The sequence below is a fragment of the Salmo salar genome, chromosome ssa19 (genome assembly GCF_905237065.1).
Source record: "Salmo salar chromosome ssa19, Ssal_v3.1, whole genome shotgun sequence".
Taxonomy (NCBI): Eukaryota; Metazoa; Chordata; class Actinopteri; order Salmoniformes; family Salmonidae; genus Salmo; species Salmo salar.
The window spans coordinates 25404005-25474386 of record NC_059460.1 but is presented as its reverse complement, the minus strand read 5'-3'; the positions used below and the strand labels follow the sequence as shown (position 1 = coordinate 25474386).

The following is a 70382-nucleotide window of genomic DNA, read 5'->3' as shown; positions in this document are numbered from 1 at the left end:
TGTACATGAATTTGAGGAAGAACAAAAAATGTAACTATTCATTCAAATAAGTGCAATAATAACTGACTTTTACTTCGGTCTTAAATCAGTAACATTATAGCAGGCTGGGATGAGATCCTATTAGACAGTGTTCATCAGTCTCTGATGTTCCAGGAACAGGTTTTATATCGATGGTTCCAGGTGATACCTTTATTTTACCAGGGAAGACATATTGAGACCTAGATCTCTGTTTCAAATGTGCTCTGCAAACCACAACACAAATTGACACATTATACACAAAATATAAATACAGTGCATTCTGAAAGTATTCAGACCCCTTCACTTTTTAGACATTTTGTTATTCTAAAAAGGATTAAAGACATTTTCTCCTCATCAATCTACACAAAATACCCCATAACGACAAAGTGAAAACAGGTTTATATACATTTTGGGAAATGTATAAAAATAAATTAACAGAAATACTTTATATACATGCAGTTGAAGTCGGAAGTTTACATACACTTACGTTGGAGTCATTAAAACTTGTTTTTCAACCACTCCACAAATTTCTTGTTAACAATCTATAGTTTTGGCAAATCGGTTAGGACATGTACTTTGTGCATGACACAAGTCATTTTTCCAACAATTGTTTACAGACAGATTATTTCACTTATAATTCACTGTATCACAATTCCAGTGGTTCAGAAGTTTACATGCACTAAATTGACTGTGCCTTTAAACAGCTTGAAAAATTGCTGAAAAAGATGTCATGGATTTAGAAGCTTCTGATAGGCTAATTGACATCATTTGAATCAATTGGAGGTGTACCTGTGGATGTATTTCAAGGCCTACCTTAAAACTCAGTCCCTCCTTGCTTGACATCATGGAAAAATCTAAAGAAATCAGCCAAGACCTCAGAAAAACAATTGTAGACCCCCACAAGTCTGGTTCATCCCTGGGAGCAATTTCCAAATGCCTAAAGGTACCACGTTCATCTGTCAAAACAATAGTACGCAAGTATAAACACCATGGGACCACGCAGCCGTCATACCGCTCAGGAAGGAAACACGTTCTGTCTCCTAGAGATGAATGTAATTTGGTGCGAAAAGTGCAAATCAATCCCAGAACAACAACAAAGGACCTTGTGAAGATGTTGGAGAAAACAGGTACAAAAGTATCTATACCCACAGTAAAACGAGTCCTGTATCGACAAAACCTGAAAGGCCGCTCAGCAAGGAAGAAGCGACTGCTCCAAAACCGCCATAAAAAGCCAGATTACGGTTTGCAACTGCACATGGGAACAAAGATCATACTTTTTGGATAAATGTCCTCTGGTCTGATGAAACAAAAAATATAACTGTTTGTCCATAATGACCATTGTTACGTTTGGAGGAAAAAAGGGGAGGCTTGCAAGCCGAAGAACACCATCCCAGCCGTGAAGCACGGGGGTGGCAGCATCATGTTGTAGGGATGCTTTGCTGTAGGAGGGACAGGTGCACTTCACAAAATAGATGGCATCATGAGGGGGGGAAATTATGTGGAGATATTGAAGGAATATCTCAAGACATCAGTCAGGAAGTTAAAGCTTGGATGCAAATGGGTCTTCCAAATGGACAATGACCCCAAGCATACTTCCAAAGTTGTGGCAAAATTATTTTACCTCACTAGGGTAGGGGGCACTATTTTCACCTCCGGATGAAAAGCGTGCCCAAAGTAAACTGCCTGCTACTCAGGCCCAGAAGCTAGGATATGTATGTAATTGGTAGATCTGGATAGAAAACACTCTAAAGTGTCCAGAGCTGTTAAAATAATGTCTGTGAGTATAACAAAACTGATATGGAAGGCAAAAACCTGAGGAAAATCCATCCAGGAAGTGGGATCTTTTATGTTTGTAGTTTTCCATTGACTGCCTATACAGATTACATTGATTTAGGACTCAAATTGCACTTCCTATGGCTTCCACTAGATGTCAACAGTCTTTAGAAATTGTTTCAGGCTTGTATTCTGACGAATGAGGGAGTAAGACCACTCTGAATGAGTGGACACTGCAGTATCCCAGAGGTTTTTCATGAGCACGACCGAAAGCGCGCCTTTCTTGATTTCCTTTTATATTGACCAAGCTTTTGTCCGGTTAAAATATTATTGATTATTATGACTAAAAACAACCTGAGGATTGATTATAAACATCGTTTAACATGTTTCTACGAACTTTACTGATACTTTACGGATTTGTCGTCTGCCTGTTGTGACTGCCTTTGAGCCTGTGGATTACTGAACAAAACGCTCGAACAAAACGGTTTTTGGATATAAAGAGGGACTTTATTGAACAAAACAAATCTTTATTGAGTAAATGGGAGTCTTGTGAGTGCAACCATATGAAGATCATCAAAGGTAAGTGATTAATTTTATCGCTATTTCTGACTTGTGTAACTCCTCTACTTGGCTGGTAACTGTTTGTAATGATTTGTCTGCTGGGCGCTGTTCTCAGATAATCGCATGGTATGCTTTCGCCGTAAAGCCTTTTTGAGCTCAGGTGCATTGAGCTCAGGTGCATCCTGTTTCCATTGATCATCCTTGAGATTCTTCCACAACTTGATTGGAGAACACCTGAATTAAATCATATTTATTGGACATGACTTGAAAAGGCACACACCTGTCTATAGTGGATGTCAGAGCAAAAACCAAGCCATGAGGTTGAATAGATTGTCCATAGAGCTCCAAGACAGGATTGTGTGGAAGCACAGATCTGGGGAAGGGTACCAAAACATTTCTGGAGCATTGAAGGTCCCCAAGAACACAGTGGCCTCCATCATTCTTAACCTCTCTGGGCTAGGCGGGACGAATTCGTCCCACCTACGTAACAGCCACTGGCAGCCTGTGGCGCGATTTTCAAAACGTTAAAAATCCTATTACTTCAATTTCTCAAACATATGACTATTTTACAGCTATTTAAAGACAAGACTCTCGTTAATCTAACCACACTGTCCGATTTCAAAAAGGCTTTACAACGAAAGCAAAACATTAGATTATGTCAGCAGAGTACCAAGCCAGAAATAATCAGACACCCATTTTTCAAGCCAGCATATAATGTCACCAAAACCCAGAAGACAGCTAAATGCAGCACTCACCTTTGATGATCTTCAACGTTCACAAAAAGCATAACAATTATTTTTATAATTATAGATACAGAACTCCTCTATGCACTCGATATGTCCGATTTTAAAATAGCTTTTTGGTGAAAGCACATTTTGCAATATTCTAAGTACATAGCCCAGGCATCACGGGCTCGCTATTTAGACACCCGGCAAGTTTAGCACTCACCATAATCATATTTACTATTATAAAAGTTTGATTACCTTTTGTTGTCTTCGTCAGAATGCACACCCAGGACTGCTACTTCAATAACAAATGTTGGTTTGGTCCAAAATAATCCATCGTTATATCCGAATAGCGGCGTTTTGTTCGATGCGTTCCAGACACTATCCGAAATAGTAAAGAAGTGTCGCGCGCATGGCGCAATTCGTGACAATAAAATTCTAAATATTCCATTACCGTACTTCGAAGCATGTCAACCGCTGTTTAAAATCAATTTTTACGACATTTTTCTCGTGAAAAAGCGATAATATTCCGACAGGGAATCTCCTTTTCGGCAAACAGAGGAAAAAATCCCAAAGGCGGGGGCGGTCGGGGTCACGCGCCTAAGCCCAGTGTCCCTTGATCGGCCACTTGAGAAAGGCGATAATGTGTTTCAGCCTGGGGCTGGAATGACGACATTCTGTTTTTTCCCGGGCTCTGAGCGCCTATGGACGACGTGGGAAGTGTCACGTTAGAGCAGAGATCCTTAGTAAATGATAGAGATGGAAAAGAAGTTCAAGAAATGGTCAGACAGGCCACTTCCTGTAAAGTAATCTCTCAGGTTTTGACCTGCCATTTGAGTTCTGTTATACTCACAGACACCATTCAAACAGTTTTAGAAAAGGTAGGGTGTTTTCTATCCATATGTAATAAGTATATGCATATTCTAGTTACTGGGTAGGAGTGGTAACCAGATTAAATCGGGTATGTTTTTTATCCAGCCGTGTCAATACTGCCCCCTAGCCCTAACAGGTTAAATTGAAGAAGATTGGACCCACCAAGACTCTTCCTAGAGCTGGCTGCCCGGCCAAACTACAAGCTTGGTACACCTGAGCAATCGGAGGAGAAAGGCCATGGACAGGGAGGTGACCTAGAACCTAATGGTCACTCTGACAGAGCTCCAGAGTTCATCTGTGGAGATGGGAGATCCCTCCAGAAGGACAACCATCTCAGCACCACCACCAATCAGGCCTTTATGGTAGAGTGGCCAGACGGAAGCCGATCCTCAGTAAAAGGCACATGACAGCCCTACTTGAGGTTTGCTAAAAGGCGCCTAAAGTCTCTCAGACCATGGAAACAAGATTCTCTGGTCTGATGAAATCAAGATTGAACTCTTTGGCCTGAATGCAAAGCGTCACATCTGGAGGAAACATGGCACCATCCCTACGGGGAAGCATGCTGGTGGCAGCATCATGCTGTGAAGATGTTTTTCAGTTGCAGGGACTGGGAGACTAGTCAGGATCAAGGCTAAGACGAAGGGAGCAAATTGCAGAGTGATCCTTGGTGAAATCCATTTCTAGAGCCCCGCGACCTTAGACTGGGGCGAAGGTTCACCTTCTAACAGGATAATGACCCTAAACACACAGCCAAGACAACACAGGAGTCTCTGAATGTCCTTGAGTGGCTCAGTCAGAGCCTGGACTTGAACCCAATCAAACATCTCTGGAGAGACCTGAAAATAGCTGTGCAGCAACGTTCCCCATCCAACCTGACAGAGCTTGAGAAGATTTGCAGAGAAGAATGGGAGAAACTCTCCAAATACAGGTGTGCCAAGCTTCTAGGGTCATACCCAAGAAGACTCAAGGCTGTAATCATTGCCAAAGGTTCTTCAGCAAAGAGGGGGTGGCAGGTAGCCTAGTGGTTAGAGCGTTGGGCCAGTAATCGAAAGGTTGCTCGATCGAATCCCCGAGCTGACAAGGTAAAAATCTATCGTTCTACCCCTGAACAAGGCCCTCATTGTAAATAAGATTTTGTTCTTAATTAACTTACTTGCCTAGATAAATAAAGGTTAAAAAAATAAAAACAAAGTACTGAGTAAATGGTCTGAATACTTATGCAAAATGTGATATTACAGTTTTATTTTTAAATATAAATTAGCAACATTAATTAGCAACATCTAAAAACCTGTTTTTGCTTTGTCATTATGGGCTATTGTGTGTAGATTGTTGAGAAAAAAAATACAATTTAATAATGTTTCGAATAAGGCTGGAACGTAACAAAATGTGGATAAAGTTAAGTAGTGAAGAGAAGGGAAAGGGGGATACCTAGCCAGTTGTACAACTGAATGCCTTCAACTGAAATGTGTCTTCCGCATTTAACCCAACCCCTCTGATTAATCGACCTCCATGTCTTAGGCGCCCGGGAATAGTGGGTTAACTAACTGCCTTGCTCAGGGGCAGAACGACAGATTTTTACCTTGTCAGCTTGGGGATTCGATCCAGCATCCTTGAATTTTAGGACCGCTTTAAGTATCCGCTTTAAGTATTTGATAAAATATTGAATTTGGACTTTTACTTCTACAGCCCATAAAACACACTGAATAACATATTCATAAATGGCAAAAAAAGACAGTCCCAAAATAAATCATAAGGAATAAGGTTTTGAAGTGTCTCTCCGATATCTAGGAGATATAAGAAAGCCCAGTATTTTTTTGAAAATGTTTTACACATATTGAACCACTGTTTTTGGGTACAGTAGGCACAAAATTACCTCGATGCTTCCATTCATTTTTTAACCTCTCTTGGGGAGGTGGGACGCTAGCCTCCCATCCACGGGACACACTTTTCAACAGCCAGTGAAAAATCAGAGCGCCAAATTCAAAACAACAAAATGTCATAATTCAAAGTTCTCAAACATACGACTATTTTACACCATTTTAAAGGTACACTTCTCCTTAATGTAACCACATTGTCCGATTTCAAAAAGGCTTTACGGTGAAAGCATAAAGTTAGATTATGTTAGGACAGGTACAACACAAAAAAAAACACACAGCCATTTTCCAAGCAGGAGAGGGGTCACAAATAAAAGAAGTTCAGCTAGAATGAAGCACTAACCTTTGACGATCTTCATCAGATGACACTCCTAGGACTCAATATTAGACAATACATGTATGTTTTGTTCGATAAAGTTCATATTTATATCCAAAAACAGCATTTTACATTGGCGCGTGATGTTCAGAAAATGTTTTGCCTCCAATACTGCCGGTGAATCAGCACAACAATTTACAAAAATACTCATCATAAACGTTGATAAAATATTAAACTGTTATTCAAAGAATTTTAGATAACCATCTCCTTTATGCAACCACTGTGACAGATTTCAAAAAAGCTTCACAGGGAAAGCACACTTTGCAATAATCTGAGTACGGCGCTCAGAAACATACACTATGCAATACAGATACCCGCCATTTTGGAGTCATCTAAAATCATAAATAGCATTATAAATATTCACTTACCTTTGATGATCTTCATCAGAAGGCACTTCCAGGAATCCCAGGTCCACAATATATGTTGTTTTGTTCGATAAAGTCCATAATTTATGTCCAAATACCTCCTTGTTGTTAGTGCGTTCAGTAAGCGTAGGAAGCGCGCCCAAAAGTTCACAAAGAAAATGATTTTTTTTTAAATATTTAACATCCAGCGAAAAATCATATCGCCATTAGCACAACAAAATGTAATAATTTTTTTTTTTCACATTTTTTTTCAAATTATATCGTTTTATAGATACACCTCTCCTGAATCGAACCACGTTGTCCGATTTCAAAAAGGCTTTACAGCAAAAGCAAAACATTAGATTATGTTAGAAGAGTATATCGTAAAAGTAGCCACATAGCCATTTTCCGACCAACCACATGCATCACAAATAACCAAAAAACAGCTAAATGCAGCACTAACCTTTGACAATCTTCATCAGATGATACACCTAGGACATCATGTTACACAATACATGCATTCTTTTGTTCGATAAAGTTCATATTTATATATAAAAACAGCATTTTACATCGGTGCGTAACGTTGACTAACTATTTTCCCTCAAATGCATCCGATGAAACAGAGCTACAATTTACTAAATTACTATTCGAAAACATTTTTAAAATGTAATATTGTCATTCTAAGATTTATAGATGAATATCTCTTGAAAGCACCTGTAATGCCAGATTTAAAATTAACTTTACTGGGTAATCATACTTTGCGATGAAAGGGGATGCGATACTCTGAAAAATAGGCTAACGTTACAGGTCAGCGCCATCTTGGAACAATCGCATATCACATCTAGTCTTGTATACTATTGTCAATAATCCCTTACCTTTGATTATCTTCATCCTTAGGCACTTCCAGGAATCCCAGGTCCACAAAAAAATGTATTTTCGTTCGAAAAAGTTAATCCTTTACGTCCCAATAGCTTGTTCTTGTTAGCGCGTTCTGAAGGCTTCACCAAAAGTTCCGACGTGCCCGGGGCTACTCTTTCAACAAAATGCTTTTTTTTCTTATTTAGGTTCATTCAAACATGTCAAACGTTGTATAACATAAATCTGTAGGGCCTTTTTCAACAAGAGCTCCAATAAGATTCGAGGGGGACGATTGCATTGTGTTTCAAAATGTTTCGAAAGGGGAGGGTAGCTAGGGGCGCCGGCGTCATAATGGTGATGGACTACAAGCACCAGATTTCCCACTTCCTGGTTAGATTTTTCTCAGATTCTTACCTGCCATATGAGTTCTGTTATACTCACAGACATCATTCAAACAGTTTTAGAAACTTCAGAGTTTTTTCTATCCAAATCTACTAATAATATGCATATTCTAGTTCCTGGGCCCGAGTAGTAGGCCATTTAATTTGCGTACGTTTTTCATCCGGCCGTGAAAATACTGCCCCCTACCCTAGAGAAGTTTTAATCCGGTACCGGTTACCTTCAGACAAGTCCCATGACACTTGTGGGGGTCATAGAGCAAAACAGAGACCACCATCGTGTTTGTAAGAGTCTCAAACGGTTCGGACGCTACAGACCTTTTTGTTAGAAGACCGCCTTTCGGTATGTTTCATGGTCTGACAAACACTGCTCTAGCTCTGCCACCTTTCACCGCAGATGCGGAAGTGAGACATCGACAAATGCGATGGATTGAGACGCATCCAATGCTTCCCTAGGTTAAACTGACCGATTTTGATGGGGGGTCAATCGACTCTAGGGGGTTAATAACCAAAGTTGAACCAAAACCACCACATATTTACAAGCATGCTCTACTGCAGGTGGATTTTTTAAATTGTTTGTTTCAATATCTGTGTTTTCTATCATTGTACATTGATTGATTAATTAATCTTTTGCTACTAAAATATGAGCTAAATACCTTTTACTAAACTATCCCAAACCATGATTTTGACTTATTTCACCCGTAACTGATGTAGTTGTTTCAGTTTAGATGTTTAAGGTAGTCTCATATCCTAGTCTTCCCAACCCTGGCAGTCATTCTGAATGCAGGTTGCAGTTGAATAAAAATTCCAAATGTTGAATATCGCCACTCTGGCTGGATTCTAGTAGAAATTACACATCACTTTGCAAACCAGCATAATGTGACTTGCAGGCCTGATGTGGACTGTAAAGTATGAATTTCAGGCCACTGTATTAGGGTAAAACTAGACCTTAAAAAGGTGTTATAAAATATTTATTGTCTTAATTGGGGAGGACGGACTCGTAACGGCTAGAGCGAAATGAGTGGAATGGTATCAAATACATCAAACACAAGGTTTTCATATGATTGAAGCCGTTCCATTTACTCCATTCCAGACATATGAGCCGTCCTCCCTCAGCAACCTCCACTAGGACCAATGCTTGTATTGTTTTTTTATATTTTTTCTTCACCTTTGTCTCCCCTTGTTTTATCTTCACCTTTGTCTCCCCAATTTTGTGATATCCAATTCGTAATTAGTCTTTTCCAATCGCTGCAACTCCTGTACAGACTCGGGAGAGGCGAAGGTCAAGAGCCATGCGTCCTCCGAAACACGACCCCGTCAAGCCGCACTGCTTCTTGACACACTGCTCACTTAACCTGGAGGCCAGTCGCACCAATGTGTCGGAGGAAACACAGTACAGCTGGCAACCGAAGTCAGCATGTGTGCGCCCGGCTGCCACAAGGAGTCGCTAGAGCGAGATGGGACAAGGTCATCCCCCTTGGCCAAACCCTCCCAGCGGACAACGCTGGGCCAACTTCACATGAGATCACACACGATCACATGTTCGCACATGAAATTCATGTGTTTTTTTTCGTAAGGGTACACTAGTCATTGGACAAAGGTGTCTTCTGTATGCAGAAGTTTTATTAAGAGCCCCGATGCTCAATCTGAACATTAACACATGTCACTTGCGGTATGGAAGCATAAGGACCTTGTCTTTCATATCAGTGAGAAATAATTTTCAAAAACAAAAGGTTCATTTGATACACACCTTGATAGGGTAGGTGTTCCCACACGGCCATATCTCCATGTAACAGCACTTCTTTACGGAAGACAGAGGTGACCACCTGTGCTAATTGGCTATTTAGCATGTTCCGAACACCTGTGTGTAAGCGTAACCCGGGAAATGTAGCGGAAGTGTAGTTTCTTCGGAAGGAAGTGCTACACTGTGTCATGACGTTGGCCTGTGGGTAAGGTTTATGACCCCCCCCCATAAATACCTTTCTCTCTTCCCCTCTCTGAATCTACTGAAGGACCTGAATAGCCTGTGTTAAATATAGAGAGTCTGGGAACATCAAACAAATGGGGAAAGGTACCACATATTTTGTTAATAAAACCAGTTGGATATATGCTTGGGAACGTAATGAGTATGTATGTCAGTTCGGTTGTCATCTGAGACATTATGACTGATGACAGGATGACATAAACTGTATCTGAGAAAGTATACACCCTCTAGTTATCAGAGTCACATGGAATTGTTATGCAATTTAAATGTTTGATATTGAAAATGTTTGTTAGGAGATGAAATGTAATTTTAGCTTCCGAATGAGAGATTTGGGTTTTCATAAGGAAAGTGCCCTGCTCGATCAGTAACCCAACCCTGTGAAGAGACAGGGGTTATAAACGATGAAACACCTCCCTCCCCCTCTCCACTATATAATCCTTTGACGAAAAGATAACCAGTTGGTTCCAGTACGGGAGGTCTGCAGCCTCTACGTTAGAAGGACACACATGTCAAGTACAGAACTAAGCCAACCTCGGCGTGAGCTTTGGTGGCGAATGGTATGAACTTTGAGCTTATTCACTACAGAAGTGCTACTTCCTAGCCGTTGAGTTAGCAGCGGCCGCTGCTTAAGTGGGCTAGGAAAGGACGGACGATGGATCCAGTCTAACAGACGGACGAAGATACCACCACTTATCCAATTTACCACCAGAGACATTCTTAAGAGTTTACAGGAAGATCTGTTGGCCAACCCGGCCAGCATCTACGACCAATCTACCGAAGCGCAGCTCAGAGTAAATATTTATTGCATTTTCCTTTTCCAAATGGGCGGTAATTTAGAATGCATAAGATAATGTATTTACGATAGCATAGCTGCTGTTTCTCTGTTCCTAAATCTTCCCGCTCTTTCATTCAAGCCCAACCCCCTTTCCTTTGTGTAACCAGCTTTCATACAGGTTCCGTTCACCAGGGACGTTTTCTGTATGACATCATTGTATTCTGTGTATTTGTAATTCTGTGTGATTAGTTAGGTATTTAGTAAATAAATAATTAAACCCAATTTGGTATTGCTGATTCAACTTGTTAGCCAGGGTTCGTGAAGATAACCAAGAATTTACAACTTTCATTATGAGACTGAAAATAAGACAAGGGTTAACATTGACTGCTATCGATGTAAAATATTACAAAGTATTTTAAGAGTTTATTCGGAAGATAACGGCTCTATAAACGTTCTTCCGTGGTGCCCCGACTTTCTAGTTAATTACATTTACATGATTAGCTTAATCAGGTAATATTAATTACAGAGAAATCATTTTATAAGTTAGCATGTCATATCACTTAATCCGGCATAGCCAAAGACACGACAACTGCTACAGTAAGTGTACTTTTTTATTGGAAGGATTCTTTCTCGGTGATAAGAGCCATTTGTTTTGAAAGCTGTATCACAAGTGAAAATTTGACATTTTGAAAGTTAAAATACAGCATTGGGATTGGAGTTCACTTGAGGTAGTCGTGGGCAAAGCTAATGGCAGAAAACTGTAGGGAGAAGGCCGGATGCCGCCTAGGGCATTTTGAGAGCTTGGATAGGGACGTCCCAAGGATCCCAGATAGCGCTGACCGTAGTTGGAAGCACGGGCATGTTTGCTATACGTTGTGTTCTTGCCTGTTTTATCTTTTAATCCTTGTTTTATCCTTTTAGCTCTGTACCTGATTTTAACCTGTCATTGTATTTATCTATTTATTGACAAATTCTCAATTTTCGGTGTATTTTTTTAAAAAACGTGTTCAAAGTAGAAAAAGAATAAATGGTCATAAAACCTATTATTTGTTCATTTGATTAGTGCTCTTCTGCAATCATTTATTCTGTAATCTTTATGTAAGGCAAGGTTACATTTAACACTTTACACAGTAAACTTGGAAAAACTTTTCAGACCCTAAATAATCCAAGTATTTTTTTAATCTACGAAACGGACATGAATATGCATAGTTAGATCGCTTTCTTCACTAATCCCTACTCAGAAACCATTCTCTCTATGTATTCTAGTGAGTCTGAGAAAATATACATTAAAAGTGCACCATATTTAAAGGGATTGCTTTAGATAAATGTACTAAAATGTACTGAAACCCTTATCGAATGAAAACTCCATGAGAAAATCTGTTGGCCAACAAGTAGGAGGGTTCGGTGGATGAATAAAATGTATTCAGTGCACACAAGGGAGCTACACCCAAAGAGTACAATGTGTGCCTACATACGGTAATTCTGAACACCAAATACTGGTAAGTGCTTAAATCAAAATGTGTATAAAAGGCATAGATTTCCGAAGTCTGAATTGGCCCCCATTTGAACATTCTCTCTGCGTGGTGTTTTGGTAAATTCATGTTACGTATTCGGCCGTTGTATGAACGATGCATCTTTAAAACACTTGTAATGTATTGCTATCAGGAAACCGGGCCCTGGGTGGGAAAGGTACAGAAGCAGAACTAAGGGCAGGGGTCAGGGGTCAGGGGACACCAAACCGAGCAGGTAGGGGTTGACTTCAGACAGCCTGATGCTAGATAGAGGGGATCAAGACTCCTCATGCAGTGGGGATGAAGCAGAAAAAAAGAAAGATGGAGTTATTAATGGCAGCAGGGCTAAAAATCAAGTACATATTACACATCATACCTAGCACATACGCTATGACAGCACAGCTCACAGGAACAAAGGCAGAACAGTAACTCAACTAAAATGACAATGTAGTAGAGTAAATGCTGTTGAGGGAGCCAATGGTTCTTCCTAGAACCCTCTATGAATGGTTCCACCAGCCTTATTAGCCTTTAAAATGTTATTATTTATGACAATATATTACATATATCATAAGGCCTTTCTTGGAAGGCATAGTTATACCCTAACACAGTGGTGTTGGGAATCTCCTGGTTTACAGGGCTTGTAAATTACATTATGCTGGCTTGCAAAGTTAGGATATCCAAAAAGTGGAATTGTTAATCACCCGCAACCTGCATTCAGAATGACTGTCAGGGTAGGGAAGATTGAATACTGAGACTACCTGAATCTAAACTGGAACAACCATCTCAGCAACAGGTGCAATAAATCCAACAGATTGGATTAGTTTAGAAAACGGTATGTTATTTATCTTTGTGTAGCTTAAAATGTATTAATCAATCAATGTACATACAAAAACACAAATATTACAAAATAACCCTTTCTTCCAAAAACAGTTCTTACGATGTTAAAGATTTTAAGTAGAACCATTAGCCCTTGAAAGAACCCACCTTCCAAAAAGGGTTCTTATGATCAAAATGGTTCTTGGTAGAACCCTACCCCTCTGCAAAGAACCCTTTTGGTGTGTGTCCTTCTTCCTACCTTCGCAAGCCTTCTCCTTCTTACCTGTGTGAAGCCAACGCAGCCTCTAAAGGCACAAGTAGCTCACTACAGTACATATCAACACAGGAAAATAAGTCTTCAAGATGCTCTTCCTTCCTCCCTGGCTTCTTTCTTCCTCTTCGTGTGCCTTTCGTCTTTCCTACCTGCATGTCCTTAGTGAAGCCGATGCAGGGAACAAGTAGCTCACTACACAGGGAAGAAAGGTTTGAAGATGCTCTAGATGGCCCCGAGGCCATCTCAGCTGTTACTTTAATTAACGTGTTATCCCCTGAGTTTTACCCAGTGCATCTTTTCCTCTATTAATGAATTAAATCACTCCTCCTTTCTCCCTGCGCGGCCGTCCTCCTGCCTAACCTGAGAGACACCAATGCAGTTGCTAAGGCTGCAATTAGCTTATTATACATCAACACAGGGAGGGAGGTCTCCAATATATGCTTCCTTCCTCCCTGCGCATGCGTCCTTCTTCTTACATGCGTGTGCTTCTTCTTTCCTAACTGTGTGACCTGAGTGAAGCCAATGTATTTGCTAAAGCCGCAATTAGCTCACTACGCATCAACAAATATGCTCCCTGCGTGTGTCCTCCTTCCTCTCAGAGGATTCCTCATGAAACAAGTACCAGGACATTTTAGCCAAAAACCTGGTTGCCTCTGGCAGGAGGCTGACACTTGGCTGCAAGTGGATCTTCCAGCAAGACAATAACCCCAAGTACTAGTCAAATGGTTAATTGACCACAGACTTGAACCCCAAACCTGTGGTTTGAATTGAAGAGAGCAGTCCATAAGCGCAAATGAAGGATATCACAGATCTGGAAAGATTCTGTATGGAAGAATGGTCATTTTTATAATTTTTTACCTTTACCTTTTTAGAGATATTTTAAATGACTTGTTAAACAAAATATCTGTCTCTGAGCAATTGCATTAGTATAAAATAATTTCCCAATTTTGGGGAGCACACAATATAGCTCAATATTTGTATTATATATTTTATACTGTATTTTTTTATCATCTTTATCAAGGTAACAAATAATTATGGACCTGACTGTATTTGACTGTAGGTAGTAAGGAATCAAGTTATTATTGAGATTACATTTCCACTGCAACATTTTGTTCTAAAATGCACACAATGCGACCTGTAATGGATATGGAGAGTGTGTGATTTTTCTTTTGGACATGACACACACATTCTCAAACAACAAAGCAGATATGTCACATACAATAGGCCTACAATACATTACATTACTACAGCATAAGAGGAAAGATATTAAACCATACAATGTTAAAAGGGCTGAGTCACACATTTTCTAGATATTGCACAGAAGGCCTATGCCTACGCAATAGATCGAGGCACAAATAATAGTCTCAGCAGACATTCCTGTCTGGGGCCGAGGTTACATAAATAACAAACAGAGTCGAATTGCTGCAAAGAAACCACTACTAAAGGACACCAATAATAAGAAGAGACTTGCTTGGGCCAAGAAACACGAGCAATGGACATTAGACCGGTGGAAATCTGTCATTTGCTCCGATGAGTCTAAATATAAGATTTTTGGTTCTAACCGCCGGGCCTTTGTGAGACGGATGATCACCACCTGTGTGGTTCACACCGTGAAGCATGGAGGAGGTGTGATGGTGGTTTGCTGGTGACACTTAACCAGCATGGCTACCACAGCATTCTGCAGCGATACGCCATCCCATCTGGTTTGCTCTTAGTGGGACTATCATTTATTTTTCAACAGGACAATGACCCAAAACACACCTCCAGGCTGTATAAGGCTATTTGACCAGAAGTATTCCATACGTGTTATTTCATAGTTTTGATGTCTTCACTATTATTCTACCATGTAGAAATTGTACAAATAAAAGTAAACCCTTGAATGAGTAGGTGTGTCCAAACTTTTGACTAGTACTGTGTGTGTGTGTGTGTGTGTGTGTGTGTGTGTGTGTGTGTGTGTGTGTGTGTGTGTGTGTGTGTGTGTGTGTGTGTGTGTGTGTGTGTGTGTGTGTGTGTGTGTGTGTGTGTGTGTGTGTTATATGTATATATAACATTGGTTGGAAGATTTTTGTATAATAGTTTAAAGTGGAACATTCTAAGTTCTGAATCAGCTCATAAACCATGTTCCATGGAATCGGGAAAATCAAAAATCTAATCTAACTATTTTGCAATCTTTATGGCACAGCTGTCAATGTTTTGGTCCTGAAATGAAACTGGTACACATTTTTATTTATCACAAATATTTTCTTTAACCAATTTTGGTGTCACAACTTCCGCCGAAGTCGGCTCCTCTCCTTGTTCGGGCAGCGTTCGGCGGTCGACGTCACCGGCTTTCTAGCCATCGCCACTGTTCCTCTGTTCCCCCCCCCCCCATGTCTTTGTGTGAAATTGTTTTTGTTACATGTTCCTGTGTACGTGCCAGGCTGGGTTTTTCCCGTTATTTCGTGGCTTTTCACGAGGGATGTTTATTGTACAACATTTGCTAATTTTTTTGTGACTGTTTCGCACTTTTACCTTTGGCTGGAGGTTTTGACGCAGTGGCGTCTGTCTATTTTATTGCCTCTGCCTTAATAAAGTGTGCGCCTGTTCACAACTCTCTGCTCTCCTGCACCTGACTTCTCCACCAGTAGCGCACACCTTGACATTTGGTCTTTAATGCAGAACGAACAGACAAGTTCTTACTTTTCCCCCTTCCACTTGCCTCTTCCATTTTTTGCAGTATTGCTGCAATTAGATGGTTGTAATTTTGGGTAGAGCAGACATTTCCATATATTTTTGTTAGCTGCATGTGTGACATAGTGTAACTTCACCAGTCCTATTTATGTTATAATTTACAAAGATTATGCCGTTTTTTTTTATATATCCTAAATGAATGTGTTTTTTTTTATCAATTAGTATAGTTGAGCTTAACCATGTTATTTGTTTTGTCTTTTCTGGTGGATTAAACTAAAATTGCAACCAACCTTCTATGGCTTGTTTTAAAAATAGCGATATTTGGGAAATTATTTCATTTTCAAATAACCAAAAGTGAGAGGTTGTAATATGAATAAAGGAAAAAGGCCAGTATTGAACAAGGGGTCAGACATTCTTACTAACCTGCTGGAGAACCAGTTAACATTTAAGTATAACTTTTGTATGACTTTAGTGAGAGATCTAATGCTTTAATATTTAATTTCTGCCCTCCGAATTCATATTCATTATAGAAGCTGGCCCGTTTAATTTTGTCTGTCTTACCATTCCAAATAAAATTGAATATTTTTGGCTCATTTAATTTAAAAAACAAGTCACTAGGTGTAGGCAAGGCCATAAGAAAATAGGTCAACTGGGATATGACTAAAGAGTTAATAAGGGTGATTTTACCACAAATACACAGGTAATTCGCTTTCTATGGTAGCAAGATCTTATCTATTTTTGTTAACTTTCTATTAAAATGTATTGTAGTGAGATAATTTCTTTATTTTGATACATGAATACCGAGTATGTCCACTTCACCGTCGGACCACTTTATTGGTAAACTAGACGGTAATGTAAAAGTTGTATTCTTTTGTGATCCAGTCTGAGGTCCTGAGCTCTCTGTAGCAGGTTTTCATCAAGGATTTCTAAAAACCTGTTTTCACTTTGTCATTATGGGGTATTGTGTGTAGATTGCTGAGGATACAGTTTTTCATCCATTTTAGAATAAGGCTGTAACGTGACAAAAAGTGGAAAAAGTCAAGGGCTCGGAAGACTTTCCGAAGGCACTGTACATATAAATTCCAATTGTACTTTATCAAAAGCCGTTGACATGCCTACTCATGCTTTCCCACTCCAGCGCTTGACTTTGCCGGTTTACTAACCACTAGTTACTACTCCAGTGCACCCTGTATTTCACCCATCAGATGGGATTCCCCACCACCAAGAGGACCAAGGTTGCAAAGGTTATTTCCCTGCTGACCGGCTGGGCATTGGAGTGGGCTACGGCTGTCTGGGAGAGAGGATAGGAGGAGCTGGGTTCCTATGAGAGGCTCATGGCTCTGTTCAGGGTGGTCTTCGATCATCCAACGGAAAGCAGAGAGGGGGGTGAACGCCTACTCCAACTACGTCAGGAAGGCCAGACCGCTGCGGAGTATGCCCTCACTTTTCAGACAGTGGCAGCATCCAGCTGATGGAATGAGCCGGCACTCCGCACCCTATTCAGAAGAGGACTGCGCAAAGAGATCCAGATGGAGTTGGCACGCAGAGACGACACCCTCTCCTCGCGATAACCTTATTCGGGAGTGTTGGCACTCCAATTGCCTCTCTCCCTCCTCCTTTGACTGTTCTGAGACAGAGCCTGAACCCATGGAATTAGTTAACACATGCCTCTGTGGCTCTGTCCCTAATGCGGTCAGGAGGGGCACCAGCTTCAACGGTGTTCGGTACATTCCAACCCGGGGTCCACGAGAGCAGGGGGACGGCCACTTTATCATCCTGAGGGGTAGAGGCACGGTCGCTCCTTCTTCACGACTGTGCGTTTGTGTTTGGACCATTTTAAGTCATTAATGATTTGGACACCGAGGAACTTGAAGCTGTCTACCTGGTCCACTGCTGCCCCGTCGATGTGGATGGGCACGTACTCGCCCCCCATTTCCTGTAGTCCACGATCAGCTTCTCGGTCTTGCTGACGCTGAGGGAGAGGTTGTTGCTTCGGCACCACACTGTCAGGTCACAGACCTCCTCCCTGTAGGCTGTCTCATCATTGCCGGTGATCAGGCCTACCACCGCCCTGTTGTCAGCGACCTTGATAATGGATTCTTGCGTGGTTACACAGTCATGGGTGAACAGGGAGTCCAGGAGGGGACTAAGCACACACCCCTGTGGGGCCCCTGTGTTAAGGGTAAGCGTGGTGGAGGGGATGTTGCTTACCCTCACCACCTGGGGTTGGCCCGTCAGAAAGTCCGAGATCCAGTTGGAGAGGGAGGTGTTCAGACCCAGAGTCCTAAACTTGGCGATGAGCTTGGAGGGGATAATGGTGTTGAACGCTGAGTTCTAGTCAATGAACAGCATTCTCAAATAGGTATTCCTCTTATCTAGGTGGTTAAGGGCAGTGTGGAGAGCAATTGAGATTGCGTCATCTATGGATCTGTTGGAGCGGTATGCAAACTGGAGTGTGTCTAGGGTGGCTGGGATGGTGGAGTTAATGTGTGCCATAACCAGCCTCTCAAATCACTTCATGATTACAGAAGTGAGTGCTACAGGGCGGTAATCATAGTGGCCTGAAGCCTTAGAGTTCTTAGGAAAAGGGATGATTGTGATCATCTTAAAACATGTGGGGATTACAGACTGGGGCAAGGAGACGTTGAAAATTACCGTGCATATGCCTGCCAGCTGTTCTGCGCATGCTCTGAGAATGCGTCCATGAATACCGTCGGGCCTGCGGCCTTGCGGGTGTTGACTTCATTAAAGACCCTTCTCACGTTGGCCTCAGTGTGTGAGATCACCCAGTCCTCTGGGTCAGTGACGGCCCTCACACTTGGCTCGCTGTTCTTGTTGTCAAAGCGTGCATAAAATGCATTGCAACCAAGTTCTATTTTAGCGCCTGGCAACTCAGATGCTCATTGACGCGCATGAGCAGATTGGATGAAATAATTGAATAACATGTATGTGTACAGTTATTTTGCAAAGCTTGCGTAAATAACGTGGACGGAGTGGTCAGCATGTGAGAGTGTAGTGGGGAGGGGATGCGCCTTATTATCACTATCCACTTCCATATGGTGCTGAATGTTGGAACTACGAAATTCCGCTCTCGTAGGTGTCCATGGTTGTGAAATCTCCACTATTAGCTTAATTTGTGTGTGTGTGCGTGTGTGTGTGTGTGTGTGTGTGTGTGTGTGTGTGTGTGTGTGTGTGTGTGTGTGTGTGTGTGTGTGTGTGTGTGTGTGTGTGTGTGTGTGTGTGTGTGTGTGTGTGAGATTATGACCATTCTAACTGTAGAAACAAGCATCCACCACCAGAGGGCGACTAAATATCAGTTTATCAATGGAAAAAAGGAATACACCCGATGATGACGTCTACTAGGCTACCACTGTAGTTGATGATCTTAAGATGATCATACTAGAACAAGGATTGCAACAAAAGACACTGAAGACCCTTATAGCTCATCAGACTACACTGATATTCCTATGCATCCATTTGCTTATGATATTTTGCATAATGAAGGATCCATTGGAAGTTAGGCTAGTGATTGCCTGGTGAGTGCCCCCGGGTCTGGCACGAAAAAAGTTAAACTCATTGGCTCTCTAAAAATTCTGCTGACGTCAGCAAGGGAGAGAGAATTATTTTATTCTCCCTACTTTTTTCATTATGCAAACAATTTGTATGACTTCCTCACACACATGCATACATACACACGCAAACACACACACAGAGCTTTCCATGACACCTTCAAGTGAATCTGAAATGACTAGCTACCTACCTACACACACGTACACACCTACAAACAGTGTGCCCACGCATACACACACTACAGCTTATTGTGTGATACTCTACCTCAAGCGAGCAAAACCTCGAGACTTCCTTAGATATCGTGCACCAGCTGTTGTTTACATAAATGCATAGGCCCCCGCCCCATTTCTTACCAGTCTGCTGTTCTGTCCTGCCCATAGAGTGTATAACCCGCCAGCCGTATGTTCTTAATGTCGTCGTTCCGCCACGACTCTGTGAAACATAAGATATTACAGTTTTTAACCTGTTATGGCTAAGGGGCAGTATTTTCACGGCTTGTTAAAAAACGTACCCGATTTAATCTGGTTACTACTCCTGCCCAGTAACTAGAATATGCATATAATTATTGTCTTTGGATAGAAAACACTCCAAAGTTTCTAAAACTGTTTGAATGGTGTCTGTGAGTATAACAGAACTCAAATGGCAGGTCAAAACCTGAGAGATTCCTTTACAGGAAGTGGCCTGTCTGACCATTTCTTGAACTTCTTTGCCATCTCTATCTTTTACAAAGGATCTCTGCTCTAACGTGACACTTCCTACGTCTTCCATGGGCGCTCAGAGCCCGGGAAAAACCTGAATGTCATCATCCCAGCCCCAGGCTGAAACACATTATCGCCTTTCTCAAGTGGCCGATCAAGGGACTGTGGGCTTAGGCGCGTGCCCTGGCCGCCCCCGTCTTTGTGATTTTTCCTCTGTTTGCCGAAAAGGAGATTCCCGGTCAGAATATTATCGCTTTTTTACGAGATAAATTGCATAAAAATTTATTTTAAACAGCGGTTGACATGCTTCGAAGTACGGTAATGGAATATTTAGACATTTTTTGTCACGAATTGCGCCATGCGCACGACCCTGATTTACCATTTCGGATAGTTTCTGGAACGCACGAACAAAACGCCGCTATTCGGATATAACGATGGATTATTTGGGACCAAACCAACATTTGTTATTGAAGTAGCAGTCCTGGGAGTGCATTCTGACGAAGACAACAAAGGTAATAACATTTTTGTTATAGTAAATCTGATTTTGGTGAAGGCTAAACTTGCCGGGTGTCTAAATAGCTAGCCCGTGATGGCTGGGCTATGTACTTAGAATATTGCAAAATGTGCTTTCACCAAAAAGCTATTTTAAAATCGGACATATCGAGTGCATAGAGGAGATCTGTATCTATAATTCTTAAAATAATTGTTATGCTTTTTGTGAACGTTTATCGTGAGTAATTTAGTAAATTGTTAGTAAATTCCCCGGAAGTTTGCGGGGGGGTATGCTAGTTCTGAACGTCACATGCTAATGTAAAAAGCAGTTTTTTGATATAAATATGAACTTGATTGAACAAAACATGCATGTATTGTATAACATAATGTCCTAGGTGTGTCATCTGATGAAGATCATCAAAGGTTAGTGCTGCATTTAGCTGTCTTCTGGGTTTTTGTGACATTATATGCTAGCTTGAAAAATGGGTGTCTGATTATTTATGGCTGGGTACTCTGCTGACATAATCTAATGTTTTGCTTTCGCTGTAAAGCCTTTTTGAAATCGGACAGTGTGGTTAGATAAAGGAGAGTCTTGTCTTTAAAATGCTGTGAAATACTCATATGTTTGAAAAATTGAAGTTTTTGTATTTTTGAGGAATTTGTAATTCGCGCCACGCCTATCATTGGATATTGGAGCAGGTGTTCCGCTAGCGGAACGTCTAGATGTAAGAGGTTAATGTCTCGTTGGTAGGATAAACGTGCTTTCAGTTCGTTCCATTTATTTTCCAGCGATTGAACATTAACTAGCAGGACGGAAGGCAAGGTCAGATTAGCCACTCATCACCTGATCCTTACAAGGCACCCTGATCTCTTTCCATGAAATCTCCATTTCCTTCTCGAGCGAATAACGGGATCTGGGCCTGGTCGAGTGTCTCTATTACATCCCTCCCGTCTGACTCATTGAAGAAGAACTCTTTGTCCAGTTTGAGGTGAGCAATCGCAGTTCTGATGTCCAGAAGCTCTTTTCGGTCATAAGAGACGGTAGCAGCAACATTATGTACAACACAAGTTACGAACAACACGAAAAAACAAACAAAACAAAACAAAAACAAACACAAAAGCATTGTTGGTTAAGAGCCGATAAGACGGCAGGCTTCCCCTCCGGCGCCATTCTTCTCCCTCATGATTCAAGTTGAGAAAATGCCAAGAGTGTGCAAAGCTGCCATCAAGGCAAAGGGTGGCTACAATGAAGAATCTCAAATATAAAATATATTTCTGTTTGTTTAACACTTTTTTTGGTTACTACATGATTCCACATGTGTTATTTCATAGTTTTGACATCTTCACTATTATTCTACAATGTAGAAAATATTCAAAGTAAAGAAAAATCCTGTGTGTCCAAACTTTCGCTGGTAATGTACATATAATTAGCTTAATGTTTTTTTAGATATAGGCCTATTGTAAAGCTGGCGCTATCAAGGAGCGGGATTCTAACCAGGAAGCTTATAAGAAATCCCGCTATGCCATCTGACGAACCATCAAACAGGAAAAGCATCAATACCGGACTAAGATCGAGTTGTTCACCTAATACCTTTTTTACACTATTGGTTAGGGCCTGTAAGTAAACATTTCACTGTTGTATTCAGCGCACGTGACATTCACAAGGCCGCAGGGCCAGACGTATTACCAGGATGTGTACAGCGAGCATGTGCCGACCAACTGGCAAGTGTCTTCTCTGACATTTTCAACCTCTCCCTGTCCGAGTCTGTAATACCAACATGTTGTGCCAAAGAACACTAAGGTAACCTAAATGACTACCGACCCGTAGCACTCACGTCTGTAGCCATGAAGTGCTTTGAAAGGCTGGTCATGGCTCACATCAACACCATCATCCCAGAAACCCTAGACCCACTCCAATTTTCCTACCACCTCAACAGATCCACAGATGAAGCAATCTCTATTGCACTCCACACTGCCCTTTCCCACCTGGACAAAAGGAACATCTATGTGAGAATGCTATTCACTGACTACAGCTCAGTGTTCAACACCATAGTGCCCTCAAAGCTCATCAATAAGCTAAGGACCCTGGGACTAAACACCTCCCTCTGCAACTGGATCCTGGACTTCCTGACGAGCCACCCCCAGGTGGTAAGTGTAGGTAACAACACATCCGCCATTCTGTTCCTCAACACATGGGACCCTCAGGGGTGATTGCTCAGTCCCCTCCTGTACTCCCTGTTCACTCATGACTGCACAGCTAGGCACGACTCCAACACCATCATTAAATTTGCCAAGGAAACAACAGTGGTAGGCCTGATCATCGACAACGATGAAACAGCCTATAGGGAGGAGGTCAGAGACCTGGCCATGTGGTGCCAGGACAACAACCTCTCTCTCAACGTGATCAAGACAAAGGAGATGATTGTGGACTACAGGAAAAAGAAGACGGAGCACGCCCCCATTATCATCGACAGGGCTGCAGTGGAGCAGGTTGACAGCTTCAAGTTCACCAACAAACTAACATGGTCCAATCACACCAAGACAGTCATCTTGTCAAAGACTCCAGCCACCCTAGTCATAGACTGTTCTCTCTGCTACCGCATGTTAAGCGGTACCGGAGCGCCAAGTCTAGGTCCAAGAGGCTTCTAAACAGCTTCTACCCCCAAGCCATAAGACTACTGAACATCTAGTCAAATGGCTACCCAGACTATTTGCAGTGCCCCCCCGCCTCTTTACACCATTGCTACTCTCTGTTGTCATCTATGCATCGTCATTTTAATAACTCTACCTACATGTACATACTACCTCAACTAATCGGTGCCCCCGCACATTGACTCTGTATTGGTACCCCCCTGTTTATAGTCTCGCTATTGTTATTTTACTTAGGCTCTTTAATTACTTGTTACTTTTATCTCTTGTTCTTATCTGCATTTTTTTTTAACTGCACTGTTGGTTAGGGGCTCGTAAGTAAGCATTTCACTGTAACCTGTTGTATACAGCGCATGTGACTTATACAATTTGAATTGATTTGATCACCATCTTTATTGCAAAACCAAATACAGGTACAAACATAACTTTAAGCTACATATTATTTTGACAGAGGTAATGAACTGTCCATTGATCAGCACAGCAATTGATAAAATAGCACCATGTTTGAAACGCAAGTGGTTCTGAGTTTACGTCAATATTACACAGGGAGGCTAACAGTTTCTGAATTCAGGAATGCAGACAGGTTCTAGCTATCTGAGCTCCTGTGTCCAACACACCACCACCTGTTGGGCACCTGCAGTACTGACCAAAAAAGGATGTTATTTTGTTGCTGTTTTTTTCAATGACATGTATTGCTAAAATAAAGGTTTAAGGAAATACAAGCATGCACCACATTACTACAAGACAAACCACTCAATCAAGCCTAATGGTCTTGTAAGTATAAAAGCAAAGCTTGCGTCCATTAAAAAAAAACATGAAAATGTAGTGCAATGGGATAATGTCTTACTGTGGTGTGTGAAAAATCCAATACTTTATGTGGTACAAATCACATTATTGTGGAAGAATGTCCTCTAAGAGTATGAATTAGGCTGTTTGAGAAGGTTTGAATCATAAGCAACCCGCCTACAGTACAATACAAACATACACTCTTCGAAAAAAAATGGTTCCAAAAGGGTTCTTCAGCTGTCCCCATAGGAGAACCCTTTTTGGTTCCAGGTATAGCCTTTTTTGGTTCCACAGAACCCTCTCTGGAAACGGTTCTACTTGAACCCAAAAGGTTCTACCTGGAACCAAAAGGGTTCTTCAAAGGGTTCTCCTATGGGGACAGCAGAATAACCCTACTAGGTTCTAGACAGCACTTTTTTTTCTAAGAGTGTAGCTACTCTAGTAGGTCAAAGCTGTGTGCTGGTAAACCTTGGTAGAGCATGGGTGGAATAGGCATTGTGGTGCTCATGTGAATTTCCTTTATTTTTTGGCTTCAGACCAATGCTTATTCCCACTTAAAACACACACACATATATATATATATATATATATATTTATATATTTTAACAGCTTAATGTTGATGCGTACTCCTATCATCAATTCAGCCATACTCAAGTATCTGTACATTGTGTCACAGTCAAAAAGTGTGTGTACTCTTATTGGGCCCTTATCTCTGTGAAGGTTGTCAGATTCTTTCTCCAATATGTGTGAAGAACATACTGCACTTTTAACAAGTATCAGTACATTGTATCACAGTAAAACAGATGTCACTATTAAATTGGTGTCCTTGTAGGGAGTGTGAACTGTCTGAGGATAACAGTGTTGCTTCCATGTCTTTCCTTGGCCCAATCTGGGCTTGAACCAGTGACTCTCTGAACACATTGACACAAAGTAGTGTTACCACAGGTCTTTCAGAGCAAGAGAAACAACAACTTTAGGTCTCAGAGTGGATGACATCACCGTTAGTGCACTGCTAACTAGCTATCCATTTCATATACACACACAAATGAAATCACCAATGTTCCGGACACCTGCGAGGTTAAACTGTCTCCAAGAAAGCAGTGTTTCTTGTGGGAGTCAGTACTTGCTAAATGTCACGGTTGCTCCGCTATAAATGTACCTTAATATTATATAATGTTTATATAATGTGGCAGGACTTGTGTTATTATCACACCTAATTAATTTAAAAAAAATATATTTTAAGTGAAATATTACCTTGTTTCTAAAGCCATAAAAGATTGGAATTTCTAAATGAAATTTTACCTATGCAGGATCATACACCATCTACAGCATCAAAATATGTTCCAAAATCTGTCAACTACCTTGTCCATTTCCCATCTAGGGAGTAGACCTATGTATTAGTCTAGGTCACATGTATTAGTCTCGGTCACCCTCTACAACCATTGTGATTATTATTATCTGCCCCTGCTGGTCATCTATGAATGTTTGAACATCTTGGCCATGTTCTGTTATAATCTCCACACGGCACTGCCAGAAGAGGACTGGCCACCCGTCAGAGCCTGGTTCATCTCTAGGTTTCTTCCTAGGTTCTGGCCTTTCTAGGGAGTTTTCCCTAGCCACCGTGCCTCTACATCTGCATTGCTTACTGTTTGGGGTTTTAGGCTGGGTTTCTGTACAGCACTTTGTGACATCGGCTGATGTAAAAAGGGCTTCATAAATAAATGTGACTGATTGATTGATGTAGGGTAAAGGAGCAGTTTCACTGACACATATTACACCTAGTCGTGGGCTAGAAAGAAGTGGAATGGGATGAGTGGAATGGGATGATGTTTTACATGAAAAAACACTTTTACATGACCAAGTACATTAATGGAGTAAACCTTTTCTAAGAGTATGTATTAGGCTGTTTGAGACAAGGTTTGAATCCTAATCAACTCATTCAATGTGAGTACATCTGTTGTTGAAGTACAGTATATCAATACGTTCACAGTAATCTAGCAGGTGTCAAGCTGCATATGCTGAAAAGCCTTGTTAGTGCATAGGTCAAATAAGATTGAAAATGTTCCCTCTATTTTCGACGTCAAACAAAGATAATATTTAACTTCGTTTTTTTTTTGTATTAATAGATTATAAATATTTTTATTGACTCTGAGTCTCAATGGGAAAATGAGCCGTGACGGCCATCGCTTTCAGAGAGTCAACAACACAAGATGTTTGTGGAATCTCAACGAAGGTCATGCTGAGTAGTTTGTGAGAGTCATGTCAAAGCCCTGTCAGCAGCCAGTGACCTACTGAGAAAGGTTCTGAGTGACCCAACTGGGATGCTTTGTGCTCAATCTGGATTATAGGAAGTGTTCAAATGAGGAAATTCAACTAGCCGCAGAAAGTGCACTGTCATGTTTGAATATCTGACATTTAGAGAAGAAGAGGTCAAACAAATCAGTGTCTGCTGCTCTAAATGAGTTCAGTATACATAAAGATATAATAATGGCAAGTGTATTATGAATGGTTGCTCTTGTGTTCTTGTGTATTAAGTTGCTACACTAAAGTTTTCAGTACAGTTGGCCTACTTTGAAGTAATAAGCCACTGCAGAGTACCCTGTTAACTTTCTTCCCTGTATACTTCCCAAGAAGTATAGAAAGAGTAGAGTAGAAACAAAAAATATATTTATTTATTAAAAGAAGATGAAAGACTATTCTCTAATTAGAAGTTCTTCAACTTGTGTATGTTGAGCCATTTTTATATTCAACATCACTATGTCAAGGGAAATATAGTATTCTTTCTATCAAAGATATCATCATATATTTCAGGATGTTGTGTATACCTGGAAATAAATGATAATTAATGTAAACATAACAGTTTTCAAAACATAACTTTTCCAAAATAAGGGGTCACTTGGCACAACTTTAAATCAAATCAAATGTTATTTGTCACATGCGCCGAATACAACAGGTGTAGACCTTACCGTGAACTGCTTTATGAGCCCTGAACAAACAATGCAGAGTAAGAAAAAAAACTTTGCTAAATAAACAAATGGAAAAATAGTAACACAATAAAATAATAATACGAGGCTATAATACAATTGGTACCGGTACCGAGTCAATGTGCAGGAGTCAATGTGCTTGAGGTAATATGCACATGTAGGTAGGGGTAAAGGGACTAATAAACAGAGAGTAGCAGCAGCGTATGTGAAGAATGTAAAGGTGTGTGTGTGTGTGTGTGTGTGTGTGTGTGTGTGTGTGTGTGTGTGTGTGTGTGTGTGTGTGTGTGTGTGTGTGTGTGTGTGTGTGTGTGTGTGTGTGTGTGTGTGTGTTTGGTGTCGATATGCGTGTGTGTGTGTGTGTTTTGTGTGTCCGTGTGTATTGGAGTGTTAGTGTACAGTAGTATATGTGAGTGTGTGGTTAGAGTCCAGTGAGTTTACATCGAGCCTGTGCAAGAGAGTCAGTGCAATTTTTGAATGCATAAATAAATAAGGGGGTCAATGCAAATAGTCTAAGTAGCCAACTGTTCAGCAGTCTTATGGCTTGGGTGTAGAAGCTGGATACTTTTGGGCACAGACTTGGCGCTCTGGTACTGCTTGCCGTGCGGTAGCAGACAGGACAGAGTATGACTTGGGTGGCTGGAGTCTTTGACAATTTTTAGGGCCTTCCTCTGACACCGCCTGGTATAAAGGTCCTGGATGGCAGGAAGCTTGTCCAAAATAAGTGGTCTCTTGTTACTACTTACCCTGGGTATGGGGTAAATCTGTCATAGGGACAGGGAAGTTGAGTCGCCTTGTGGTAAGTGGTTGATTGTGTCCTGTGACAGTGGGTGATAGTGCAGCTAGGTCAACGTTTAATTAATGGAATGGGGGTGTGGTATACTGTATATCTTAAATGCATGCCTACGTTTAGATATAGATATCTCTGTTCAATATCACTTACCGATCAATTTTATGAAAAGTTGCCTGGGACAGGGATGTTGTTTCGATGTTCCAATTCATAGGCAAGCTATCAGCATTTGAAGCTACTAAACCCATGAAACTGGTCGCAAGATTCTTTATATGTTTAGCAAGCTCAGACGCTATGTCATCAGAGAAGACCTTGTGTGCCTCTGCTACCCTATCATAGCCTCTCATTCACACAGGTCATGTTAAAAAATTGTACCCTTGCTGCTGCTCAAATTGATTTCTTCCCTTCTCTCACTTCCTTGGCTACTCTCTCAAGAACCCCTGCTTGTTTTACATTTGTGTACACGGGCATGATGACGTCTACTCTGTAACAAGAAAAATGCTTGAGTTCGTATGCATGACACATTGCAAAAATACTATGCATATTGTGCATAAAACTGATACAATTTAATCATAATTTGTATTGGGTATGGTGGCCGTTGGCTCAACTTACCCCAAGGCAAACATTTTGACTATATTAACCATGAAATGATCACCTCTTCCTAAATATTTCCTAGAAACAAGGGGTGGCTAAACTAACCCTTTGGCTGAAGTTACCCCTTACGGAAAAAACACGTGATCTTATATGAAGTTAATGTGATAAGATGTGACAACATGTAAAAGCACATGATCTCATGTGAAATAAGTGTGACAACATGGGGATGCAACATTTCAACATGTGATACCGTAAAACTACACATGACAAAATTTGAAATTTTATCACGTGAAAGTTCAAATTCGATTTTCACATGTGAAAGTGCAAATTCGATATTCACATGTGAACAGTCACATGAAAATGCTATTTCACATGTGAGAGTTAGGTTCAATTCTGTTTTGTTTTTCACATGAAAGCTTTCCACACGTGAATCTGCAATTCACATGTGAGGTGAAAACATATATTCTCCTCACATGTGAAAAGGTAGTGTTAAAAAGGGAACTGCCTCCTCGAAGCAACTTTTCTGGATATAAATGGCATATGTGGCAACGACATGAGTCAGAAACAATTATTCGGGTGTCAAAATTGACTACAGATAATAAATAGGATAATTTTGGACATAACGTCAGTCTCGTCCAAAGCAAAATTTGGAAGTGAGTGCGTCACGACAGGTATGGATGAGTTGGGTACGGATTATTTACATTGCCAATATGTCCAATTGCCCAGAGACATCAAGGTGTGGTCCACCCCAGCTGCCATGTGGTGTTAATTAAGTTAAACTGTTCAGTAGTGCCGTGGGAACCCCCCTACCATATCAGGAGCAGAAGGCTGAGGCAGTACGTGGCTAGGCACCAGTCCCACTTCAGGTTGGTCACATTTTATCTGGTTATAGGTCAAAATACTATCACTTGTCTGTCCTGGATTTTACCTAACAACCATTGATACTGTTATCAGTGCTGTGTGTATCAACACCACCTTGTGTTTCTACAGATGGAGGACAGGAGAGATGGTTTGTCATGGAATCCCCTGAATAAAAGACAAGTTGATACAGATGTCTGAACTGGAAGAGACCTTACACTCAGTATTAACATTAAACAAGACAGATCTGTAACTTTTCATCGTCTTTAGTTATTATTGAATTGAATGGTATGGGAGAGACCCTGTGTATTCTTCAAATATGTCAGGGAACTGTCTTGTATGGGACACTATACAAGGGGATGATGACTAGCATGTACCACCAGAAAAAAATGCTTATAGGTCCAGTATCTGTGTCGGCTCTGAATAACTATAGAAGATGAAAGACAAGAGACAAGTGGCTTTGGTTAGACAGACAGAACCTCACCCATAGAGCTGTACATGTCAGTGTGTGGTTAGACAGACAGAACCTCACCCAGAGAGCTGTACATGTCAGTGTGTGGTTAAACACTGGAACCTCACCCAGAGAGCTGTAAATGTCAGTGTGTGGTTAGACAGACAGAACCTCACCCAGAGAGTTGTACATGTCAGTGTGTGGTTAGACACTGGAACCTCACCCAGAGAGCTGTACATGTCAGTGTGTGGTTAGACAGACAGAACCTCACCCATAGAGCTGTATATGTCAGTGTGTGGTTAGACAGACAGAACCTCACCCAGAGAGCTGTACATGTCAGTGTGTGGTTAGACAGACAGAACCTCACCCAGAGAGCTGTAAATGTCAGTGTGTGGTTAGACAGACAGAACCTCCCCCAGAGAGCTGTACATGTCGGTGTGTGGTTAGACAGACAGAACCTCACCCAGAGAGCTGTACATGTCAGTTCAGTGTGTGGTTAGACAGACAGAACCTCACCCAGAGAGCTGTACATGTCAGTGTGTGGTTAGACACTGGAACCTCACCCAGAGAGCTGTACATGTCAGTTCAGTGTGTGGTTAGACAGACAGAACCTCACCCAGAGAGCTGTACATGTCAGTGTGTGGTTAGACAGACAGAACCTCACCCAGAGATCTGTACATGTCAGTGTGTGGTTAGACAGACAGAACCTCACCCATAGAGCTGTGCATGTCAGTTCAGTGTGTGGTTAGATAGACAGAACCTCACCCAGAGAGCTGTGCATGTCAGTGTGTGGTTAGACAGACAGAACCTCACCCAGAGAGCTGTACATGTCAGTGTGTGGTTAGACAGACAGAACCTCACCCAGAGAGCTGTACATGTCAGTGTGTGGTTAGACAGACAGAACCTCACCCAGAGAGCTGTACATGTCAGTGTGTGGTTAGACAGACAGAACCTCACCCAGAGAGCTGTACATGTCAGTGTGTGGTTAGACAGACAGAACCTCACCCAGAGAGCTGTACATGTCAGTGTGTGGTTAAATAGAATCTCACCCAGAGAGCTGTACATGTCAGTGTGTGGTTAGACAGACAGAACCTCACCCAGAGAGCTGTACATGTCAGTGTGTGGTTAGACAGACAGAACCTCACCCAGGGAGCTGTACATGTCAGTGTGTGGTTAGATAGACATAATCTCACCCAGAGAGATGTACATGTCAGTGTGTGGTTAGATAGACATAATCTCACCCAGAGAGCTGTACATGTCAGTGTGTGGTTAGATAGACATAATCTCACCCAGAGAGATGTACATGTTAGTTCAGTATGTGGTTAGACAGACAGAACCTCACCCAGAGAGCTGTACATGTCAGTGTGTGGTTAGACATTACCTCACCCAGAGAGCTGTACATGTCAGTGTGTGGTTAGACAGACAGAACCTCACCCAGAGAGCTGTACATGTCAGTGTGTGGTTAGACAGACAGAACCTCACCAAGAGAGCTAAAACATGTCAGTGTGTGTTTAGACAGACATAATCTCTCACAGAGAGCTGTACATGTCAGTGTGTGGTTAGACAGACAGAACCTCACCCAGAGAGCTGTACATGTCAGTGTGTGGTTAGACAGACAGAACCTCACCCAGAGAGCTGTACATGGCAGTGTGTGGTTAGATAGACGTAACCTCACACAGAGAGCTGTACATGTCAGTGTGTGGTTAAACAGAACCTCACCCAGAGAGCTGTACATGTCAGTGTGTGGTTAGACAGAACCTCACCCAGAGAGCTGTACATGTCAGTGTGTGGTGAGACAGCCAGAAACTCACCCAGAGAACTGTACATGTCAGTGTGTGGTTAGACAGACAGAACCTCACCCAGAGAGCTGTACATGTCAGTGTGTGGTTAAACAGAACCTCACACAGAGAGCTGTACATGTCAGTGTGTGGTTAGACAGACAGAACCTCACCCAGAGAGCTGTACATGTCAGTGTGTGGTTTGACAGACAGAACCTCACCCAGAGAGCTGTACATGTCAGTGTGTGGTTAGATAGACATAACCTCACCCAGAGAGCTGTACAAGTCAGTGTGTGGTTAAACATAACCTCACCCAGAGAGCTGTACATGTCATGTCAGTGTGTGGTTAGACAGACAACTCATACAGATCACTTTGAACCAATATCACACCCTTCATTATGACATTTCCCAGCATGCTCTATTGCTTTGTTTCAATATCTATGTTTGTGCATTTACATTGATTCATTGAATAATCTTATGCTACACAAAGATAGATACAATTCATTTTTATAATCTAATCCAATCTTTTAGTTGAATTTTTTGCACCAGTTACTGAAATGTTACTTCCATTTTAAATGCCTTAGGTTTAAATAGTCTCCTCATCACTTGACTTCGTCTCTAACAACACCCGTGCCAATATATCCTCCAAACATTGGTTTCTCGGGCATTATCACTTAAGAAGGCCTATGTTGTTGTTGTTTTGGTCCTGTATGATGGTGATGAATACAGATTTCCCCCTTAGAGCTTAATAATTGGTAACACTTTATTTCAATAGTGCCAAATAGATGGTTTGTAGATGTTTAGTAGGTGTTCAACTAATTGTCAATATTTCAACTAACTATCCACTAACCCTAACCTTAACCCTGCTATCTCTAACCCTAAACCTAGCCATAACTGGAGCAAGCTGTTGTATATCAGTTGCATTTGGTAGTTTGAGGATCTGTAGATCATCTTGATGGGACTATCCAAATAAAGTGTAACCTAATAAGGTTTATTCAGTTCAATTCATGTCCTTTGTGACCTCCAGTACTATTGATAAATAATGTATATTTTAAGTGAAAAAAAATCTTATGAAAGACAGCATTATGATTTCAAAACAGTTTTCATTAAGGTTAGAACAACCTCATCTCAAAAATCTCCTGTCAGCAACTTTTTTCTTTGACTTCCCCTAAATGACACAGGATGAGAGTGGGCACTGACAGGGGCAGGTTTTGGAAGGGGAACTCTATGGTCTATATAAACACATGGGCGACATTCACTTGACATCTGTTGGCGTGACTCTTCCTCCAACTGCATCTCTACCTGAGATTTTGAAGGTGAGTAGGAATTCTCTTCTTAATATTTTGTGGGTCGGTTTCCTGGACACAGATTAAGTCTAGTTCTGGACAAAAAATATATGTCAAAGGAAATTCCCCATTAAGCATGCTTTTTAGTCAAGGACTATGCTTATTCGTTGTCAGGGAAACGGGCCCTATTTTGTGACTGAAATGTGCTTGTAAATCTAATTTGCGACCAAAGATGCATGGCTGGATATATCAATATTTGCCATTCACGATATTGACATGCTGTGTTCAAGCTCTCCATTTCCTTAACAGTTCCTTAACACTTTACATAAAGTTTTATGTTACAAAGGATGTATAAAGGATTCATAAAGAGCTTATAAATGATTAAGCCTTTTTTAACGATCTAACAATGTTTAATAAATATAGCAAACAGTTAAAGCACATTTATTTATTTCCTGAATACTGAGCCTATGCCACTCTGGCTGGCAATAATAACATTATAATCAGTATCACTGCAGGCTGGATTGGAACGAAGACACGGAACTTCACATGTTCCGTTCACACTGTGTTAAGTGCTGGTTTTCTTAAACCGATACTACAGTATCAGAAGATTACGTGCACCTGCATGCTAAAATAAACTTGATTGCAACGAAAAACCCACATGAATAAACCAGTGATTTAGCTGATCTTATGTTGATACCAGACAGCTGCAACGTTCCTTGTCTATGCTCTCTATTCCCGCCTCCAATGAAATATCAACCTATCAGAAGCATCGAAAACCGTAAGGCTGATGAACGTCAAATACTTATTATAAGAATATAGGAGTAGTAGGACTATACTTTATTCAAACATTTCATCTTAAATGGCAAAATAATATATGTGTTCCATTTGAAATAACTTTATTAGCCTATATTTTCATTTGAGAAAAATTGTAGATTATATAACTCATCACTATTACTTGATTTAGTTACACATTTCAAATGTTTAAAGTGCAGGCATATTTCCCCCCGTCTTAATAAGAAACTACTGTACTTTTTAAAGACAAACTGTAATTAATGGATTAGATAACTTGGAAATGACATGTGGGGTAAATTACCACAGTAAATGTACCATGGTAAATGAGGAAAAACATTATTTGAGTTGTATGGAACAATTGTCAAATAGATAAATCGCCCTTAGCCTGTTAAAAAATAGGATTCATTTGTTCTGATGATAGTACTCACCAGAGGACTAAATAGTCTTGAAAAATGTTGCCATTTTTGTGAGTTGCCCACAACACGCTCATCCAACATATCACTACTTTACTCAACAATTATCAACATTTTTCTCTCTAAATTATAGATCTAACTTCATTGGAATATATATAGAACTTAATTTTTATTTTTTAACAATTTGATCAACTTACCACAAAATCATTCTGTTGAAATATCTCAAAAACATGTTGTTGTTATTGAGCAAGAGCAGTTGCAGCCAGGGAAGGTGTTGAGTAAATAATATGGTGACATCTGACACCGAAATAAGTTGGTGGTCTTAATTTTAGGGGGGGGGACTGTCCTCCCACTACAACTTGTGAAAATTTACAGTTTATTAGGCTACAGATGAAATAAATGATGATCTTGCTGTTGTGTCCATAATAATCTCATCATGTAGGCTTTACCCGCACTGTATCTACAAGCTGTTGACTAGAACACACGTGCCAAGGCCAGAGTGGGCACATTTGCTATATAAGGCAACATTTTTCATGACAAAACCAACAGTAGAGTTGAAAATGTGATAAATGGGAATTTAAGCCCTCAAGTAATTTTTTTTTGTACACTACATCAGCATGCTAAGTCTTTTATCTGCAACACGTCAATTTGATGGAAATATACCATGTGGGAAATTGCGCATATGGATTTTATGCGGATTTTAGAATATTCCTATGAAAATCTGTTACCAATTGGATGGAAACCTAGCTGTTGATAACAATCAAATCAGTGATGTATCATGTTAGCTCATGAATATTGATGTGCTTGTACCAGTGGTTCCAGATTATTGTCCATCCTGAAATATTTCAATGTGTTTTGACAAATTCTTGTGTATATATATATATATTGTTTTTTCCATGACTTATGCCATGTTAATATGATATCTAAATATGAGAGTGACTAACACAATCAATGGGGGCCCCCTAGAGGTCAGGTACTCTGGGCACAGCCTGGTCGGTAATTTGGCCAGGATAACTACAAATTTACCTAGCAGTAGACTAATATACCAATCTAAAACATTTTAACTGACATGGGTTAATTGATGCACTACCAAGTTTTGAAATTGCACCTTGTGAATTCTGCTATTCTAACTCTCAACAGTAAAGTTCCTGTGAGTAAGCACTTCACTGTTAGTCTACACCTGTTGTTTACGAAGCATGGGACGAATAAAATTCGATTTGATTTGTAGTTGAGATCCCGACTGATTTTCGATTTGTTAATTTCGAAAACATTTCAGAGGTCCTGGGTGCGGCCCTGGTTGCAATATGTTATGCAGTTATCATAGATACAAGCATTTTCTGCTTGTAAATACAGTACATATCTCCTTGACCACTTTTTTTATCTACAGAACAGCGAAAACGGTTGACCCCTGCTTTCAACATGTCTTCCTCTGCACACTGTTCCGGGTCCAAGTTCCTTGGGCGCCTGAAAAGCCCCATCTGTAGCTCCAATGCTGAGCAAGATGACCACCAACTTCCCAAGTTTGAGCACTTTGGGGAGGCTGTGGAAATTCCCCATGGCCCCTCCAGTGATGGTACAAGATAAATAGAATAAGTGTTGGGAGTATGTGTTTGTGTGTGCGTGCGTGTGTGCAAGTGTGCGAGAGAGAAAAAAAAGAGAGAGAACTAGGTTCATTCTCTGTAGTCAGTAAGTAAGTAATTCATCATACACAAAAAAATGTGCATCACCATTTCTTACCCCAGTCCTTGGCAAACTATGATAAATGAGATCAACACACATTACACAGCAAATTCTTCAGTGTTAAAAAAAAGAGTAATTAACACTAAGAGTGTTAAATCAACACTGATACCAGAGTCTGTGGATCCATACTGACACCGAAAAGTGTTAAATTAAGAAACTGCTTAGTGTAAAGTCTTATTCAAATATTTCCCAGAGTGCCTTGCCTTCCGAGTAAACTGTAGAGTTACCACCCATGACAGCATTTTTTATTTTTTATTTAACCTTTATTTAGCTAGGCAAGTCAGTTAAGAACAAATTCTTATTTACAATGACAGCCTACTCCCACCCAACCCTAACCTGGATGACGCTGGGCCAATTGTGCGCCGCCCTATGGGATTCCCAATCATGGCCAGTTGTGATACAGCCTGGAATCAAACCAGGGTCTGTAGTGATGCCTCTAGCACTGAGATGCAGCACCACTCGGGAGGCAGATAGATGTTTAGTGACAGATGGATGGTTGTTGCATTCATCCACCAAGTGAGATCCTAAGCAAATATTTTACGATAACTATATATATATATATATAAGCAATACAATACCATTATGTATTTCAAAAGGCTTTATTTTGAGCGCCTAGTTTTATCCTAATACAGGGCCCTGAAACTCATAACCATGCACATCATTATCATATTTGCCAGCATGCTCTATTGCAGGTAGACATTTTTAATTGTTTGTTTCAGAATCTATGTTTGTGCATGATTGATTGATTAATTCATTAATCTTATGCTACTGAAATATAAATTACAAACATTTTCTAAAGTAATCCAATATGTTACTTGGAATTATTGCACCCATTACTGAAATGGTTGTTCCATTTTAGATGGTTTAGGTAGTCTTTTAAAAATGTCTTGTCAATTCTTCATGTCATTCTGAATACTGGTTGCGGATGATACACATTTGAAGAGTTGGATAACCACACACTGTCTGAATTCCAGTAGGAATTACACATAACCTTATACATTAGCATAATGTGACTTGCATATCTGATATGGCCAGTAAACTAGTGATGTTACGTTTGATACTGGCGCTCCGGAGCATGCGTCGAAATCGCAAAACAGTTACCTTAGAAGCAGTTTGCCGATGCCTGTATCATTTTAGCAGAAAAATGTGATCAATGACGTCTGAAGCTTTGTTTTGTCGAACAACCACCTGACATGGCTACAGTGAGCATGCGCTACGGCGCCACTAGCCTACACTGTGTTGATGAAACCATCTAGTAATGAACGTATTTTTGACACAATTGGCTGGAAAGCCTCAATGCTTCAAGAAGCTTTGTTTCCCCATCACTACTGTAAACCATGAGTTTCAGATTTAGATTTGTTCCTAAAGGGGTACAAACACTTGTCACTGTAGTGGTACACTGTAAAGTCATCCTTTGTACCACCTTTAGTTAAAACTGCATTATTGTATCCCAGTCCATACCTCAGGCCACACCAGGCCTGCAAGTAGGTTTTCAAAATTAGTTTTTGAAGGATTTGGGATTTTCTGTTTCCAGGAAACTTCCAACCAGGGTTTCTGGAAAACCTGGGAGTTTTGGGAAAGTTACCAGAATTTTGCAACCCTTCCTGAAAGTCACATTATGCTGGCTAGCAAAGTGATGTATAAGCAACAGTTAGATCTTTTTATTCACCTACAACCTACATTTAGAATGAGTGCCAGATTTAGGAACATTGTGTGGAGGCTGCCTAAAACATTTAAACTGCAACAAACATTTCTGTAACGAGTGCAAAGAAAATCAAATTAATCGTTATGATTACTTTAGAAAACTGTATGCTATTTATCTTTAGCATAAGATTAATCAATTAATCAATGAACATGCACAAATGTAGATATTAAAACAAACAATAAAAAAAAAATCTACCTGCAATAGAGGATGCTGGGAAATTATTGATGACTTCCCAAACTCAGTCCTAGGGAGCCCAAGGGGTGCACGTTTAGTTATTTGCCTTAGCACTACCCAGCTGATTCAAATAATGAATCATCATCATCATCATGCTTTGATTATTTGAATCATGTGTGGTGCTGAGGCAAAAACCAAAACGTGCACCCCTTGAGGTCCCTAGGACCGAGTTTGGGAAATGCTGCCATAGCGTTTGCGCAAGGTAGTCTTTTTGTCTTCTACCGAAACTAATACCAAACCAATCAGGTGGTTGTTCGACAAAACAAAGCTGTGGACTTCATTAATCATATGCTTCTGATAAAGTGACAGACGGCACACTGCTTCGAAGTAAACTGCTTAGCGATTTTGACACTTGCCTCTGAGCTTCGGTATCAAACGTAACATCAATAGCTTTATTAGGGTAAAACTAAGCCCTCAAAAAGGTGCTAAGTAGAACCATACAGGGTTCTTCGATTTGTCCCCATCGGGTGACCCTTTTTGTGCTGGATTGAATACGTTGTAGAGGGTTCTATCTAGAACTTCAAAGAACCCCCCGTAGATGGTTCTACCTTGAACCCTCTATGAAGGGTTCTACCAATAACCATTTTATCATGTAAAGGTTCTTCCTAATACCGTCTTCCTCAATCACCTAAACTGGAACAACCATCTCAGTAACGGGTGAAATACATCCAATTACTACCAGATTGGATTACTTTAGAAAACTGTATGTAATTTATTTTTGTGTAGCATAAAATGTATCAGCCAATCAACGTGTATGCAATAACACTTTATAGTAAAACAAACAATTTTGAAAATATTCCTGCAAATGAGCATGCTGGTTAATATCATATATGGTTCAATGTAGAATCCTTCTGGCCTTCCAAAGAACCCTTCCTTCCAAAAACTTTTCTTAGGATGTTAAAGGGTCTTGGTAGAACCCTATCCCTCCGCAAAGAACCCTTTTAGAACCCTTTCTTCTACGTGTAGGACATAAATTGGATGGATGCAACAATCATGTCTCTGTCACTAACAAATACAGTCATGGGTGTTAAATCTACAATTTACGTGAAAAGCAAGGCTGTCTGGAAAATGTTTGAATAAGGCTTTACACTAAGCAGTGTATTAATTTAACACTGTTCTGGTGTCTATACGTCCACAGACTCAACTGTTTCAGTTTTGATTGAACACTCAGTGTTAATTTCTTCTTTTTTTACCACTGGAGAATTTGCTGTATAGGCCCACAGGTTTGTGGTGTGCCAACTCTGCTCGGCCGAGGTGGTCCCATTTTGACTTCACACTCAGACCTGACACCCTGAAAAGCACCCTTTTTACCCAACAAATTTAATCCAAAAAATTTAACATTTGTTACCTGGTTATTTAAACATCATTATTTAGCTTGTAATCTCCTTATTTGCAGCCACCCTGGAATGTGTGAGAGTGGACATGATGCAAAATGAGAACAAGAGCGACCACCACTGTCACTTGTACGAAGGCAAAAACAACATTCTCATCGTCCGTAGGGCTCAAGAGTTTCAGATGACCCTCCAGTTCAACCAGCCCGTAAATCCCAGTGACAAATTCCAGATTGAGTTTTACATTGGTAAGAAGATTTTACATATTTCCACCAATGTACTGTAAATTCCTTTTAGCTGGATAAAATGAAATTACATGCATTGCTTGACTTCACTGACGGTGATATATGAAAAACAGTATTCACCATTTGGTAATAGTTTTAATGGGAGGGGTTGGTGTGATAGAGGCGAAGTTGCATCTCAATACTAAAATTCTTCCTCTCCTAGTCTCCTCTCTGTCATTTGTGTTTAGCCTCTGTAGCCAATCAGAAACACTAATTAATAAAAGTGCCAAGTTGAAAGAAAAACAGATTATTGACATATTCCCATCTAAACAGCTGTAACATCTGTTGATAGTAACCTTGGGGTGCCTCCCGATTCTCCAGACTTCTCCCCAAGTGTGCACTTGCACTTGCACACTTCCCATCATGAATTTAGGGAGTTTCCGCTATTGTTGAATCCATGAAAGAGAGTGTGCAAGTGCACACTTCGGAAGAAGGGTGTAGAATAGGGATGTGTCCAGGGTCTCTTTCACACATTATACTGAATGCTTACATCATACTCACAGGGGAATTGATCAAAAGAGTTGCCGCTCTATGTGCTCGATTCAATCCATATTGCGGAAGTTAGCGTGATTGAAATGTAATGGTAATTTCTGATTGAGATGGCAACGTTTACTGTGAATGCAGTCTACACAAATGCAGGAACATTGCCTTTAAATTTAAATCATATTATACCACGGATCATCCGCGATACGGATTGTATCGAGCCCTAGGCCCTTTAGTTTCAGCTACAAAACTGCAATATGTCAACTAAGTACAAACAAAAAGAGAACGACAGCAAAATTACTGCTTAAGAAGTATGACACCATTTTTTTAAATCTTCAAACGACTTACTTTTCACTTATGCCTTGAAAAGGCTTTTATGCTCAATATATTTTTTATCTCCCCGAATGTGGTGTTATCCTCTTACATCTGCTGTGAAATTCTTAGTTTACTGTGTTCAAAAGGTTTTGAGAATAGGGCATAAAAAAACTAAGCAGAGAGCACAATATTACACAAAATATCCTTTAGCCTATATCTATTGTATTTGAGAGAGTGGGTGCGTGGTAATTGTGAGGCACTTCTAAAATAATGGTGCAAATGGACATGCATCATCCTTGTTGAAATTATGAAAGTGTTCTGAAGATACAGTATGTGAATTGAAATATGTGCAGCTACAACAGCGTACTACTAGTACCCCAGTAATCCATCTGCAGTTAATGGTTTGCAGTCGTGTAAAGTAACTAAGTAAAAAATACTTTGAAGTACTACTTAAGTACTTTTTTTTTCGAGTAGCGGTTCTTTACTATTTATATTTTTGACATCTTTTTACTTTTACTCCACTACATTCCTAAAGAAAATAAGTACTTTTTACTCCATATATTTTCCCTGACAGCCAAAATTACTCGTTACATTTCGAATGCTCAGGCGGGACAGAAATATGATCAATTTCACACACCTATCAATGTAACTTGTTGTCATCCCTACTGCCTCGAATCTGATGGACTCACTAAACACAAATACTGCATTTGTACATGATGTGTGAGAGCTGGAGGTGTGCCCCTAGTTGTCCATAGATTTTTTTTTAACTAGAAAATCCTGACTTCTAGTTTGTTTAATGGAAGGAATTTGATGTAAAGCATTTATTTTTACCCAAGTATGACAATTTAGTACTTTTTCCACTACTGATGGTTTGTTGCATTCCATATCACCTTTATTGCAGTCGCGCTGCACAGACTACCGCCAACAGTATCTTCTGTAATGTTGTGATATTGAGCAGACCTTGACTTGTGTTGGTTGATGTGTTGTTAACGCAACAGTTTTTTTGGTAGCACTTTATTTTACAGTACAGAAAATTACCAGGTATTTATCAAATAAATGTCATGGTAACACAGTAATTGCACAGTAATAACTTATGATTTACATGCTTTGTTTCTTCAATACTCATTTAAACAGTAGCTACTTGGTACCATTTGTTACCAACTGAGGTTAATTATTTGTAGAATGTACCAGAAAATATTGATTGTTACCACATAACGTCATATTGAATACTAAGCTAGTACCATTGGAAACATGAGTGTCTACATGTGTTGATGTTCCCCTGTCATGTCACCGTCTCCCTCAGGTATTGATACCAACGTGTTCAATGGCACAAAGATCATCGTCGCCTTTGACGGCTCACAAACTGGGAATTGGACCGGCCGCATGATACAGGAACAAGGGGATGAGTGCGTGGTGGGCATCACCCCTTCTGCGGATGCCATCATCGGAAAGTACTACACGAACGTGGCGGTCATCAGTGACAATGGAATCTCAAGGACACAAAAGGACTCTGGAACAGACTTCTACCTGCTGTTCAACGCCTGGGCGTCCAGTGAGTGGAATCTTTGTGGATTTTTGTTTGTCTTCTGAGGACTGCTTAAGATAAGATAAAACATATGCATTATACACCCCTTATGGGGAAAAACTAATGATTTCACATGTGGAAAATCACATGAATTAACTTGTGACATTCAATGTTAAATCATGTGAAATTGTGTTTTTGGAACACTTAACGTGATGATATTTCACATGAAGTTTCACATGTGGATTTTTACGTGATCCCATAACCTTTCACATGTGGATTCAAATTTTCAAGTTAATATTTTACATGAGATTTCACAGGTGATGCCTCTGCAAACAAAAATGTGTCATTAGGATGAATACACAAACAGTGCTTTTAACATACCATGTAAATAATTGACACTTTCACATATATGATTACATTGTGTATGTTTATACGGTAATTATTATTCAACATATCCTCACCTGGGATATGAACTCGCAACCTCTTAGTTGAAGGCATTCTAATATTCCTGCTACGCCACCACGTCTGTGTCAATGGCTGATTTAACCTGTATTCCAACAATTTGGACTTAAGTAAATGAAATCTCACTTTTGTTAAATATACACTCAAGATAAAATATATTTACAATAATAATATGCCCCACCAACATAAGACAACTACACAGAAAACCCCTCACATCATCAATAATCAGAGAATATGTAATCAGAGATGTATTATAGGTAATGAAAGTGTAGAGGAACGCTACAGTAAAGACTTTGCAGCGCAGCAGATTGATCAGCGTACCCCAAATCCATTGGTTGTGAGTTGAAATCCCAGGTGGGGTCATATTGAAAAGTCAGTACTAAGTGATCATGTCAAATGGAATCATATTATCATTGATTAGTGTAAAAAGTATTTATTTTAGCTGAACATCGTAACATGAAACCCCCATATCGTTTCATTCCCCTATTATATTTTACGTGTGAAATCACATTTTTCACGTGAGGAAAAAAAAATGTCACATGTTGAGCTGAAATTTTCACATGTAAAAAAAAAGACACCATATGTGAAATTGAAAATGAAAACACTGCACACCTAGAGTTCACATTAACACCGCTTTTTCACGTGTGGAAAATAAAAACATTTCACGTCACCTGAATTGAAGATTCTAACTCTCACATGTGGAATTGCATTTCTTACATGTAAACAACTTTCAGTTGAAAATAAAATTAGCATTTTCGCATGTTGAAATTTGCATCACCATGTTGTTACATTTATTTCATTCATATATATACATATATATATCATGATATAATGTTTTCATATATGTAGTTTGTCATCACATGTTGCTTTTACATGTGACCACAAGTTATCACATTAACTTAACATAAGATCACATGCAATCACATGAGAAACACATGTTATCAAGTGTAATTCATGTTGGTTTTTCTGTAAGGGACATCATTAAAATGAACACTGACTAAATAAGTGTCAGACTGCTATGGGACTGCCGTTTGGAGGATTCGGAGAGTGTTACATCGGCTACTGTATATAAAAGCTAAGGCTTGGACACAAGCATTAAATGATAAACATAAATTCTCATCCTAACATTCGTCCCACTCCCACTGAGAAATGTTGTTTCATAAATTGAAAAAAAATACACTATACTTGTTTAGGAACAAAACATTTGGGGAACAATTCAATGTTTCATTCATTGATTCATGATAAAATCTGACAGTCATGAGATACTGTAGCCTACATGAAAAGCATGTTTTGATTACCAAAAGAAAAACATGGAGTTACTTTTCTTTTTGTTAAAGCTCCACAGTTAAATGCAAAATTCTATTGACAAAATACAAAATGTCAATAGTCGATACACCAGTGTAAATTAACATTCAGTCAATATTTACTCTTTTAATTTTTTTTCTTCACCAAACCATCAAAATCCACGAGGATCAGGCGCGGTCTACAGTCATATGGGAAACGCATCACCAAGGCCTCCTTCGGTTTCACATTCATTCAAAAGTCACTCACACAAACAGTAGCCGGTAGCATAGTTCTCCCAATCAGCTCCATCCATCCCATATGGATAACCAGCCGGTCGGAGAGCAGAGTTCTCCCACTCGAGCGTGCCTCCATGCAGCCAAGTAGTTAGAATTGTTGTCGCATCCAAGTTGTAGAATCCACCGCTTGAAACCGTCCAGAATGGCGGGAGAAGCCCCATTCCCATCACGTCCACAAAGCAAAATACAGGTTCCACAGACGTTAAAAACACTCAAAAACACAGCTGCCACCAATGTAATGTGCCATTAGGAGGCTTCAGATAGTGGAACATCAGCTGTGTGAACGCTAAGACTTGGACACCAGACAGCATACGGAGCTCAATAGGACGTGACTTCCTTCCAGGACATGCGACCACGGTCAAAATTAGTTCACCTGACACAAATGAATTTATAGACACAGGTCAGGCATTAGTAATCAATGAAGAACATCCAATTCTCATCCTTACAATTCTTACAAGTCACATCTAAAGTAACAGATGACCAGATTCTGGTAATGAGGCTGCAATTTATTTCTGATTTCTTTAGATGATGAAGTGTACATGCCCAATGAGGAAGACAGGCAGGAGTATGTGATGAATGAAAATGGCTGCATATACCAGGAGGAATCAGGTGGTGGAAGGCAATGGTATTATGGTCAGGTACATTAAAAGACTACACACACATGCCCCATGCACGCACACACACTTATCAAATACCTTAATATACTGTATACTCTACACACACATTTACAATTGTGTCATTATTGTTCCTTTTTTGAGGCTGGAGGCTATATTTCTCTCTTGTAGTTTGTGGAAGGGATTCTTGATATCTGTTTCCAAATCTTGGATGACTCACACATGCCTCTAGTAAACAGAGGCGATGCTGCCAACATCTGCAGGATAGGCTCTGCAATGGTGAGTGATATTTGCAGATAACATAAGCACACTACACAATTTCCAAAATGAACCCTAGTATAAGCACTAAGAAGAGCCAAGTGCTTTTCACAACCACAAGACATACCAAGCATTTAACCTGAACTTCAGTCTACATCCACAGAATGTGATTTGCAGTAGATACTATATATATTGTCACGCCTGCTCCAGCTCCCCCTCCCTGGCGCTCGAAGGCGCCAGGCTCCCCAGCATTACACACTCCTGCCATCATCATTACGCACACCTGCCTCCCCCCTGTCACGCGCATCAGTGATTATTGGACTCACCTAGACTCAATCACCTGTGTCATTATCTCCTCTATATCTGTCTGTTCCCCACTTCAGGATTAATGTTCGTTTGCCTTTGCATACCTGGTTCTGACGTTGTCTCTGTCCTGTTTGATGTCTGTTCCTTATTAAATGTTCAACTCCCCGTACCTGCTTCTAATCTCCAGCGTCGGTCCTTACACATATACAGTACATATTGAATGAGATATTGCCTCACTAGATTATTTTTATATAATATTTCAGGAAAAAGTGCACAAAATAAGTGTATATTTGTGTCTACATTCAACTGGTAAAAGTTGATTGTGATATGAATAAAGGAAAAAATTACCCTGGTACCTGGCCTTAATTAAACACTTTTATCAACTTACTCTGAACATTTCATTTCAAACTAACCTAGCCTTATGCCTGGTGCACTAATCTCTTTGTGGTTTTTTGTCTATATATTTTTCCATTCTTTGTGGAACCAGATGAACTCCCAGGATGACCGCGGAGTCTTGGTGGGCAACTGGAGCGAGGACTTCTCCAATGGCACTGCACCAACCTTCTGGATTGGCAGTGACCAGATCCTGCTCCAGTACGCCAGCAAAGGCCCCGTCAGCTACGCCCAGTGCTGGGTCTACGCCGGGACGCTCAACACCTGTGAGTGCCTGATCAAATTCCCTTTTCATTTTCAAATTCAGTCAACTTTATTATGCCCACCCCACAAAATAGGTCATGTGCCTTCCAATTTACCTGTGATTTGCACTGAGGGATTGATGGGCAATAGAAAACAGGCCCATCCAGTTATAAACTGCAGTTTTCAACTGAGAAAAGGTTGCCTTTTTTATTAAACATTTTTAGTGGGTAGATCAGCTTTAATATTGCAGATGGATTGTGGCTTCCGTAAATATAATTGTCTGCATCATTTCCAATCTCCAATATATATCTTTTAAAATATATTTTCCTTTATAATTTTCCCTTAACCCTACCACCCTCCCCTAATTGGAGTAAACTAATGGACAACAACACTTAGGCTTCTACTTCCAGCTTATACATTGTCACGTCCTGACCATAGAAAGATGTTATTTTCTATGGTAGAGTAGGTCAGGGTGTGACAGGTTTTTTCTTCTTCTATGTTTTCTATTTCTATTTTAGGTTCTAGTTTTGTATTTCTATGTTGGTTGGTTTTCGATGATCTCCAGTTAGAGGCAGCTGGTCCTCGTTGTCTCCAATTGGAGATCATACTTAAGTAGTTTTTTTTTTCCACCTGGATTTGTGGAAGATTATATTTGAGTCAGTGTATGTTTCACCTCTGCGTCAGGGTTTGTTGCTTTTGTCATTCAGTTTATTTATATGTACTGCATAGTTTCACTAGGTAAATAAAATGTGGACCGACACACACGCTGCACTTTGGTCTGCTTCTCCTTTCGACAACCGTGACATATATATACATTTTACGGAGACAGTATATTTTAAAATAGTTATCTTTTGTTTGTTTTTAATCCCAACCTTCAGTAACCCTCCCATCTATTTCTGAAGACCATCCAGTTTTGATTTCTAATTGCCAAATATTTTTCAACTGTGCTGTGATGTTTCACAAAAGTTCTGAACCTTTCTATTCTTGTAGTTTCTACAGATTGTAAATTTAAAAAAAACATTTTTGCTAAGAGTATTATTGATGGATTGACTATGGCTTTCTAAATCACCCAGCAGTTATATTTACAGATTTAGCAATAATTCTTCAGCCATTCCTGAATCTGCGACCAAAAACAAGGTAAACATGAACAGTACCAAAACAAATTACCTAATTATTCTGTATCTTTGCAGCAAAATATGCAGATCTGGGATGGTTGTATCCCCCATATATACAGTATAACATTCTATTGGTTGCAAGAATTTGTATAGTAATTTAAATAGAAAAACTCTAAGTTTAGAATCCAGCATTGTTTTGTGTATCAGTTCATAATCCATGTGCCATGGAATCGGTATATCAAATCTCTTTTCAACGATTTTGCGATCTATATGGCACAGTTCTAAATGAAATTGATATACATTTTTAATTATCACAATTTTCTTTAACCAATTCAGGTCTTTAACCCCTGTGCGGCCTCGGGACGGACATCCAGCGAAAAATCATATCCCCATTAGCATAACAAAATGTAATAATTTTTTTTTTCTCCATTTTTTTCCAAATTATATCGTTTTATAGATACACCTCTCCTGAATCGAACCACGTTGTCCGATTTCAAAAAGGCTTTACAGCAAAAGCAAAACATTAGATTATGTTAGAGGAGTATATCGTAAAAGTAGCCACATAGCCATTTTCTGACCAACCACATGCATCACAAATAACCAAAAAACAGCTAAATGCAGCACTAACCTTTGACAATCTTCATCAGATGACACACCTAGGACATCATGTTACACAATACATGCATTCTTTTGTTCGATAAAGTTCATATTTATATATAAAAACAGCATTTTACATCGGTGCGTAACGTTGACTAACTATTTTCCCTCAAATGCATCCGATGAAACAGCGCTACAATTTACTAAATTACTATTCGAAAACATTTTTAAAATGTAATATTGTCATTCTAAGATTTATAGATGAATATCTCTTGAAAGCACCTGTAATGCCAGATTTAAAAATAACTTTACTGGGTAATCATACTTTGCGATGAAAGGGGATGCGATACTCTGAAAAATAGGCTGACGTTACAGGTCAGCGCCATCTTGGAACAATCGCATATCACATCTAGTCTTGTATACTATTGTCAATAATCCCTTACCTTTGGTTGTCTTCATCAGAAAGCACTTCCAGGAATCCCAGGTCCACAACAAATTTATTTTCGTTAGAAAAAATTACTCCTTTATGTTCCAAGAGCTTGTTCTTGTTAGCACATCTGAAGGCTGATCCAAATGCTCCGTCGGCCGCGGGACAGCTATTTCGAGAAAATGCATTTTTTTTCCATTTAGGTTCGTTCAAACATGTCAAATGTTGTATAACATAAATCTTCAGGGCCTTTTTCAACAAGAGAGCCAATAAGATTCAAGGAGGATGATTGCATTGTCTTTCAAAACGTTTCGAAAGGGGAGGGAAGCCAGGGCCGCCAGCGTCATAATGGTGATGGCCCTCCTCATGTGACCAATTTCAACAGCGTCTCATTCATTCAGTTTTAACAGTAGGAGACTCAAACCACTTTGTAAACACTGGGGACATCTAGTGGAAGCAATAGGAAGTGCTCAATGAACCATAGCTCACGGTGTGATTAATAGGCAACGTGATGAAGTTGAGTTCGCAATTCAGAATTCCACTTCCTGTTTCGATCTGTCTCGGGGTTTTGACTGCCATATGAGTTCTGTTATACTCACAGACACCATTCAAACAGTTTTAAAAACTTTAGGGTGTTTTCTATCCACAAGTAGTAATTATATGCATATCCTAGCTTCTGAGTTTGAGTAGTAGGCCGTTTAAAATGGCCACGAATTTTTTTCAAAATGCGCTGTGGCGCCCCCTATCCTAGGCGACCGTCAAGAGGAGGGCCAACAGACAAGTTCCTTACTTTCGCCCCCTTCCAATTGCCTCATCCATTTTTGCGGTAATGCTGCAATTAGTTAATTTTTTTAGAAGAGCAGGCATTTCCATGTTTTTGTTCGCTGCATGTGTGACAACTCCACCAGTCCTATTTATGATATTATTAACAAAGTTTATACAGTTTCTAAACAATTTTTCAATTCTTTTAAAAACCAATTAGCATATTTGAATTTAACCATAATATTTGTACTGTCTTTTCTGGTGGATTAAACTGAAATTGCTACCAACTTTCTATGATTTGTTAAAAAAAATAGCAATATTTTGGAGATTCACTTTCAGTTATTTGAAAATGAAATAGAGGTTGTAATCTGAATAAAGGGAAAAAGGCCATTCTTGAACACGGGGAGAGACATTCTTACTCATCTGCGAGAGAACCAGTATGGATTTAAGTATACTGTAAATTTTGTATGACTGAAGCCTTTAGTGAGAGGTCTAAAGCTTTAATATTGAATAATATCTGCCCTCTGAATTCATATTCATTATAAACTCAGCAAAAACGTGTCCCTTTTTCAAAGATAATTCGTAAAAATCCCAAAAACTAAACAGGTCTTCATTGTAAAGGGTTTAAACACCGTTTCCCATGCTTGTTCAATGAACCATAAAGAATTAATGAACATGCACCTGTGGAACGGTCATTAAGCCACTAACAACGTACAGACGGTAGGAAATTAAGGTCACAGTTAAGAAAACTTAGGACACTAAAGAGGCCTTTCTACTGACTCTGAAACACACCAAAAGAAAGATGCCCAGGGTCCCTGCTCATCTGTGTGAACGTGCCTTAGGTATGCTGCAAGGAGGTATGAGGACTGCAGATGTGGCCAGGGCAATAAATTGCAATGTCCGTACTGTGAGACGCCTAAGACAGCGCTACAGGGAGACAGGACGGACAGCTGATCATCCTCATAGTGGCAGACGACGTGTAACAACACCTGCACAGAATCGGTACATCCGAACATCACACCTGCGGGACAGGTACAGGATGGCAACAACAACTGCCCGAGTTACACCAGGAACGCACAATCCCTCCATCAGTGCTCAGACTGTCCGCAATAGGCTGAGAGAGGCTGGACTGAGGGCTTGTAGGCCTGTTGTAAGGCAGGTCCTCACCAGACATCACCGGCAACAACGTCGCCTATGAGCACAAACTCACCGTCGCTGGACCAGACAGGACTGGCAAAAAGTGCTCTTCACTGACGAGTCGCGGTTTTGTCTCACCAGGGGTGATGGTCGGATTCGCGTTTATCGTCGAAGTAATGAGCGTTACACCGAGGCCTGTACTCTGGAGCGGGATCGATTTGGAGGTGGAGGGTCACAGCGTCTTCGAACTGAGATTGTTGTCATTGCAGGCAATCTCAATGCTGTGCGTTACAGGGAAGACATCCTCCTCCCTCATGTGGTACCCTTCCTGCAGGCTAATCCTGACATGACCCTCCAGCATGACAATGCCACCAGCCATATTGCTCGTTCTTTGTGTGATTTCCTGCAAGACGGGAATGTCAGTGTTCTGCCATGGCCAGCGAAGAGCCCGGATCTCAATCCCATTGAGCACATCTGGGACCTATTGGATTGGAGGGTGAGGGCTAAGGCCATTCCCCCCAGAAATGTCTGGGAACTTGCAGGTGCCTTGGTGGAAGAGTGGGGTAATATCTCACAGCCAGAACTGGAAAATCTGGTGCAGTCCATGAGGAGGAGATGCACTGCAGTACTTAATGCAGCTGGTGGCCACACCAGATACTGAATGTTACTTTTGATTTTGACCCCCCTTTGTTCAGGGACACATTATTCAATTTCTGCTAGTCACACGTCTGTGGAACATGTTCAGTTTATGTCTCTGTTGTTGAATCTTGTTATATTCATACAAATATTTACATATGTTAAGTTTTCTGAAAATAAACGCAGTTGACAGTGAGAGGACGTTTCTTCTTTTGCTGAGTTTATAAATAGGCCTTTTTAATTTTGTCTGGCTTGCCATATAATTAAAATAACAAGTCACTGGGTGAAGGCAAGGCCATAAGCAAATAGGTAAACTAGCATATGACGAAAGAGTTAATCGGGGTGATTTTTCCACAAATAGACAGGTATTTTTCTTTCCATGGTAGAAAGATCTTATCTATTTCTGCTAACTTTCCATTAAGATGTATTGGTAAACTACACAGTAATGTAAAAGTAAAACATTTTTGTGATCCAATAAGTAATATAGTACACTAATCATAATTTTATTGTAATCCAGAGAGGTTAGGAAAATTATCTAGATCCTCTATGAGAATCAGCGTACAATGACATCTTCGTTTTTAAGCCCTGGATATCTAGCCCCTTGATATTATTGTTATATCTGATTTTAATAGCTAACATTTCGATGGCCATAACAAATAGATATGCCGATAGTGGACAATCTTGTTTTATTCCATTTGACGGTTTAATACTTTCTGAGAAGTAGACATTATTTCAAATTTTACAGCTAGGGTTACAATTCATAACTTTAACCCATTGTATAAGAGATTCTCCAAAATTGAAATATTCCAGGCATTTATATATAAATTCCGGTCATACTTTATCAAAAGCCTTTTCAAAGTCAGCTATGAATACCAGGCCTGGTTTCCCAGATTTTTCATAGTGTTCTATTGTTTCCGGTACTTGTGTTATATTATCTCCAATGTATCATCCATGTAAAAAAGCTGTCTGATTAGGATGAATAATATCCAGCAATATTTTTTTTTATTCTGTGTGCTTCACATTTTGCTAATATTTTTCATTAGTGTAAGGGTCCTCCAATTTTTTTAATGGACTGGATCTTTATATATTTACCACTTGGGTTCTGCCTCAGTAATAATGAAATCAGACCTTCTTGTTGAGTATCTGATAATTTACCAGTTTCATAGGAGTGATAAAAACATGCTAATGAACGGTCCTCTGAGTACGGTACATCAAAAAAAGGTTTGGTATGTCGTCCAGCCCTGGGGTTTTCCTGGACTTTAGGCTTTAATTGCACCAAGAAGTTCCTCCTCTGTAATTTGGCCTTCACATGAGTCTTTCTGTACAGCTGTTAATTTGACATTATTAATAGAAAACAAAACGTTGGTTAGTGGAGAATGAGGAGACTGAAATGGATGCTTAAAGTACTTTGCCTCCTCATTCAAAATATTTTTTAGTGAATCATGAGGGACTGTTATTTGTAACAAGTTTGAGTACCGTAAATTCCGGACTATAAGCCGCAACTTTTTTCCCAGGCTTTGAACCTCGCGGCTTAAACAATGACGCGGCTAATAAATGGATTTTTCCCGCTTTCAATTTTTTTTTCTCCAAGAAACACATTCTGCGACGTGCTCAGTTTTTGGCGGCATGAAGCTTTCATTAGACCAATGAAATTGCCAAACATGTTAATAAGGTCAAACAACTTTTTTGTTTACTGTTTAGATTAAATCGAGCGCTCTCAAACTTCCCATCATTCTGATTACGGTTGTAATTTTGTCACCCTCATCATGGCAAAGACACGGAGAAATGCATATGATGCAGCTTTGAAGTTGAAGGCGATTGATCTGGCTGTTGGAAAAGGAAATAGAGCTGCTGCACAGGAGCTTGGTCTTAATGAGTCGATGATAAGACGTTGTAAACAGCAGCATGAGGAATTGACTCAGTGCAAAAAGACAACTAAAGCTTACTGCAAATTTTGCATTTTTTGTTACAAGCCGTGTTTCGTTAAAGCCTATTTATTTTTGTTACAATCCGTGTTTCGTTAAAGCCTATTTATTTTTGTTACAAGCCGTGTTTCGTTAAATCCTGTGTAAAGTTAATTTGTTTCAATGTACCGGTAGGCACCTGCGGCTTATAGACATGTGCGGCTTATTTATGTTCAAAATGATTTTATTTTTTTTATTCAGTGGGTGCGGCTTATATTCAGGTGCGCTTAATAGTCTGGAAATTACGGTAAATTATTTTTGGTAGCATTTCTATGTTGATGAAAATAAATTATTTGGTGCATTTTTCCCTCATATTCCATCCAGTTTGCTTATTTTTTTTATAATATATTACACTTGATCTTTCTTGAATAACCTCCTCCATTTCTTTTTGTTTTTCCTCAAACATATTCTGTGCCTCTATGGGAAAGTTTTTATTGCTATTTATCTGTCCCTCTATTTCATTATTTTGACCTAAATTGCTTTTGTTTTAAAGATGAGTATTGAATTGTATGGTTTCTAAAGGCACATAGATGAATATAACAGAAAGGGTATTTTCTCCAAAAGATTTGAGGGAGTGCGCACATGCTGCTATTCTTTGTTGAGCACTTAACAAAGAAACAGATACTTCTAGTTGCTTCATTTAGTTATTCATGCAACTTTAGTTGTGATACAAATGATAGGCTATATGTTTTGATTTTTAATACATATAAGGCTGCATGATGCGCCTCTAATAATGATTTGAAAAAAGTTGCATCAAAGGCATGAGCTCTGCTTAGTTTTTTGAGAGGGTTGTACACACTTCATCAATGGAACTCTTTTGGTTTAATTAATTTATTGCATTCGGAGCCCGCTGGTGTAACTGCTAAACTGCTTTCTGACTGTACACTGTACTGCATGATTGTTGCAGGTTTACTAATGTGTTAGTTCTATTAGTTCAGGTTGACTATGACGTGACAACTACAGTATGCCGGCTGTGTGTAGCAGTTAGCGATTGTGATTTAGTTTGGCTTGGAAAGGTTTTTTCGCCTGGTCACAGACAGCTGATGTGTTGTGCACCGGGGTCCACAAGGGAAGGGAAAAGGTGAGAGGAGGAGAGCGTGTAGATAGTTACGAGAAAAAATGATATACGGTTGAAGTCGGAAGTTTACATACACCGTAGCCAAATACATTTAAACTCAGTTTTTCACAATTCCTGACATTTAATCCTAGTAAAAATTCCTTGTATAAGGTCAGTTAGGATCACCACTTTATTTTAAGAATGTGAAATGTCAGAATAATAGTAGAGAGAATGATTTAATTTCAGCTTTTATTTCTTTCCATCACATTTCCAGTGGGTCAGAAGTTAAAATGCACTCAATTAGTATTTGGTAGCATTGCCTTTAAATTGTTTAACTTGGGTAAAATGTTTTGGTTAGTCATCCACAAGCTTCACACAATAAGTTGGGTGAATTTTGGCCCTTCCTCCTGACAGAGCTGGTGAAACTGAGTCAGGTTTGTAGGCCTCCTTGCTCGCACACGCTTTTTCAGTTCTGCCCACAAATTTTCTAAAGGATTGAGGTCAGGGCTTTGTGATGGCCACTCCAATACCTTGACTTTGTTGTCCTTAAGCCATTTTGCCACAACTTTGGAAGTATGCTTGGGGTCATTGTCCATTTGGAATACCCATTTGTGACCTAGCTTTAACTTCCTGACTGATGTCTTGAGATGTTGCTTCAATATATCCAGATAATTTTTCTTCCTCGTGAAGCCATCTATTTTGTGAAGTGCACCAGTCCCTCCTCCCTCCCTGCAAAGCACCCCCACAACATGATGCTGCCACCCCCGTGCTTCACGGTTTGGATGGTATTCTTCGGCTTGCAAGCCTCCCCCTTTTTCATCCAAACATAACGATGGTCATTATGGCCAAACAGTTCTATTTTTGTTTCATCAGACCAGAGGACATTTCTCCAAAAAGTACGATCTTTGTCTACATCCACAGATACACCTCCAGTTGACTCAAAATATGTCAATTAGCCTATCAGAAGCTTCTAAAGCCATGACATCATTTTCTGGAATTTTCCAACCTGTTTAAAGGCACAATCAACTTAGTGTATGTACACTTCTGACCCACTGGAATTGTGATACAGTGAATTATAAGTGAAATAATCTGTGTGTAAACAATTGTTGGAAAAATTGCTTGTGTCGTGCACAAAGTAAATGTCCTTACCGACTTGCCAAAACTATAGTTTGTTAAAAATACATTTGTGGAGTGGTTGAAAAACGAGTTTTAATGACTCCAACCTAAGTGTATGTAAACTTCCAACTTCAACTGTATACAACAAGCAAAGTGATCATGCTGTTTTTATGTGGCTGCTATGAAAGTGAACTGTTTGCGTGTGATAAGAGGTGTATTCATTCCGGCGATTCTGTTGAAAAACATTTCTTAAACTGAAGGAAACAGAACAAAACAGGGAAAAACATATTACACCCTAGATCAGCTAGATGCTGAGTGTGCAAGGCGGTATTGAATGTGTCACAGCCTCTCACCTTGATTACTCAAAATCCTCCCGACCTGTGCACCTACGTTGCAAACTTTCATTCATAGGCTAGGTTGTAGGAACCTCATGATGGGTACAGGGAACATTTTTGTATCATGTAGTAGCCTAATCCTACCGCTGTTACATTGAGCTTGGTGAATGGAATATGAGTGACAGTCATCCAGTATGCTGTAATAAAAATAAGGCCATGCTCATCAAAAACAAAATTATGCTAAGCCATAGCTCAATACACAAATCCCGGTTTTCTGACTAGTCTGGAGCATAGGCCACTTTCTAGGTATGGAGGAGATGTAGAAAATGTGTAATTAAGGTGACTAGTACTATTGACAGAAAAAAATAGGTAACCGTTTCCTCAGACAAGGCCCGCTGCTGTGCAAATAAAACACTTCTGAAAGTTATATCCGTACATCTACTCTAATCAATTGATTGAATACATTTAATGTATTAGTTAAACATTTATTAATGTTAACGATTGCATTTTAATTAATATATGCTTATTTTGAAGTGTTGCCTAGCCTCTTTAATGGTGTCCCCTCCCCTGCCCCAGTCCTGCGGTGTCTGGGCATCCCTGCCAGGGTGATCACCAACTTCAACTCCGCCCACGACAACTCAGGGAACATAATCACGGATCTCGTCTTCAACTCAGTGGGAAATCAGCTTGAACTGAACGAGCGCCTTACCAGAGACTCAATCTGGTAGTTATATTTCTGCATATCAATTTGTATTGTATGAAACTGAAATCCCAGGACGTAGGTTTCGATATTTCTGTCTTTCACTGTATGTACTGTAAAAACAGTTTAGTCACAACATGGTGTGGGGGGGGGGAACATTTTTGTGCAGGATCCCAGATAGTATATCTGAGTGGTGAAGGATGACAGATTGTGTACCTGAGCAGTGCAGGATGCCAGACAGTGTACCTGAGTGGTGAAGGATGACAGATTGTGTACCTGAGCAGTGCAGGATGCCAGACAGTGTACCCGAGTGGTGAAGGATGACAGATTGTGTACCTGAGCAGTGCAGGATGCCAGATAGTGTTCCTGATGGATGCAGGATGCCAGATAGTGTTCCTGACGGGTGCAGGATGCCAGATAATGTCAATAGAGAGGTGTGCATTGTCTCCACAGGAACTACCACTGCTGGAACGAGGCTTACTTGTCCAGACTTGACCTCCCTGCAGACCAGGACTTGGGTGGCTGGCAGGTTGTGGATTCCACCCCCCAGGAAACCAGTGATGGTAAGAGAGAAATTAGGATAATGGGAGAGACCTAATTTTCACTTCTGTATACAAATTTTGTATGCTTAGAATGGGATTCAAAATTGCATAATCAAATTCATGAAAACGCAGCCATTTAAGATACAGTGTGTTCCATGATAATTTGCACCCTTGATAACCGCTAGGCTAAATAAATACAAATACTTAGCTATATTGTATGCAATACAATTGCTCAGCAAAATAGATTTTGTTTAACAAGTAATACAAAACAATCTAAAAAAGATAGGGGTCAAAATTATAGGCAACCCTGTTTTCAATACTCCAGCACCCTCCCATTGCGAGGATAACGCCACCGAGCCTTTTTCTTCAATGTTTTATGAGATTGGAGAACAAACACGTTGGGAGTGAAATTAGACCACCGTTCCTCCATAAATAGTCTCTCCAGATCCTTGATATCTTTATTCTGTGCTTATGGACTGCCCTCTTCAGTTCAAACCACAGGTTGATTTTGTACTCAATTAACCATTTGTTTGTGGATTTTGATTAGTGCTTGGGGTTATTGTCTTGCTGGAAGATCCACTTGCGGCCAAGTGTTAGCCTCATGGCAGAAGCAACCAGGTTTTTGGATAAAATATCCTGGTACTTGGTAAAGTCCATGATGCCATTAACCTTAAAGGCCCCAGGACCAGTGGAAGCAAAATAGTCCCAAAACATCAAAAGTCCACCACCTTATTTTACCATAGGTATGAGCTTCTTTTATGCATATGCTTCTGTTTTTCAACACCAAGCCCACCACTGGTGTGCGTGGCCAAAGAGCTTCATTTTCATGTCATCTGACCATAGCACTGGTGTCATAAGCATCGTTGAAGGGGGACCAAAACGCAGCGGGTAAAGTGCTCATCTTCTTATTTTATTAAAGAAAAACACTTAATCAAAATAAACAAACGACAAAAACATTCCAGTAAGGTGCACAGACTACACTAGAAACAACCACCCACAAACACAAGAGAAAACAAACCCAACTAAATATGGCCTCCAATTAGAGACAACGACAGCCAGCTTCCTCTAATTGGAGGTCATTGCCAAAACCCAACATAGAAATAGAAAACTAGATAAACACATAGAAATAGATAACATAGAACATAAACCAAAAACCCCGAAACACACAAAACAAACATCCCCTGCCACGCCCTGACCAAACTACAATAACAAATAACTCCTTTTACTGGTCAGGACGTGACAACTGGTTCCAATCCATGTGCCAATGCCATTTATGAAACTCTAGGTGGTGCTACTGTATGGTCAGATGACATGAAAATAGAGCTCGTTTTTTCTCTTTCTCTGAGCAATTGTATTAGTATAATATATATATATTTTTAAACAATATACAGTAGCTCAGTATTTGCATTAGAATAATTTATTTTATGCAGTATTTTTGCTCATCTTTATAAAGGGTGCCAATAATTATGGACCCCACTGTATATTTTTCCACATTTGCATTTTTTCATCTAAAATGAATGTTCTTTGGCCCTTTCTATGTTTATGGCTGTTCTCATACTTTTAAAACATTTACTTTAGATGTGCTTTAGAATGTGTTTTGTTGCAAAACAAGATATCCAACACACTTGTTGCATACCAAAACACGCTATGTCCAGAGCCATGTGTTTAGAGTTGGGACATTGAGGTTTCTGCATTATACATAGCCTTCACATAACACTACAATATTCTATGGCAGCCATGTTAGCTCCCGAATGAGCATTATGTAATAGTCCCAGTTCTTGTTGTTTCTCTCTAATGATTTTTAATCTTAAAAGATTAAACACATTTTGTACGTCTTCACCATATCTGTGATTATTTCAGCAGATGTTATTATTTCCTAAAGTGTTATTGAATGTACGCTTGTTTATTCCATGTGTAACTCTGTGTTGTTGTTTGTGTCGCACTGCTTTGCTTTATCTTGGCCAGGTCGAAGTAGTAAATGAGAACTTGTTCTCAACTAGCTTACCTCGTTAAATAAAGGTGAAATAAAATACATTGAAAAAATGATTATGAAAGATTGCACAAAAACAGTGGATAACTGTTTAATCCCCCTGAATCCAACAATGTAGTTGAAATAATAGTGATGTTAAATGTTTTGGGGAAACATGTTGGTTTGTTATTGAGAACACTGGACAAAATAGTAGAGTGCAGGCCTACATAATGTCATTTATATTCAAGAAAGTGTCTGAATGTAGCTGTTAAACACAGGCTATAGACTTGAAAAAAACTGAAGCAGAAACAAAAACCAGGAAATCAGTTACCAGTCTAATAGTATTGAAATTGACAGCTTCGCTAGTCCTTTGCCCATGCTTTGACCAGGGGCCCATTCTGGTAGTTGACGACGAGGCAGGTGTAGAGCTGGTTGATGCTTCCAGTGATGGTGAGAGGGATGACAGTGTCAAACAGCTTGTGCTCCTTCTCTCTGCAAATCAGCTGCTACACAGGGACCATCAGCCGAGATGTATTGCGTCTCCCTGACTTCTGCTGCTGGCGTCTGTGCTCTCTTTCAGAGGAAAGCTGGTCTGTAGACCTTACAGGGCACACAGTCATCCAAAAGGAAACCTTTGTCCACCATTATGGCCATCGCTGGTTTCAGCAGAGAAACAATGTCAGACTGCTTCAGGATCTCCTTCTCATAGACAGAGCCTCCATATAGGGCTGAAACAAAGACATGTCTTAAGAAGACATCCGCCAGCGCACAGTCCGCTGGCGGATGTTGAATCTGTGGGCCAGATCCCTCTACTTCAGACCTAGTGAAAGATGAGTCATGAAAAGGAAAAACTTGTCTGTGGGCTGTAGGGATTGTGACTGATGGAAAAAGGGATTTAGATGCATTACTATGCAAAATTATAACTCAAATTATCAGCCCTACAGATTGCAGATAAATATGATAATACGGAATTACAGCATCGCCTCTGCTAGAGACATTTGTGAGTCATCAGTGTCCAAAAAATGAGTCTCCGTCAAAGGATTTGGGTTATCCAGCAGGACAACAACCCAAAACACACATCAGAAAGCATCCAGGAATGGTTCAATAAGAAAAGCTGGACTATTTGGGAGTGGCCAGTGTTGAGTCCAGATCTGAATCCCATCAAAAAGCTATGGCGAGAATTGAAAACAGCAGTTGGTGGAATGCATCCCTAAAATATTGCAGAATTGGAGCAGTTTGCAGCAGTTTTAGGGATCCAATAAAAGGTGCAGCAAGCTCATTGATGTCCACAGGAAGCATTTGTTGGCAGTTATCTGGCCAAAGCCTCTGCAACCAGATATTAGCTCTTGGGTGATAATAATTTTGTCCATGTCATTTCACCAAATAGTTTTTTCAATTTAAACTCATTTTAGAAGAAATTGGGAATTATTTTTAAAAAGTGCAAGGGTGCCAATATATTAGGCCACAATTATACAGGCAATTCTTAAAATTAATAAAATGGCTCTGAAAAGCATTGATTGCATCTTGAAAATGTAGCACTGCTCTGATAATTAATACAATCCGCTTCCAATTGCATTGCTGTATTCTCCAAAAATGCTAGCCAATATATTCTAGACAATGCTAAATAACCAGCTAACAAAATATTAAAACAGTTTGGATGAAATAACAGCACCCTAGGGAAGTCGAAAATAAGCAAACATTTTTGAAACGTGAACTATCCTTTTAAAAGTCAAACAGACAGGGTCATGGATTGTTGATATTGTTTTTGCAGGATATTTCCGCTGTGGACCATGCTCTATCAAAGCCATCAAGGAAGGAATGCTCGGCTATCAATTTGATGGCCCATTTGTGTTTGCTGAGGTAAACCAATACATCTTCTATATGCTTGACCAGTAACACTTTGTTTAATGTTCAGCCATAATGCCTTCATCTTCACTCTATGCCATTATGAAGCATAACACAGTTATGCTTTATAACTTGCAATACATTTTATCTAATTAAAATCAATCATAATATTCACATTTATCTCTTTCTTTTAACCTCAGGTGAATAGCGACGTTTACAAATACACGCTAAATACACAAACTGGGAAAACTGAGTTACTAAGCGTAGACAAAACTTATGTCGGCAAGAAACTCGTGACGAAGTCCATTGGTGGAAACAATTATGAGCCAATGGACATTACAGAGACGTACAAATACCCAGAAGGTATGTGGCACCTGGACAATGGAGTAGGCTGGCAAGGGTGCAACTGCTCGTTTAAAGTTTGTTATTGGCAGTTTGCAAAGTGTCTCATGAAACTAATGCAACAAGAATGAAGTATAGAAATGACTTTGCTATTACTGCTTTTCAAATTACTTCAAATATAAACGCAACATGCAACAATTTCAATGATTTTACTGAGTTACAGTTCATGTAATCCTTCTAACCCTCCCCCCCAAAAAGGATATAGATGTACTATTGTAAAGTGGTTGTTCCACTGGATATCATAAGGTGTTTGCACCAATTTGTAAGTCGCTCTGGATAAGAGCGTCTGCTAAATGACGTAAATGTAAATGTAAATGATGTAAGGAAATCAGTAAATTGAAATAAATGTATTAGGCCTTAATCTATTGATTTCAATTTACTGGGCAAGAGCGCAGCCATGGGGAGCCAGGCCCAGCCAATCAGAATACGTTTTTCCCCACAAAAGGGCTTTATTACAGACAGAAATACTCCTCAGTTTCATCAGCTGCCAGGGTGGCTGGCCTCAGAAGAAGCCGGATGTGGAGGTCCTGGGCTGTGGAGGTCCTGGGCTGTACAGTATATACAGTATATTACTATAGGTGAAATACAATTGCCAATGAGTTTCATATCAGTCCCATGGTTGTTTTTTTAAGGAGTGGGGCAGTCCCACTCCTCTCGTATTTTTTTGTCTGTTGTATTTGATAGAGAGAGAAAAGAAAGAAGAGAATTGCTAAAATAGCAGTGGGCCGGATTCAAACCCTTGCTGCAGCGATACATGTGTTCCGAAGATCACTAGACCACCCTAGGCCACCAGTCCCATGTTAACTCTATTCCCCTCCAACTCCCCACACACACACAGGCAGTAGTAAAGATGAAGAGACCATGAAGAATGCCGAGAGAACCTACAAGTCGCATATGCAATATGATGACGAGCAGGGTGTAGAGATGACGCTGGAGATCCCGCAGGAGCGTGTGAAGAGTGGCCAGAACTTCCAGATGGCTGTGGTCTTCAGGAACCTGAGTGAAGACATACGCACCATCCATGGCCTCCTGGTCGGCTCCACAATCTACTACACCAACATCCAAAGGGCTCAGTTCAAGCAGGAGACCTTTGATGTCACTCTGAACCCAATGGAGAGTGAGTAGAAACCAGGGTGACACTTTACATACATACTGTACTGTATGTCTTTTTGGGCTTGTCTCCATGTATCACAACTTTGTATGATAGTCCTGCAAAGCTTTGCAGTCCTTTTACAGCTTCATGGCACCGTCCTGTTTCAGCAGGTATGTGTTGTATTGTAAGAGATTGTGAGGTAACGATGGGATACTCTCTAGTACTTACCTCAAAAGACTTTACAGGTAACAAATGGTACCAAATGGTAAGCAACAGTGAATCCCAAATAATCCAAATATTAATAATCAGGTAATAATTATAAAAGTTATGTTCTGCCAAACATACACTCCTGTTGTTGATTGACTTTGTTTCGTTGTCAAAACTCTGTCTCCCTAAAACCAACAGCGTCGAGGGTACAGGTGGTCGTGCTAGCCCAGAACTATGTGCCCCAGCTGGGTTGCCAATCCAACCTCCGCTTTGTGGTGACGGCCAAGAGCTTGGAGAACAACCAGGACATGATGGCCATACAGATAGTGAACCTGAAAGGCCCCGACCTGGCCTTTGCGGTGGGTCTGGAAGTTTCATTAGTCCTCTTTAATAGGATGTATTTCCTTCCTCCCTTAAAGGGATAGTTCACCCAAATAAAACATTTCATCTTGGTTTCTTTACCCTGTCAGCAGTAATTTGGTGACAGTGACCAGGTACACAAAACCAAATCATGGATTGCTCTCTTACGTTGTCCATAGACTGCTGACATGGTAAGGAAAACTGTCATTTTTTATTTGAGGGAACTATCCTTTAAAGTGTTCCGTAACAGTATATGTGAAACATATTTCGTTTTTCCCCAAGAGCTAATGTAGTAGTGTACCCAATTAAAGCCTTATTTGTGCTGCTGGAGTGCTGCATCTCTCCTCGCCTTTGATCAAGCAGCCATTCCGAAAAACATTCATGCTCCCAACGCAGGGGAGTTGATAATCCCTAGATTATTATCATTTCTTATATCACCATAGATTTCTGTGAATGGACTATCTCTATTTGAACAGATGAGTGGACCAGCGAAGGTGAACCAGAAGGTATTTGTCAAGGTGGAGTTCACCAACCCGTTCCCATTCAGCCTGCGTGACGTGAGGATGGCCATGCAAGGGCCTAATTTCATCTCATACCGGGAAAGGTTGTACAGGTAAGAGGATTTACAACTCCAAGACCTCACATCATGATGATGTTCACACTTACATTAGTCTCACATTCACAAAAACAGATCCAATGTAGTTTGTTTAGTATGCCAATCTGTGTGTGTGTGTGTGTGTGTGTGTGTGTGTGTGTGTGTGTTTGTTTGTAGTGTGATCGCTCCCGGTGCCTCCATCACCTGGATGGAGTCCTGTGTCCCTACGAGGTCTGGGAATACAATGATCTATGCTGTCCTGGACTGCTCGGTCCTTGGGAATGTGCAAGGCAATTGGGCCATCGTCGTCCAGGCCTGAGCATTGCCCAGGAAGCCCTTCCCACCTGCTAATCGCCTGCCATCGACCGGAGAACCATGGACGAATAGAGGCTCTTGTGTAGATTTGAAAGAATTTGATCGCTGGATAAGCAATTCCATCTAGCCTATGAGAGGGTGAGGGCGAGCAAATAACATACCCCTTACAGAAAAAACACATGATTCACAGGTGAAATTTCCTCCTTTGAAATCATGTGAAACCATGTTTTTTTCGAACACTGAAGTTTACATGTGTATTTTACATGTGATCACAACCTTTCACGTGAATATTTTTCAAATGAGATTCCACAGATGATGCCCTGCAAACAAAATTGAGTCGTTAGGATACACACAAACAGTGCTTTTAACATACAGTGTTTTCAACATACATATTTGACATGCATGATTACATTGTGTATGTTTATTTATGCAGTAATTATTATTCAACATGTCCACAGCTGGGTTTTAAACTCACAAACTCTTGGTTCACGGCATCCCGACCTTCCTGCTACACCATCAAGTCGGTGTCAATTACAAATTGAACCTGTATTCCTACACTTTGGGTTTAAGTCAAATAAATATCAGCTTTGTTAAAAATACACGATTATAAAAAACTATTATATTTATCATAGTGATTCAGGAGTAACATTAAAACAGAGTAATATCCTCCACAAACAGTAGACAACTATTCAGAAAACAATACTTATTCTGAAATAACTGTATGAAATCTATGGTGAGAGAATAATCAGATTAACTAAAATAGAAGTGCAGATGGCACTCTTTTGCTAAGTGCAGACATGTATTATAGGTAATGAATGTGTATAGGAATGCTATAGACTTTGATGGGCAGCAGAAAGATCAGCGTAACCCAGAAGTTGTAAATTCTAATCCCAGGTGGGGTCATATTGAAAAGTCACTACTAAGTGATCATGTCAAAAATAATCATGTTATCATTGATGAAATATTTGGTGCACTATTTTAGCTGAATAGTGTACCATTCACTTTAAAACCCACATATCATTTGATTCCCTTACACAATAAGACATGCAAAATCGCATTTTGACATATGAAATATATTTTTTCACATGTTGAGCTGAAATGTTCACATTTTCACAAAAGAAAAATCACAAAAAAAGAGACTTGAGGTCAGTTGTTCACATATGAAACCACATGTTCACATGTATTCAATTTAAAGTTCACATGTTAACACCACCTTTTCACATATGAGGAGAATAACATGTTTTCACCTCACATGTGGAATTTATTTTTCATGTGTGAAAACGTTCACATAGGAAAATATAACTCTCAAATGTGTAGTTTCATGGTATCATACGTAGACATTTTGCATCCCCATGTTGTCACATTTATTTCACGAGATCATGTTTTCACATGTGTAGTTTCATGTTATCAGATGTTGCTTTTACATGTTGTCACATGTTCTCATGTTAATTTCACATAAGATCACATGTGAAACAGATGTTATCACATGTGAAATGTATGTGATTTTTCTGTAAGGGATTGCTTACACCGATAAGATTTTTTACAGAAATGCCTAGGGCTAGGGGCTAGGAGTGGATTTGGAATTGGGCAGAAGAGGCAGGGCCAAACCGCAATAAGTTTATCTTATTATTTCTTCTGCATCGCCAAATATCAATCAAATCAATGAATTTTCAGGCATTGGTGAGACTTAAAGTTGAAGGGCACCTACATAAGGACTTCATCACACATTCATTAGCCATAAATGCCACATTCATGATCAGTAGAACTGCAAGCTGACTTTATTTAACTTGGCAAGTTAGTTAAGAACGCATTTTTATTTACACTGACGGCCTACCCCGGCCAAACCCGGACGACGCTGGGCCAATTGTGCGCCGCCCTATGGGACTCCCAATCACGGCCAGATGTGGTACAGTCTGGATACGAACCAGAGACTGTAGTGACGCCTCTTGCACTGAGATGCAGTGCCTTAGACCGCTGTGACTTCCTTGATATGTCACAGTATCATCACTTGCATGTCAACTCTAAACATCCTGTGTAAACTTGCAGTTGTTGACATAGTTTTTTCATAAAAATTAACCCTTCACTAGTGTTACAAAAGACTCTCATGGACGAAAATCATTAAAAAAGTTATGATTCACATGAATATGATGGATAGAGTTTTTTATGCATTCTAATTAGATTACATTTATATCTCAGGGATTACATTTGGTTTTGAGTCAGCCGACTCAGACTCAGATTCGGTTTCTGTTATTTTCGATCTTACAAACCTTTGCTGACTGTAAATTTCTCATACAATCATGACCTTCAATCTAATCAACGGTCCAGTGTTATCTGCAGTAGATTTTAATCAAGCAGAAAAGGTACTGCATTTAAAGAAGCTATGCGTGTTTGGGAAACAACGTGAAAAATGTTTCTTTAGACTGGGATTTTGGTTGCCAAAACGTTGCACATCACCCACCTATTATCCTTATATAAATAATTTAATTGTATAACGTAAAAAAAGAAAAAATCACAATGTAAAAGCCATATATGGGCACCATTCCTCAGTTATTTTGTTTGATAGTATTTTGTATAACCAGTAATATTGGAAGACCATCATTTTTGGCTTTGCATCAAACTAAATCTTTTAATTCACTGCCATTAACTGTTTATAACATTTCAGCTGTTCACTGCTTTTGATTAACAATAAAATCATTTCCAAAATCAATACTGTTGTCACACCATTATATTTTTTTGCATCATTTAAAACATTTCCAGATGGAGTGGGATAAAGTTAACAGGCCACCCTTAACTGCCAATATCATTGTTATGTTCACTGGTCCCATTTCATAAAAAAATTCTAAAACACCTTACAAACAAACCTTTTCATTACCAAAAGAAAAAACAACCTTGCACATAGTGCTAAAAAACATTCAGACCCTAACTAGACACAGGTTCCATATTAACCACTGTACATGAATTTGAGGAAGAACAAAAAATGTAACTATTCATTCAAATAAGTGCAATAATAACTGACTTTTACTTCAGTCTTAAATCAGTAACATTATAGCAGGCTGGGATGAGATCCTATTAGACAGTGTTCATCAGTCTCTGATGTTCCAGGAACAGGTTTTATATCGATGGTTCCAGGTGATACCTTTATTTTACCAGGGAAGACATATTGAGACCTAGATCTCTGTTTCAAATGTGCTCTGCAAACCACAACACAAATTGACACATTATACACAAAATATAAATACAGTGCATTCTGAAAGTATTCAGACCCCTTCACTTTTTAGACATTTTGTTATTCTAAAAAGGATTAAAGACATTTTCTCCTCATCAATCTACACACAATACCCCATAACGACAAAGTGAAAACAGGTTTATATACATTTTGGGAAATGTATAAAAATAAATTAACAGAAATACTTTATATACATGCAGTTGAAGTCGGAAGTTTACATACACTTACGTTGGAGTCATTAAAACTTGTTTTTCAACCACTCCACAAATTTCTTGTTAACAATCTATAGTTTGGGCAAATTGGTTAGGGCATGTACTTTGTGCATGACACAAGTCATTTTTCCAACAATTGTTTACAGACAGATTATTTCACTTATAATTCACTGTATCACAATTCCAGTGGGTCAGAAGTTTACATGCACTAAATTGACTGTGCCTTTAAACAGCTTGAAAAATTGCAGAAAAAGATGTCATGGATTTAGAAGCTTCTGATAGGCTAATTGACATCATTTGAATCAATTGGAGGTGTACCTGTGGATGTATTTCAAGGCCTACCTTAAAACTCAGTCCCTCCTTGCTTGACATCATGGAAAAATCTAAAGAAATCAGCCAAGACCTCAGAAAAACAATTGTAGACCCCCACAAGTCTGGTTCATCCTTGGGAGCAATTTCCAAATGCCTAAAGGTACCACGTTCATCTGTCCAAACAATAGTACGCAAGTATAAACACCATGGGACCACGCAGCCGTCATACCGCTCAGGAAGGAAACACGTTCTGTCTCCTAGAGATGAATGTAATTTGGTGCGAAAATTGCAAATCAATCCCAGAACAACAACAAAGGACCTTGTGAAGATGTTGGAGAAAACAGGTACAAAAGTATCTATACCCACAGTAAAACGAGTCCTGTATCGACAAAACCTGAAATGCCGCTCAGCAAGGAAGAAGCGACTGCTCCAAAACCGCCATAAAAAGCCAGATTACGGTTTGCAACTGCACATGGGGACAAAAATCATACTTTTTGGATAAATGTCCTCTGGTCTGATGAAACAAAAAATATAACTGTTTGTCCATAATGACCATTGTTACGTTTGGAGGAAAAAAGGGGAGGCTTGCAAGCCGAATAACACCATCCCAGCCGTGAAGCACGGGGGTGGCAGCATCATGTTGTAAGACATCAAGACATCAGTCGGGAAGTTAAAGCTTGGATGCAAATGGGTCTTCCAAATGGACAATGACCCCAAGCATACTTCCAAAGTTGTGGCAAAATTATTTTACCTCACTAGGGTAGGGGGCACTATTTTCACCTCCGGATGAAAAGCGTGCCCAAAGTAAACTGCCTGCTACTCAGGCCCAGAAGCTAGGATATGTATGTAATTGGTAGATCTGGATAGAAAACACTCTAAAGTGTCCAGAGCTGTTAAAATAATGTCTGTGAGTATAACAAAACTGATATGGAAGGCAAAAACCTGAGGAAAATCCATCCAGGAAGTGGGATCTTTTATGTTTGTAGTTTTCCATTGACTGCCTATACAGATTACATTGATTTAGGACTCAAATTGCACTTCCTATGGCTTCCACTAGATGTCAACAGTCTTTAGAAATTGTTTCAGGCTTGTATTCTGAAAAATGAGGGAGTAAGACCACTCTGAATGAGTGGACACTGCAGTGTCCCAGAGGTTTTTCATGTGCACGACCGAGAGTGCGCCTTTCTTGATTTCCTTTTATATTGACCAAGCTTTTGTCCGGTTAAAATATTATTGTTTATTATGACTAAAAACAACCTAAGGATTGATTATAAACATCGTTTAACTTGTTTCTACGAACTTTACTGATACTTTACGGATTTTTCGTTTGCCTGTTGTGACTGCCTTTGAGCCTTTGGATTACTGAACAAAACGCTCGAACAAAACGGTTTTTGGATATAAAGAGGGACTTTATTGAACAAAACAAATCTTTATTGAGTAAATGGGAGTCTTGTGAGTGTAACCATATGAAGATCATCAAAGGTAAGTGATTAATTTTATCGCTATTTCTGACTTGTGTAACTCCTCTACTTGGCTGGTAACTGTTTGTAATGATTTGTCTGCTGGGCGCTTTTCTCAGATAATCGCATGGTATGCTTTCGCCGTAAAGCCTTTTTGAGCTCAGGTGCATTGAGCTCAGGTGCATCCTGTTTCCATTGATCATCCTTGAGATTCTTCCACAACTTGATTGGAGAACACCTGAATTAAATCATATTTATTGGACATGACTTGAAAAGGCACACACCTGTCTATAGTGGATGTCAGAGCAAAAACCAAGCCATGAGGTTGAATAAATTGTCCATAGAGTTCCAAGACAGGATTGTGTGGAATGCACAGATCTGGGGAAGGGTACCAAAACATTTCTGGAGCATTGAAGGTCCCCAAAAACACAGTGGCCTCCATCATTCTTAAATTGAAGAAGTTTGGACCCACCAAGACTCTTCCTAGAGCTGGCTGCCCGGCCAAACTACAAGCTTGGTACACCTGAGCAATCGGTGGAGAAAGGCCATGGACAGGGAGGTGACCTAGAACCCAATGGTCACTCTGAAAGAGCTCCAGAGTTAATCTGTGGAGATGGGAGATCCCTCCAGAAGGACAACCATCTCAGCACCACCACCAATCAGGCCTTTATGGTAGAGTGGCCAGACGGAAGCCGATCCTCAGTAAAAGGCACATGACAGCCCTACTTGAGGTTTGCTAAAAGGCGCCTAAAGACTCTCAGACCATGGAAACAAGATTCTCTGGTCTGATGAAATCAAGATTGAACCTGAATGGCCTGAATGCCAAGCATTACATCTGGAGGAAACATGGCACCATCCCTACGGGGAAGCATACTGGTGGCAGCATCATGCTGTGAAGATGTTTTTCAGTTGCAGGGACTGGGAGACTAGTCAGGATCAAGGCTAAGATGAAGGGAGCAAATTGCAGAGTGATCCTTGGTGAAATCCGTTTCTAGAGCCCCGCGACCTTAGACTGGGGCGAAGGTTCACCTTCTAACAGGATAATGACCCTAAACACATAGCCAAGACAACACAGGAGTCTCTGAATGTCCTTGAGTGGCTCAGTCAGAGCCTGGACTTGAACCCAATCAAACATCTCTGGAGAGACCTGAAAATAGCTGTGCAGCAACGTTCCCCATCCAACCTGACTGAGCTTGAAAGGATCTGCAGAGAAGAATGGGAGAAACTCCCCAAATACAGGTGTGCCAAGCTTCTAGGGTCATACCCAAGAAGACTCAAGGCTGTAATCATTGCCAAAGATTCTTCAACAAAGAGGGGGCGGCAGGTAGCCTAGTGGTTAGAGCGTTGGGCCTGTAATCGAAAGGTTGCTCGATCGAATCCCCGAGCTGACAAGGTAAAAATCTATCGTTCTACCCCTGAACAAGGCCCTCATTGTAAATAAGATTTTGTTCTTAATTAACTTACTTGCCTAGATAAATTAAGGTTAAAAAAATAAAAACAAAGTACTGAGTAAATGGTCTGAAAACTTATGCAAAATGTGATATTACAGTTTTATTTTTAAATATAAATTAGCAACATTAATTAGCAACATCTAAAAACCTGTTCTTGCTTTGTCATTATGGGCTATTGTGTGTAGATTGTTGAGAAAAAAAATACAATTGAATAATGTTTCGAATAAGGCTGGAACGTAACAAAATGTGGATAAAGTTAACCTCTCCAGCGTCCCGTCCCGTCTGCGGGATCAAAATCCAGGGAAAACTCCTAGCGACATTAGCATAACGAAATGTAATATTTTTTTTTTCAAATATAGGTCTGTCTCATATCGTTTTATAGATACACCTCTCCTGAATCGACCCACGTCGTCCGATTTCAAAAAGGTTTTACAGGAAAAGCAAATCATTAGATTATGTTAGAGGAGTCCATCGTAAAAGCAGCAACATAGCCATTTTCCGACCAACCACATGCATCACAAATAACCAAAAAACAGCTAAATGCAGCACTAACCTTTTACAAACTTCATCAGCTGACACACCTAGGACATCATGTTACACAATGCATGCATTCTTTTGTTCAATAAAGTTCATATTTATATATGAAAACAGCATTTTACATCGGCGTCTGACGTTGACTAACTATTTTCCCGTCAAATGCATCCAGGGAAACAGTGCTACAATTTACTGAATTACTATTCGAAAACATTTTTAAAATGCAATATTGTCATTCTAAGATTTATAGATGAATATCTCTTGAAAGCACCTGTCATACCAGATTTAAAAATAACTTTACTGGGTAATCATACTTTGCGAGAAAATGAGCTAGTAAACCGAGCTCGGCGCCATCTTGGAACAATCGCATATCACATCTAATCTTGTATAATATTGTCAATAATCGCTTACCTTTAGTTGTCTTCATCAGAAAGCACTTCCAGGAATCCCAGGTCCACAACAGATGTATTTTCGGTCGAAAAAGTCCATCCTTTATGTTCCATTAGCTTGCTGTTGTTAGCAGCTGAATGCTGTATCCAAATGCTCTGCCGGTCGCGGGACAGCCGTTTCGA

At 40.0% G+C, this 70382-nt stretch overlaps 1 protein-coding gene across 1 annotated transcript; it reads left to right on the top strand.

Moving 5' to 3' along the window:
- The first annotated feature begins 32729 nt into the window (after positions 1-32729).
- LOC106578576 (coagulation factor XIII A chain-like) lies at positions 32730-65308 on the top strand. The gene is made up of 15 exons (XM_045702160.1): positions 32730-32793; positions 35356-35541; positions 39044-39226; positions 41364-41612; positions 44153-44265; positions 44413-44520; positions 45293-45464; positions 55164-55311; positions 55741-55850; positions 59570-59658; positions 59844-60006; positions 60884-61162; positions 61544-61704; positions 62182-62318; positions 62478-65308. The coding sequence occupies exons 2-15, from the start codon at positions 35388-35390 to the stop codon at positions 62617-62619; spliced, it is 2208 nt and encodes a 735-aa protein (XP_045558116.1). The 5' UTR covers positions 32730-32793; positions 35356-35387; the 3' UTR covers positions 62620-65308.
- The last annotated feature ends 5074 nt before the right edge of the window (positions 65309-70382 follow it).

Coding starts and splice junctions, on each gene's coding strand:
- LOC106578576 (XM_045702160.1), top strand. CDS start 35,388: ATGTCTTCCTCTGCACACTGTTCCGGGTCCAAGTTCCTTGGGCGCCTG. Junction 59,659..59,843: donor GCCCATTTGTGTTTGCTGAG/GTAAACCAATAC, acceptor TTTTAACCTCAG/GTGAATAGCGACGTTTACAA. Junction 61,705..62,181: donor GCCCCGACCTGGCCTTTGCG/GTGGGTCTGGAA, acceptor CTATTTGAACAG/ATGAGTGGACCAGCGAAGGT.